A 72,089-nucleotide genomic window follows, 5' to 3' on the forward strand; every position below is an offset into this window, starting at 1 on the left:
TATTACCCTGTCGTGAACACGTACGCATTCTCGGAAATCACCACGAGGCTCACTGATTCGTACGGGTATCGCCGTAGATAACAATAGCGAAATAATCACGTATTACCTGCACATGAGACGGAAGGCGTCTACGGGCAGCAGAGTTGCCAAACACATTGATGATTAAAATATAAAATATGAGCCAATCACGGTCAGCGCGACGTAAATTCGTGGGTAATTTTTATCCACGTTGTTTTCTTCGATATCATCCGATTGATCTAAAATCACTAAAAAATCAGCTATCATTGTCCTGCAAAGCTGGAGCAACCGGAAAAAAAAACTGAAGCTAGAATAGCAGTACGACGGAAAATTGCCCGAAAAATCACGGGCAGACCGTCGCCAAAGGCGGTGCCTGCGATTGTGGCATAGTTTAGTTGGAAATGTTATCGCTTTAGGCCAATCACACCGTCTAAAAAAAACGCAATAAATATGTCACAGTGTGTTCAGTCCGGGTATATTTTGTCAGACTTCGATAGGAAAGCATCCAGTGCTTAGGTGCCAGGAGCAATTCGCGTCTTGCATGGATACGGCTTGAAAAAATAGTGGCGACCATTGTGCGATTATTAATATCGCCGGTGTGATTTTGATAAATACTCTTCATTTTTAGCGCATGTGTGACTTTTATCACCATGCGATTTAATCGCCGGTGTGATTTTAATTACACTTCAATATTATAAAACAAAATGTACTTGATATTTACACCCGATTACATGAGACTGATTTCCCATCAACGGCTCGACGATTGAGTACGAGTACGTCGAATACCAGGATAAGAACATGACCAGCCTCAATGCGTGTATCCCTCGGAAAATTGAGACACGGGGCGAGGATGTGTACCTGTTTTACAAAAAGCTTTCCGGGAAGTTTGAGGAAAAATCAAGACTGTTGCAAACCCTTCAGCAAATCATGCCGCCAATACTCAGATTACGCTGGAAAACAACCGATGATATATGTTCAAATCGACACAGTATGAGCTGAGCAATCAGACCGTGGAGGCTACTTACCACAGGCCAGCAAGATTCTAATTCTACTTCAGAGACGACTACACGAGATAATGCGTCACCGGCACGTGCTGATACAGACACACAGGCGTTGACACAATACTGAGTGACGATTTTGGAGCTGATGCTAATATTATACCAAAAGCCACTGTGGGTAACGATGTAAACATGACCGGTTCTACAAGCTGATTTCAATCAGGAATTCTAGCCATGGCGAACCATCACCGATTTTGATAAAGAAATCTGCATTATGCATCCTCGGAGCAGTACTATCGGAGTGTGCCACTTAATCCGTATCGAGTTCAAAAGAGTCAAGCACACTCTGATCATGTAAGGACATTCCCTCACAGTACATACACAAAGCAGCTGAGGCGGCTGATGGTCAGTTCATCGTTGCGTGGCTCCCATTGTATCCACAAAATCATCTCCTCGACATACAGAGCGCTACTGTTAGAGACCATGTTGGCTTGATTCCTTAAAAGGTTTTAATTGCAGCAAAACCAGAGTTACACGAAACAATTTGCCTCTAGGCAGGTGACCACGTCGTGAAGAGTAGCCACCAATCCAGGCAGCTTCCCGTCACGTGTTCATGGCGTTTCAATGAACAACACGGTGTGAAAACCAAAAGGGAAACAAACAAGTGTTTGAACCATTTAATTAATCTCACATACATGTCCTCTTCAATTGGAGGCTTTATTCAGAACGATAACCCGAGTGCAATTGTGATGCCGCCACGAGCCATTATAAGTTCATTTTCCATTTGCCATTTCGATATGTCAAACTATTCCGTACGCCTTAATGGTTGCCAAGCCAGTATCGAAATCCGGCGTACCGTTTCCAACATGGTTGGTGAGTACGTGTGTAACACTCTGGTGACGCAAAACCAATTCATGACACTGGATGTGCTTAACGGAAACATGAATGTGGTCGTGTAGACGACTATGATGTGGCTGATAAAACGTATAAACCATTTTTTACAGCATGCCCCAACCACACCGTAGTCAGCGATAAAGTTACCTGAGACACAAACCACGTAGTTGAGCTAAAAATACCCATGGCAACTATTTTACCCAGGGTTCTTCCAGAACCACACAGGGATGTTCTATTGCAAGAGTGATAGTTTCCTTTGTCGAAACGTTTGCTCTAAAATTGTTGAGCAGAGTAATGCTTACACTTGGTCTTGCTTCAGCGTCAGGCGCAGTCACTTGAGCTTCTCAAAAATCGATAATGGGAAAAGGATTTGCCAACTAGAAACGTGTTATTGTAGCCTCTTGCCCTTGTGCTGAAGCAAGAACAAGTAGATCTCGCTCTTGTGCTTGGCATCATATGGCTTAAGCATAAGCTGGGTCATGGTGTTTGAGACGCAAGAAACAGGCAAGGACTTCGGAAATGTGCAATTTGAATCTTAGATCCAGATGGCGACGTTAGAGACCTTGTCGCCAATGCCAGTGTCACCGAGATAATCTTATCGTACTCTGTTGACAAGCTTTCCCAAAAATGGATTTGCACTTCGCAGCCTTCTCTCGTAACCCCATCAACTCAAAAATACGCACAAACACGTAATCAAACTTGATGAATTTCATGTGACCATGAAGTGGAGCACGCAAGACTAGGATAATCCAATGACAAAACTATCTGGTTGTGCGGTAGACAGGTTAAAACTCTTAAGCTTATTTATGGTATGATAGTGCTGCTTATTTTCCTGCATCTAATGGCTGTAGCATCTTTTCCTCCATTGGTCATCTTCACATAAATCCTAATCCTCCTCCTGCAAGCAATCGTCTCTGGAATATAATTGAATCCTCAGTTGCCACCGTCACAGCATTATGAAAACGTTCCAAAATACCATCTTAGTCACCTGTCAACTCAGGTAACCCTGGCAGCTCTGGCGACGATACTTTCCATGGTCACGGTGGTAGTGTTGGCGACCCTGGAAACGTTTCAGGAAACGATATTTTCTTTATCCATTGTTTATACTAATGATAAACATTTAACAGGCATCACAAACTGGTCCAGAATACGCATGGAAATACAGTGAGATTACCACATCTGTTCATACTCAGAACCCCCCCCCCATTCATCATCTCATAAGATAAGAGGACTCTCCTACCTCAGGTTCAAAACAACTATTTTATCATACATGGTCCATAACATCCGTTTCGCTATATAAGGTCCAACATACCCGTTTGTTTCTGCGCAAAGTTCACTTCTAGAAAGAGTGGTCAAGAATCCCCACGCACAATATAGAATATGTTATAATATTGTATATCTTAAGTACTAGCGTTTCTGCAATATAACCAGTAATCTATAATGCCCTCAAGCATCCTTAATTATAGTCATGGTCTTTCAGAGTCGGCATAATATATGCTACTTTTCTCTTTTACATACGGATCTTTTCATTTCGACAACGAATACGTTATAAATGCGTTACGTGCGAAATCACTTGTAATCACTTAGGTCTAAGTTCCACCTGCAATTAATACTAACCAGCTGGAATTAAAAGACCGAATACCTGTTGTCAATAACATCAGCAAGATTATTTGTTTTGTAACATTTCATTTGAAATATTCTACAGTACGACAGATGACCCTTTTATAATATTTCTTGGTTTGTTTCTGACAGGTATAATATCTAAGTACCATAGAGTTAACATGAACAAATTCATAATATTAGTCATTATTTAAACATCTATTAATTTCAGTTTGTTTAGTACTATCTGATTGTGATAACTGTTTTCGACTAGGAATGTTTTGATATTGTTTCGTTTAATTTTTTAAAGACATCTGCTACTTTAATTAGGATTGAAAATGTTGAAGCCGTCAGATGTAAACACCGATAGCAAAATGTTGTAGGTAATGAATATACGTTAATGGTTTAGATGCTATTCGCATATTGGTTGATCTCTTTATTCACCAACATTCTAGAGATGGAATATTTCTCAGAATATCATAACATGTACTTACGACCTACCATATATAAGAGAGAATTTTATTTTGCAGTGATTTATGAAGAATTTCATTACATTTTAATATTTATAACAAAGTAAAAAGTATCATATGTATTGATCTGCTTCCTTACGTTTATAAATAAATTAAAAATAGCTTTTTCAAAGAAATAACTACTATACGATACATATTGGAATCACAGGACGAGTTTCAAATTATTCCTATTTATGTGACTCTCGGTCTTCATTAACATACTTACAAAACAAATTTGCACTTATGCCTGTCTTGGACTTGCCTTAAAGTTACATGTGTATGGAAGGGAAACTTACAAAACAAATGTACTTAATTATCGTTAGTAAAACACCCGCAATCACGTACGAATATATTGAGCGTTAGTTGTTATTAGATAGGTGCACTAGTCCAAAATTTACTAAACATCGTTAATATTGTTTGTCAGGTTTATAGTTGAAAATATACCAACACTGAACGAGTTTTTTGACAGTTTTGACAACAGCTATAAAGTAAAATGTATAGTACGCCAATGTATGCAATCTCGCTCCTTTTTTAAAAAACGTTATATATTAGATAATGCGTAAAAGAAAGAGTTTTGTTTGATTTCTTCAGTTTCATAGGGTTACAAAATGACTCCTACCAGTAATTTTTTAGTTGATCTCAGTATGTCCTTCCAAGCTTTTGAAATTATGTATTTCTGTATATGTTAAGTCGCAAAAGACACTAGAAACTGAATCCATGTCGGTCTGTGATAATTTCGAATACCCTTTACAATTAATATACATTAATCATATATTACTGATATACTTTGTAGATCACGTGTATTGTCGTTCTTACACACAAGATATTGACAAGTATTTTGTATAATGTTTCCCATGTGCGCTCGCACATGTGTGTGAAGAGAGGTGGGATTAGAAATAAAGCAAGCGTCAGTACTATAAATAAGTGCATCGTTTCATCTTTCGAGCAGACCGCTCGGGTGGCCTAGTGGTTAGAGCGTCCGCCATGGATGCGGAAGGCCGTGGGCTCGATCCCAGGCCAAGACATATCAAAGACTTACACAAATGGTACTAACAGCTGCCTCGCTTGGCGCTCAGCATTAAGCGGTTAGTATTAGGACTGGTCGGCCTGGTGTCAAGAAAATGTGACTGGGTGTGACATGTCAGCGGCATGATGCCCCAGTGCTAGACATCACTATAAACTGCCACATTGCAGACATCTTAGCGATATGACTGAAAAATCGTCAAAGCTACGTTAAAAATCCAAATCGCACCTCTTCACATCATCTTTCGAGCACGTTTTTGTGTGAAGAGCGAACAAGCCAAACGAAATATCATATTGAGAGTGTGTTCTTTAATGAATAGAATAATTACCAAAAATCCTTAGAAATATCAGAAGTACATACTATTAAATCTCACATGAATGTTGGTATCTAAACATGATTTTTTTTCGCCCTGCCATTATAGGTAAGGGATACACAAATTAATCATTTACGCCGTTCATGTGTCCGTAGTTCATATTGAATGACATTTTGAAAATAACGTGTAAACGAGACGTATGATAAAACTCCTCAACGCTGATGGGTACTTATGTCATACAACACTTGTCGTTGTAGTTGCTCCAGCAAACCTTACTTTATAGTATATATATATATATATATATATATATATATATATATATATATATATATATATATATATATATGAATGATGTGATTTTGATTTTTAACGTAGCTTTAACAATTTTTCAGTCATATCGCTACGATGTCTGCAGTGTGGCAGTTTATAGTGATGTCTAGTACTGGGGCATCATGCCGCAGACATATAGCATGATGTCCCACCCAGTCACATTATCCTATATATATATATATGTGTGTGTGTGTGTGTGTGTGTGCGGCAGTATTCACAATGATATTAATAACTTAATAACTTAAGACTACGATGTCACGATTATCATGATAAAGTAAAACGTATGTTTCTTAATATATTTAACATAATTTGTTTTAGGTTTCTGACAGAGCATATCCAGATATTCTTACTGTCTTATGTAAGTATCCACTTCATACAGTAGACACACATTTTCAAATATCATGGACTATACTTACCACGAATATATCCATGATATCAATTTTTATGTTATATTTCTTTATTTGTGCACTAACTGTGCAATGATTGGGGTCAGTGATTTACAAGTCAAATGTTTCAGGAATAGATAAACGAATTTCGTATTTTCCCAAGTTTCATGATTTGAAAGCACTTCAGTGTTATAAAGCAGCTATAGTTCGTAATTACCCGAACAAATAACACTCTAATTATGGTGACTCAAACACATGTACCTTAAAGCGACGATGGATGCGGTTTATATTATGTTTATTTTATTTACATTGCCTGTTAGTTTCTTTGTTTTATTTTATTCTTTATATGCTGTTGGTAATGCAACAATTTATTTAGTAGCTGACATCGTCGATAATCACTGACATTTTTGATATCTTTATTTTTTAAAGAGTGAGGATCGTTATCTTAAGCTGAGTCAAGGACAATGCAATTTGTATAACTTAGCTACGTGATGATAATCAGGTGTTTTGTAGTGATATTAGTGAGTTCGAATTATAACTAAAATCTTACTCGAGTAATGAACGTTTGGTCTGTTGTTTTGTCTTAGTTTTGTCATACAGCTTATGATTTTCTGAACGTTTGTTATCTATTATTCGTGCTTTAAAGTCTTGGCAGATTCAAGTTATCATAGTTGTGTACAATATTTGTATAGGAAAATATACAAATTATTTCTTCTTTGCAAATACAAATGTGCTCTGATAACATTCTTAGAAATAGAGGCTTGAATTTAAAGTGAAATTCCAGATAAGAATGTAATTCTTGGATTTTGTGATCGAACAAAAAGACTGTTGGCACATCAAAACTGTTCTAGCTATCACATGTACATCAACCCCCGTAACGTTTTGATTTCCACTAATGTTTATTCAAAATTTTAAATTATTAGGACTTGTGTCCTTAATTATATGATTATTGTTAGTTTTCATTCTCCATACAGTTAGTTCATTTTATATTCACTTTGTTTTCAGAGATTAAATTATATGTTGAATATCTCTTTGCTTGTTGCCTTTAACTCTTTCCTGTTCAGAGCATATACTCAATAGCAAAACATAATTGTCTGTATGCAGTACAAACGATCAGATGTCTCTTTTTGATGCAAATTGCCATATGTGAGCCCTGTGAGCCATCGTCTGTTTTTAATGTCTTTCTCTGCAACTGAACACAATCGTAAAATTACACAACATTTATATCAAATATCTCATCGGATGAAACAATGCTTACCTCTATTGTGTTCATGTAGTATATGCTGATTTCCATTAAAGGACCAAACTACTCATGTTTAAACCTTATTTTGGAACTTATGCGAGCCATACGTCCAAGCGTGAACATTTACTACAGGTGACCAAGCTGTAACTCTGGTGTCAAAATACATTTATAATATGTATCTTGATTTACCTATAAATGCCTGCATGCCGGTTCACGTACACAAAGTAAATGCAAAACTCTCTTCTCAGATAGCCCCTTGCTTAAAAATAAACAAATACAAAGAAAAGAAATAGGATGTGATACTTTAGTCTTGACAATGTGTGCATGCATGCCATTGTGTATGAAATAGTCGCGCAATTCTGTTCCACTCTTGTAAATAGGTACATCAAAACGGTGTGATGGAGGTATATAGGTACACCAAATTCTTAGAATTCGGATAAACATCCTGGGAGGTAAAGGGATTTATTAGGTTATAGGGAACGAGTAACGTGTTCCTGCTCTTTTTACTTTAATACATCGATTTTTCTTGTTTTTATCTATGTGTCGCAGCAGGGTTTGCTTTATTTAATTATATGTGTTAGAAGTGTAGACACAGTTTCTCGCGGCATATTCTGTCTTTACCCTACAACGTATAATAACATTATTTAGTGCATGCGTTATCAATAAGCATGTGACTTTTCGCCAAAAGTGGAGTTGTTTGCTTTCAGGATCAGCTCACTCTTGAAAGTTCACAATTTGCAGATTTATCCTGATTTTAATCCTATGACCATGTAATTACGAACATGGTCGTATAACATCCCCTAATTCTACCCACTCAGATAAATCGTGACAGATATGCGTTAATAGAAACAAAAATTTCATGTGACAACAGGCGGAATAATGTAGAACATAGCTGAGTCATTCAAGATCTAACATTTCTTAACGTACAGACTTGTAATCAAAATAAGATTATGCAAAGCTTCTTTTCAGCAACATGAAGAGACCTGAACTACCGTAACGAATGCATGTGGTATATCCATTTAGGCTAATTTCTACTTTGAAATTTAGGAATGTAAATAACGATATCATAATGTTCTTTGCATAAATTCAACCATAACTTATTAATAAAGGAAAATAATCCACATTTATTTATTATCCGTCCTTATATCAGCCTCAGAGACCCTATCATCTGTGTCCACCTAAACAGAAAAAAAGAATTAACCCTCTGAAGTGTAAATTTCGATTGAAGTCTGTTAACTGAGTATTTACACTATATTCGTGAGTTGCATGTTAAAGGAATATTTAACTTATGCGTGATTGGGTTATTGTTGATATTGGGGTGCTGAGATGGGATTTCAGTGCACATGTTGGATACCAGTAAGTTGGAGCCTCACCAAAATCATTCACAGATAAAGCAACGGCTTCTCGTGGCTTTCGTTTTCTCTGTCTCCTTACCACCTGTGCACCCTACGATAAGATAGTATAGGTAGTATGCGACGGAATATTATCCAACTGATATATTGCATAACAGCGACTTACTTTCCGATTTGTATGTGATCGCCAATTATACTCACTCGTTTGTATTTATATGTAATAAATTCTCAATTTATGTTCAATAACTGCATTGTTACCCATATCAATACATGTCATTCGTAAGGGACCTATTTTATCTTGTTTTTGACTATTATCCAACACATAATGTAGACTATTCGTTCACCTTTCTCCAGAGTCAGAACAAGAGATGTATCAAGGACAGACTCTACTGTATCTAGCCCTGCCTTTGCCAGTGTATATTTCGAAACTTTAATTCACTGCCTGACCAAATTACAATACAGAGTTGTTATATTTTAAGGACAATCGCATCGCATTAATCGAAATCACATACTTTAATCAAAGACATACCTATATCTTCCTAAATTGTATTATCAAGAAATCATCAGCGTATCGGGTAATAAGAACTTGTTCCTATATATATATTCAGTACAATAGTTTTGATACTAGTTTAATGTTTAATAAATACGCCCTTTGAAACAGCTATGATATGCCATAAAACGAATAATGTTCGCGGTGGATAATTACTTCATCCTTAATGTACTTTGCTATTTTGCAAACGAGTTACTCCATTCATCATCTCCATAAAGTTCCTACCTCTCGCGGAATTTCGTACCTATATACATGTGATTCATGTGTTGAAATGACAAGCATTTAACCTCAACATAAGCACATTCCTTACGTTCTTGTTTGTAATAATTACATATTTATCTCAAAGGCACAACCCATGCTTCATATAAATGGTTTAGGCAACACTTTTCTGTAACCAAGGAGAGGTGGTTTTGACATTCTTTCCTGGATTATAATATATTTATATACAATTCTTAAGCGCAACCAAATTGGAATTGTATCATTAAACGTATATGGAAAATATAATATGCTCTTATCGAAGAGCAGTATTCCACACAATGCTTACGATGATATTCGTTTCCAAACGGAGTCCGACTACATTAGCTAATGAGGTCTTTTAAGCACAAATTAAAACTCGGAATTCCATCTCATCGTTAAGGCTATATCTCGACCAGAGTATACAGTATGTATCTATCTACGTATATATGTTTTATGTGTGTGTGTGTGTGTGTGTGTGTGTGTGTGTGTGTGTAGAGAGGGAGAGAGAGAGAGAAAGCGAGAGAGAGAGGACAGACATACAAGACAATGACAAATAAAATCACAAACATTTTAGTACAAGCTGTAGCAAAGTTAATGGTATAGTGACGGGCTTTGAGTATAACACCAGCGACTCAACACCGAAACGAATAAAAACCTTAGAATTATGGATTAAGTTTTAGGAGCATATATTGATTTACGGCAATCACAATGCTTTACATTATAGGAATGATATGAAGAATCAATTATTTTTACATTTTGTATAACGAGTTCCTTGCTCACAGCTTTTTTTTTCGCAATCTGTCCATTCCCACTTTTATATTACCGTATCAAGGCAGACGTACATACAGTAATACAAAATAGTTCCGCACAATATTTGGTATAACAAGGAATAAAGAAAAGAAAATAAATAGGTATGAAACGATACACAAAATATAAAACTACACAAATATGTGGTTGACTTTAATTTAATCAAGATTTACTATGAGTATTGAGGCAGATTATGTAAGGATGTTTATTTGCCTTATTTTCCACGGTTTCAAAAGCATGTTTGTGTATATTTAGCACAAGTGACCAAAAACATTTTTGAAAAAGTGGAAGATCCTCTTCCAAATGTTGTATAGGGGTATTCGTGGCTGTAGTTTTGGTTCTACATCTGTGAAAATCCCTTTAGTTACGTAGTCATTATCCGCTTGGTTAGCTGTTAAAACAATAAATCAGTGTATATAGCATGACAAAACGTTAACAAAGCATCCCTAGCTACAGCTCTAACAGTAATATCATTCTGAATGTATAGTACAGCCAGGTATGCATTGTCCTATTAACAATATTACGCACTTTTACTTTATCAAATGCAAACCACAAATCAGTTTTCATACGACATATTGTAACTTGTGGGATCAGAACCCAATTCGGTATTACGTTTCTAAGATTATCGTATGCATGTCGATCAAAGTCATCTATTGTTGCTCAGTTTTGATCTGTAATGGATTCTTAGTGATGATTGATTTGATTCTGTATTGCTACTCGCATTACATTTATCTTCTGATTTCATCTGCATAGTTTTAAATATATTTAATATTTTCACTCATAGACTGTTCAACGTTTCAAAGCAGTTAACTTGTATGATTGTACGTGGGCTTGCCACACCAACAAGATTAAAGTATAGAATAGGTTATGTCTTAAAAACAAACATGATGCAACAAATGAGCATTTGTTTCCCAAAATTTCATATAAGTCGCACCATCTATCGTAACTGACAAACAAAGCTCTGATACGTTGTAAAGGACGAATGATGTTTCAAGTCACCATGTCGAATCGCATGTTTGATTCTTGTTCAATGTATTTAATCCAGATGATGTCAGAGAACATGGAATTAAAGTAATCAAGGCCATGGTCTGTGATAATTACATTTCAGTCTATATCTTAATATTTGTATTAGCCATAAGTCTTCATTTATTATAATGGCTTAAAATTGAATGACCATCAATTAGTTTCCTTTATTATGTATATTAATTTGTACTGTTTACTAGACATTTGTCCGTAATTGCGGGTTTCCCTTTTGTTTCGACCTGACTAATGTCATTGTTTAAATATGTTCACTTAAGCTAAATTCAAGGCCTGGCCCTATTTACAGTTTGGCGTAAATTTCCAATAAGATGTCTGTCTTTTCACCGATTAAAACACTTTTGCAGTAAATTGTGAAATTGGATATATAAAATAGATAAGTAAACTTTTAATATTTAGAGCCATTGCTAGTTGTGTCCAAAAATAATGTGAGAGGAATCATTTATCTAAATTATTAATTTAAATTACACAAAAATGCTTTTTGACTTATCGAACTAAAACACTGCTATTGAATTAATGTGGTGTCATTCAACGACATTCTGAATTATATCATTCTAATACGTAAAGACTATTTGTACATCAACACATTCAACATTATTGGAATAAATTCAACCTGTTCTATACGTATGGACGTGTGATATAACAAAGTATGAGTATTTGGGATATAATTCAACTTGCTATTAGTTACTTTTAAATGTTTACCTTGTATTCTAGAGACATATATGGTTGCTGAATTTTACGAAAGTTTCCTGCTTGTGCTGTTTCTGTTACTTAGTTTAAGACCATAGGTTAGTAGCACCCTTAACTGTAAAGTTTAGTTTAGAAAGGAAATTAAAATGGATGAGTGGATGGGGCTATCATAAGCGAGATGAGTGTGTTCGTGGACTGAAAAGGTTTGCAGAGGAGAAGATGTTTTATCAGAAGATGAAAAAACTAGCCTGACATAAGAACAAACAGATTTAAGGTTAAGGAAATGTTTGAAATGAAGATGGTAAACGTGTGAGCGGTACAGAAGAGGGATAGATAAAACATGAAAATTAAAAACAATAATCAAGAAAGCGGCAGAGTCAGAACAAACATAGGTAGGAACCAAAATGCCAAACGTTCCAGCAAAGGCGTCACATCTAATACTTCATCAGCTTAACATAAACACGACATTGATGCATTTTTGTGCAAACATCATATCCAAAACGGTGAGAATATATATGAGCTATGACATAATAGCCTCATCATTATTAATTCAAAATTAACTCCATCTTCTTCGAAATGATAAGACCGTTCTTGGAATCAGTTGTGAGAAAGGAAGAAGGATTCCAACAGATATTTCGATAGACTGAGCCTAAAACGTCCCCAAACATTAATAACCACAAACAGAAACAGCAATGACACTGTTGTGGACTTGCATTTGCAAACTGAGAATATACCAAAGACATTGTAAGATATTTCAAAGTTGGCGGAACATATATAGTGGAGACATTTGGCGGATTACTAATGAGAAAACCAGAGTAGAATCTGCAGAAAGTAAAAAAAAGCAGCAAAGACACATGACTCGAGAAAATACTATTGACAAGTAATCATAAGTAATGAAATTAGTCTGGTGTCTGTTGGATGAGAACCAAAGGTGATAGGGTGCCTAATATTTCAAGAAAGATGATATGGCATAATCTCATTGACTCACGACTGACCACGACTGAAAATGGCAAAGTCAAATAGGAGCATAGAGGAAAGTATATAAGAAACAACTGCATACATGCATCAGTCGACTGAATCTGGTGACATTTTAATACATGACTGCATCTAGTAGAACTATCCGAAGCGGCACATAACGAGTTCTGTACCTTGTTAACAAGAACTGTTTCTAACTATCGGTTGAATCACTGTCTGTAATACAAACTGATAGTAGCTTAATCACAAGTACGTAAAACGTACTGATTCAGCGTTACTGACAATTTCGATTTTATCAATATTTGGTCATAAGAAGTCCCTTCTCTTCTATCTTTATTTGAAAATTTGGAGTCTTATTGAATTTTCCTAAAATATTCCTTTTGGTCAATAACAATAACGACAGAAAATTAATTACTTAACCAGCAATATTTTATTTTGATTTTACGTGGTATATTGATATCAATAATGTCGTTTTGTCTTTTGCGTTTGTCTTGATTAAAATAGTAGATATACTAGTCATAGCATCAGAAGTAATAGCAGTAGTAGTACTTTTTGGTTGTTGTTTTATAGACACGGAGAGAAGGGATGGACATTGTAATTCATTTGTCAAAGTTTCTAATACGTGGACAGTACGGTGCAAAAAATATATATGCCTTCGCTTCTCCCCATTAATAGGACATCCAATAGGTGGCTGTATTACTCCTTTTTAGCATAAATAACTATTTGGAAGTTTTTAATAAGTTTCCTTTCACTTTGTTACCTTTAACATATGTTAAATTAGCCAACGAAGTAAATTTATATTTATTGTGTCTATCGAATCGATGTAAGACTTCAACCTTCAATAAGTAGTAGCTTGACCTGTTTCATTCCTACTTATATGCAACTTTTCGCAAGGTGAATATCAAATACGCAGCACAAAACAATGCAATAGATTCTTTGAAACTGCATACAATCATTGACTATATTAAACATAAAGCAAGTGGAACGAAGATACACATTTATTCACACATTAGTAATGCAATTCACTCTAAAATTGTATTGCATTCGAACTAGAAGATTTGCAAATTTTCATTCATATATGTCATTACTCATCATGCGTACATTTCAACTATCTTTGCCGAACACAAGAAATAGATTGGAACAATGCAGTTGTACTAACAGCTATTTATTATTCTTCATTTTCAGGAAGACTGAGCTTCATATTTATCTTCCTCATGGGCTGTTCAGGATCAAGCTCGGGGAGTGGTCCCGCAGGTTTAATATTAATATCTTGTTTTGCCTACATGTACGTACGTGTAGAAGACTTGATAGCAGAAGAAACTACAAAAATACATTTCATATATTGCTTAAATTTATCTATGTCATGGACATGATTATGTTTTGTCCTAGATGTTGTGTCTATACAATGTAATTATACCACACTAGCATTTGCAAATATACATAGATCTTACTAAATACGCAGTATGTTAAAAGTTAATGGGAAATATGTGACGGATATCTATATTTATTGCTTTATGTATGAATATTAATAGAGTTCACAACAATAACAATCTATTCGGAATAATATATAATATAGTAAAAATATCGCCATTAAACTTTATGAGGTGTAACAAAAATAGTTTATTAATAAGATAAACGATTGAGCAGTAAAACAAATAGTTGAAAATAAAGACTTCGATTCATTGGCTTATCATGTACAACTCTCTTGCTCATGGCAAGTTAACTTGGGATCGGAGCAGTTTGATGGCATATGAAAAACGTACTTGGAAATTGTCACAGTGCAAGTCATGATTTCTTCTGATTGATAATTCAGATTCTTATCTGTAATTTGATTGCGAATGTGAGTCCGGATTCATAGTAATATGACCTGGCCAGAGACCTTCAATTGAATGATCAGACATTAGGTACGAATCTGGAATATCTAATTGCATAGGGTTGTTGCTGCGGTTAATAACGCTAATCTGTTTGTATATACAGAATGTGAAATCGAAACCCTATTATCTTCTTTTAGTTATGAAAACTGAACATATTGAAAAAAGGAGCAAATAGCTACACAAAGTTAACATATCAAAGATAAAATACACATAAATTACTAAAACATACAAAACCATTATTTTAAAAGGTGTGAAAGGAGATGAACTGAAACAAGAAAAGGGCCACATTATGATCAGCTACAACCACAAGCATAAAAAAACTAACTAAAGAAATCAAAGATATTCTCGAGCAAAATGGCTTCACCGTATGGAGATACAATGAAAATATGGGTGGTAATATTTACAAAGGCATGGCCAAAGCTGCACGGAAGTCTCATGTCGTCCTAATGTGTATGTCGACAGAGTACCAAAACAGTGAAAACTGTTTTAAGGGTAAGTTTAAATTTTAATTAAAACAGTAATTATTAGTTTTGTTCTGTTTTTGCTCCTTAGTCTCTTAGCTAAACGGTTTCAAATGTGCAAATTGAACCTAAACCATTTCGGTTTATTGGCTGAGGTTGTGTAAGATTCATCTACTTATCTTTTCAATTGTTCCTCGCAACGAAATAAAGATGATGCAACCAGCTTCAAGAATATAATTTTACTACCAATGCGAAATTTTGTAAATATGGTTATCAAAAAGAATTGCATAACACAGTTCATAATGAACATGACACGTATGGAATTAAGATTTGTTTGTTGAAAGGTGCAGTCAACAGTTATAATGAAATGCTACGATTATACTAAATCAATTGTTGATACAATAATTGAGATATGTATCTGGTATATTTGAGCAATGAGCAATCTTCTATCAAAAGTATGTTTTATAGTGTACTTCAAGCGATATTCTGTAAGTGGGAAGATGATATTGCTGGTTTAAATATCATTAACCGTCTGGGTAATCCTGCGAGCCTGACCACGCCTTTTTCCTTTCCTTACACCTCTGTCTCGCCTGTCTCTGTGCCAGTTTTACCCATGTTCAATATCTCGATCTCCAGTTGGTTTATCTTAACGTAACATATGGTCGACCGGTCAAGCTAAGAAGGTTCAGTTTTTCTACTCTCTTCTCTACGCTACCTAGCAAGTCAGTCTTTGATATACATTCGTAAAAATAGCATTAGGGGATAACGATCGCTACTCTATACCTCTGACTAATACACAATTGTGCCTTTTTTGCAGATCTAAGTAAAACTGTTTTATTACTGTATTACCAGTTCACATTTTGTGTAGATACATTAAATTGAAAAATCAACTATAAGCAGTATCAGATTAGATAATCATACAACCATGATATATACCATTTAAGTAGGGTTTTATATAAAACTACAATTATACGTGGTTATATTTGATTAAATAGACTATTCACAAAATGTTGTAAGCTTAAGAGCTGTTTACATTTAAATTCACTTGGACCAGTTTCTCAGTAAATAATACAGTAAGCTCACGCTGTCGTGAATGTGTGTTTATGTGTGAGTGTGTGTATCCAACAGCTTCACCAAATATTACATTACCATAAAAGGAACACAACAAATCAACACAAAACCAACAATTACATATGGCTTTTCAGTATTCTTGCAGTAAGGGTTCCCAGTATTGGGGAGGGAAATATGCTTCAAGAAACATAATAAATAAGAATAATTTTAGATCATTATCAGTGAATTATTTGTTCTACTGAGCTACAAGTAAATTTTAGGTTTGCATGCGGCATTCAACATGGTCTGTACTTAAATATAATTAGACTTATTGATCTATATAAAATATGAAAGTAAAACTATAGGATCAACAGGGTGTGCTCTAACTGGTAATGCATATAAAAACATGCTGGATATTTTCTTTATCGGCATCCCATGTCTTACCTATCATTTATCTAGTCACACCAAAATGTCTTTTAATGTAACCGTCATTGATGTAATAAAATATCGGTACCTTTATTTAAGTCAAAAATACTCTAAAGCAGAATTGCAACCCAGCGTGTTCACGCAGTGTGCACAAAACTCATTTTTGTCAACTAACGATCAATCGCTTGTGAGTAAGTTTAACTTTTAATGACACTTTTAAGTTTAATGACACTTTAGCACATGAAAAATTATATAAAAACTGTTTCCCAATAATTTTGATTTTGTTTAGTTAACATGCAACATTTTATTCGCAGTCGGACATATAATTGTATTAGACCTTTTTGTTACATGTATAGATAAATAGTAGAATAAGACTAGATTCTGGAAACACGCAATTAAACTTTTCTTAAGCAATTTAAACGATTGAATGCATTATTTCTTTCTTCAATGGGTCAATAATCAAACACCAATACGTCACTTAATACAAGAACGAATTTGTCTATCATATAAGAAACCAACGAATGAAGAAATCAATAAACGAGTCATTTAAAAAATAAATGCACGACTTAGCAGGTCTTTCTGTCTTTGGGTTTATATGTGTAAACCATGGAGTTTTATATCGCGTAAACACATGTGTGTTCGTAAACATACAATCAGACTGAACATCATTTGTCTAGCTGGTTTTGTTTTCTAAATATTAAGTTATATGGTCAAAGTGCTAAATAGACAAATGAGCTGCTTACGGTCGTGGTCTGTGGTCCGCGGTAAGATATAGGTGTTCAATCAATGTTAATGATTTGCTGCATCCATATGATCATCAGGATTTTGTCATTTTCATCGTGTAACAGACTTATGTATCCAAGTTAAATATACAATTTTGCTGACACGATATTTAAAATGTTTATTAGCTAAACTATATTCGCTTTTATTACTTAACACGCTAGTTATTTGACACAACATCTCAGGAATTAGAAACAACCAATTTATGTGCTTAACAGCTTACACCAAGGGACTGAAAAATAAATTAGAGATAAAACAATATACTTTGCATTGTTGATTTCGATACTGTAATCTATTTCCAAAGTAATCCACCATTCATATGAAACCCTTATGTGTGCTCCCATCTGCATAACTGTAATGCAAACGCTTGGTGATTTATGCAGGTAACGTATTGCTGCACATTTAATATTATATAATTATACACAAATACAGTTCAAGGCCTGTTTTTTTTACATGTATTGGATGTCATTTGAAACCATAATTGTAGACAAACACATGGTATACCATCAAAAGAATATATGTGATATTAATCGAGAAGGTACTTATACAATAGGTAAAATAACTATTACTTATATTACGTTAACGATAATACTGAATTTTATTTTAAAGCTACGTTAGAAATCAATCACACACACACCCACGTTTCAGGCATAAAACAGAAATGACTCAAGTGCTTTTGTAATGGGATATATATCAGTCTAAGAAAAATGACAATTAATAAATATATAATAAAATTAAAATTACTACTTAATAAATAGTTATACAGTGAAATGAAACAAGCTTTTGACACAAGTGATATCTTTGAAAACTGCAGTTTTTGTTATGTTTCCTCAATACATGCCTTAATTAATGTGTTTTCGATATTCTGGATTATAAACTTGCAAACTTGCTGAATAGCAAAATTCCTAGATTTCTTAATTATGGATGATGATACGGTATCAACACACGGGTATTTTAATGACATTTGTGTTATATTAAGTACACAATGTAAAAAGTTTAGTCACAGTTGTACTAAAATACATAATTTAAACATACATTTCCAGAGGCTCAATTCGCATGTGACAAGAAAAGATAATAGTTCCTCTGATCTTGGAGAAGAACTTCAAAATAAACGATGTGCTTGGACTTATTACTACAGGACGAAAATATTTTGACTTCAGTAGTAAGAACCGGTTTAAGAATGGGATGCAAAAGCTCATCGATGATCTAAGAAAGTATTATAGAAAGATGTTTATGTGGCTGAGCCTGTAAGTGAAACAATGATATAAACTTTTAGTAAAGTTTACAATTTATTACACTTGTGCCGTATATATCGGTTATACAAATTTGAGTTCATCATATAACGTTCAGAAGTTAAAACCGCTGTATAAACCGTTTGGTTGTTTACATGATGATTTAATGACTTTTGTAAAGGCAAAGCCGCCTGTTGGCTATTGTATCATTTGACTAATCAAATTTATTAATCTACAGCAAGCGTAAGATACTTTACAGTGTATTCTGTTAAAAGGAAATGATACAAGAATATAAAATTTTGTAAACTAAATCATAACCTAATGCATTTATGCAGGACTTGCCTACGTAGATATGTGTTCTGTCGCTTTCCTTTCATATGTTACGTATAGTGCAAAGTAAGATTGGTAAGTATGGTAATATTTATACAGCAAATTATACTAAAGGTGTTTAATTTCACTAATCGATCTCGAGAAACAGAGAAATCTAAAACTTGTATGTCGAATTGCGATTATATACAAAAAGAAGAAAAAATCTCATAGAAAATCATCTCACTCAAGGGGCTTTTTATCTGATATTGTAAGTGGAAAATAGATCCGTTTGATATATGATTTTTATTTTCATTAGTTTATTTGTGCATATGTATTCGTTGACTCTTTGCTTGATTTCATTGTTTTAACCCTGAGTAGATTTATTTTGGGGGGCCCCGAGTGGCCGAGTGGTCTAAAGCGCTCTTCGTTACGGATCACTGCCATCTCACCTCTGTCTGTGGCGGTTCGAGTCTAAGATTCAGCCAATGTGGGCATGTGAGAAAGCTTGCCATTAGCTTTTCGTGGGTCGGTGGTTCTTTCCGGGGTTTTCCGGGTTCTTCCTCCACCATTAATACTGGCCGCCATGTATAGCCTATCGTGCTGAAAAATGGCGTTAAACACAACAACAACATTTATTTTGGTATGATGTTTAAATCGTGGTAAGTTTGGGAGGATATATATGTGTGTGTGTGTGTATATATATATATATATATATATATATATATATATATATATATATATATATATATGTGTGTGTATATATATATATATATATACAGGAGGAAGCCGCTACCCTTGAAGATGACGAATATGATGAATCTGAAGACAATACATGGTATGAAGAATACATTGATTGCACAGATGTCGAGGAGATTGGGGAAGCCGAAGGTAACCACAGTGATGACAACTGGGACGTTGACGAAAATGAAGAAATAACTGATGAGAATAACAATGCAAACACAAACGATGAGGACGCAACGAATGATTTTGATAATAATGGAGGGGAAAACTCCGGCGATGAAGACAATACGGAAGGCTTAAGATCCGAGTCTGAAGCCGATAACGATAAGCAATGATTACATAACTGGGTTGCAGTAATTGCTCAAAGAAGTCAAAGTTACCTATATATGTACTACTGAGCTGATAATACTTTATAACCTTTTACATATTTCGAACAAAACGAATGTTGCAAATACTTTTAAGAAATATCTTGGATGATATCGGCTTTTTGGATTGGTTATCGCGCTTACAATACCATACAACAACATTTGTTATGCCTGCCTCTGAACACAAGTATCAATACGTGAAGAAGTAGGGAGCAATAGTCTTAATGTAGCCACGAACATGTGAGTTTTTTTAGGTTTAAAGTGGATTTATTTTGAAAAAATGACACATTGCGTAAATTGGACGGCAAAATGAGAGCTATTTGTTGCGAAAGTTTTTTTTTATACTAAAAGCCACACTCATGTTATAACTTTCACATGATTTGTAAAGTGAATTGCAGAACCGACAATCACGTTTGTAGAATGAAATATTTAAATATTTATTTGCATATGTACTTCAGCTAATAATATACATATAGGAAATATATTTTTCCCCAAATTATTGATGTCGTGTAATTCTCCGTAAACTGGACAACATTAAATAGCATACGTCTATCTTAAGCATTGTTTTCCATGACGGAAATATATGTACAAATTTCAATCATAATCACAGATGTGTTATAATGTTCTATATATGTATATATCTTAGTTCATTATTTGATAATTTCTACAGTTATTCTATAGTTTTAATATTAATTGTATAGTATTGTATTAGACATCATGTTCATTTGTACGTTATTTTAACTAAAGATAAACAAGTTTGAGGGAGTGAAGGAAAGGCGACATCTTTGAAAATGGTTTGTGAATTAAGATCCTAATGTTTGTAGCTACCCTCTCTCTCTCCCAATCTCTATTCTCTCTCTCTCTCTCTCTCTCTCTCTCTGTCTCTCTCTATCTCTCTCTAAATTTACCTTTTATATGTACAAAACAGTGTACTAATCTTCTAACAGCATGATGTTTGTGAACATAGCAAGTTGTTGTTTACGCATTTGTTCTGCCTTTGGTATATCGTATATAAAATTCTATAGGCATGATGGCATTGTTGCAAAACGGGATTTCAGTGTGAGAAATTTAAATCGTACTGATTGCTCAATTTAAGTAGCAAACGTTTTAACGGATTTATTAATTAGAATTTAAATAACTCGGATGATGTTATCTCTTTTTGTGAAACTTCTAAGCTCTAAATAATAACATTTTGTTTTCCCTATAAATTCGAAGCACATTACGTGGGAGGATATACCGCATGTTTTGCTAACACCATTCATTTCCTTTACAACCATGGCTAAATAATCCCACCGTTAGGAAGAACATGTCTCCAAACATTTAAAGATTTTGTCTTTAAATTCTAATAGAATATGAACTAAATAAACCATTTTCAATGATTATATCACAAACAACCTTAAACCTGATTATACTGACATGATTCAATGTATAAAAACTAAGAAGCATAAAGAAGCAAAATCCACAAGACTTTCTAAAACATAACAAATATATTAATTGTCAAAGTTGTAAAAGAAAATGTCAAAAGTACGTGTAGTACTATGAAAGGAAACAAAACTAATTCTGAAAGATTCTGTAAATGTGCAAACGAATGAAAAGTTGCGTATGCATTTAAAAACAAGAAATGTACTGGTCCGTCAATAATTGTGACGTTCTCAAAATAGTGTTGCCCAGAACCCTTTTAAAAAATTCACATTAGTTCCAGAATAATAGTACAGTCCCAAAATGAGGACTTTCTATTTTCGCTTAACAGTCCACACAAGTGCTTGTTCTCTCAGACTTGATATTACAACAGGAAAAGAAAAATGAAAAACTGACTTCAAAATGGGAACGAAAATATGACCGTTCAATTCTATCAGCATATTCACTTTATATTACGACTCAATTTCTCAACATATGTCCACGTGACAGATCATACTACTCGTTCTAAGGTTCCAGAGTACATATGTATGTGACCTAACTCATCCGGTAAGAATTAGCTTCTTTCTGCTGTCTGATCTGTCCAATGGTAAAACAGCCGAATCTCTTGAACATTTTTTAAATTTTTTAGTATTTTTTGTCAACACATACGTAGGCAACCATTTGTAGATCTTATGAAGCATCGTTGGAAAGGCTTTCGTCCGTTTCGCCCTCCCGCGCTTGCAGACTAGACTCCTGCGTATATCCAGAGTCCCAGTTTGGCTTCAGAGCCGGCCGGTCAACTGTAGTCATGATTTTGGCACTACGCCAGCTGCAGAAGAAGTGTTGTTAGCAGCAGATTACCCTCTTCACAGCCTGACAAAGGCGTTTAACCTGGTCAGTCTGAGCGGACTCAGGCCCATGCAGAAGATCAGCCGCCCGACCCCCATCCTCCCATGACTGCTCGCTGTCGTCACATCGTTCCACGAGAATATACACAGCACAGTGTGCTTCGATGACGCAACATCGGAAGCCTTCGCAGTCAGCAACGGAGGGAAACAAGACTTCGTCCTTACGCAGACGCTCTCTGCCATCTTCTTCTCCATACTTTTCCAGTACGAATTCAAGCACTGCAGCGAGGGAGTGTACATCCATACCAGGACGGACAATACGCTGTTCAACATCGCCCTTCTCCGTGATACGACTAAAGTCATTGAGGATCTCATTCGTGAATTGCTTTTCGCATCCGATGCAGCTATGACGTCACACCTGGAAGATGGACTTCAGCAGCTCGTCTGCCGCCTCTCCAATGCCTGTAAGGAGTTTGGCCTGACCATCATTTTGAAGAAAACGGATGTCAGGACGCAATACGCAGACTCTCCTACCACAATAGCCATCGATTGGTACAAACTTTAAGTTGCTGAGAACATCACATACCTGGAATCCACCATCAACAGCTCGCTTTCCATTGATTCTGAGGTGAACTGCAGGATTGCCAAGACAGCAGTAGTTATGGCCAGACGATACCGGAGGGTCTGAAAGAAATCCAGCCTCAATGAGAAGACAAATCTGCGCGTCTACCATGCCTGTGTGCTCAGCACACTACGGCAGCGAGGCATGGGCAACCCATGAAAGGCCAAAAGAGGAAACTCAATCAAAATATTCCACCTGATAGGTTCCTTCGCTGACTCGGCCACGTCTAGAGAATGGACACAGGCCGCATTTCCAAGGACGTGCTATACGGCGATTTAGCAAAAGGCACACGACTGACTGGACGCCACGTCTGCGTTGCGAAGATGTCTATAAGAAGGAGATGAAGACGACCAAATCAAGGAGAAAGACTGAGCGAGCTGTGCTGACGACCGCTCAAAATGGCTTCTAGCTGTATTGCCATGCCCAATATCACTTCATATGCTTTTTTACTGATTTGCACAGGTAATTCAGAGATAGCTTCGATCTAACTGAATACAGGATTGCCTTGATAATGAATAAATGCGAATAAATAAACAAAGTCAATTATCAAAAAATTAAAAAGTCAGCTAGTGACTATTCCTGAAACTATGCCTGATGTTAAATTACCATCATGGAGTGGAATTTGAATAAACCTCAGTCTGCTCCCTGAACAAAAACACTTTCGGAAGAAGTATATTCAGACAAATGTATCTGATAGCACAAGACTCTAAGAGGTTCCCGTGTCCTTTAGTAATTAATAGGGATATGATTTAAAGAATTACCAATAAAAGATATCGAACATATCGACAGGAATTGCACAAAATTCTTCATAATAAAGTCAGGCTAGGTTTAGTTTGTTGCAACAAATATATTGTATCCAATACATGACAGTGACCGAGACGTCTGAGAAACAAGAAAATATGTTCTTACGTCTTTATTTTGTGTTTGCCTTTTGTATTTTGTATTTGCAATTTTTTTTCTCTCCTTCTTCTTTCCGAATGTGTTTGTCTTTTTCCCGCATATGTCTCTCTTTCTTTTAAAACCTATTGCCCCTCTTTTGTTTTTTTCGATGCATTTGCATTGTCATTTCGAAATCGTTTTTCTTATTTTTAATTGGCATTCTTTTTGTTTCTACTGTATTTACGTTTGCCTCTCTCTTTGCCCTTTATCTGATTACATTTGAATTTGGTTTTCTATCTCTTTTCTGACGCTCCAGGGATCTTAAATCCGTTTCATTTTTGTATTTTAGTTTCAACTCCATAACTTGAAAGTTAGAAACAGATGGAGAGTGACTAATCAGAACAAAAATATTTCTTTTCTAATAAATTCTCTTCTACTAAATATTGAAAAAATAGTTTTTAATTTTGTATTGGCAACGACATACATACATACATTCATACACATATACATATATGCATAGATGCATGCATAGATACATAGATACATACATACGTACATAGCAACGACATACATACATACATACATTCATACATAGATACATACATACATAGATACATATATGGATACATACATGCATACATACATACATACACATATGTATGCATGTGTGCTTGCGTGCGCGAGTGCATACGCACGCTCGCACTCACTCACGCACACACGCACGCACGCAAGCACGCACACACATATACGCATACATCTATATATACATACATACATGTATGCATGCATACATACATACATACATACATACATACATACATACATACATACATACATGCATACATACATACATACATACATACATACATACATACATACATACATTGAAGGCTGTATATCTAGTACATTATGTGCTTATACATTTTTCATTTAAACTTCACCAGTATTTATTTTCAACTGTTAAAATATTGTACCACAATAATACACTTAATTACTTGAAAATCATGTCCGTAAATTACCCTTCACATATACCTGATAAGTCATCTTATACGAGAATATTTTCAACAAACATTTAACTTTTTCTAAATATTGAAACAGTTTTGTTCAACCTCATGCAAGGTATATTGTAATTGTTGAAAGAGCAGTATTCTCCGAGATCTATCCGCGAACTACCTTTGTCATGACCAACAAACATTAACGTTGTAGACTTCTAATGACCTCTATGATCTCTAAATCAGTAGGGATATTTATCATAAAGATTACGTTTTAAAGGTTGTGAAATATAATAGTTGCCGTATTGATATATGGTCATTATTATAATAATTATCACAAACTCGATGAATTTGTATTCAGGTACGGATTGTCTATTGACGATAATGATTATGCCAAACTGATCGCACAGACAATTATGGGATTAGGGAAGGACATATGTCAAAAATCAGGAAGATATAGGTGAATGCGAAATGATATGAAGTTGAGAGTTTTTGTTGTTGTTGTTGTTATAGGGATTAACGCCATTTTTCAGCACAAGATAGGCTATACATGGCTGCCAGTATTAATGGTGGAGGAAGAAACCGGGAAAACCCCAGAAAGAACCACCGACCCACGAGAAGCTACCGGCAAGCTTTCTCACATATCCACATTTGCCGAGCTCTAGACTCAAACCCACGCAGACAGAGGTGAGATGTCAGTGATCCGTGACGGAGAGCGCTTTAGACCTCTCGGCCACTCGGGGCCTCTGAGGTTGAGAGAGGAATATATATATATATATATATATATATATATATATATATATATATATATATATATAGAGAGAGAGAGAGAGAGAGAGAGAGAGAGAGACAATAGAATAGTAAGACCATTATGCCTCACTTTTAGCACATAACATATATGAATGAATGTATAGCATTTCTGACTTCCATGCTTAGACTTTCGAGTTTTCAATTATATGTAATATATGTTATATGTAATTAACCTGAAATGAAGAAATGATTTTGCGTTCGTTTACTTTTCATATTGATGATAAATTTGTTACAGTCCTAAACTGAAGGACGCAAGAGAAACATTTCTTTCAATATTTAACAAAGAATTTGTTGCGTGTGAAAACGTGATTACTTGAAGGTTGTAATTACATTGGGACAACAGTCGTTTTCATTATTTTAGTTGTTTCTGTTGGTAAATCAATTTAGGCAATGTACGATTTCTCAAGATCTTATTCTCTCCGAACGGACATGTACTTACTAATATTAATTTCCAGAAGACACACGAACAAACGCTCGCGCCTAATAGATTCAAAGAATAACGAATACTGTTTAACTGAACAAGCCATCCTGGCAGATATAATGAACGAGACTACTTGCTCCCTCTTCAGGAAAGACTAGACACAGTGTAATTTTTTAACATGTTGATAACATTTTGATAACATTAGATCTGAGAGTGACTGCGATCGTTGATGTAATCTTAACGATGCAAGAAGGCTTATGCAGTACGTCGTGGTCGAGAGAATTAACCACGGTGTCTTCCTTAGTGATATCTGCTGTCCGCTTGAGCCCTGTCTTTATCAAAAACGCTCCTATGTCGAAGCGGTAACCCACAGTGGATATTTTATATTCAGAGCTTTGTATAGGCTAGCGAATCTTAATTAATATATATTTACTGCTAGTAAGGTTACGTTGTATAATCACATATAATTGCACATATCTGATAGTATACCTTGTAAACTAAACTGAAAGATGCACACCAAGGACAACGAAAGATAAATTATAATGCTTATGTCGTATATAACCTTTTGGTATTGTTTATTTCCGGACAAGTTGTAAGTTGTGCTTATTTGGGCACGTCATGCTAATGGGTCCAATTTTTCATTTCATCTTGTTTCCGGATGTTGTAGACGATTTGAAAGCAGGTTATTGGGAGGTTTCAGACAAAGCAGCGTTATCCTATTAACGATGATTAGTTGTTCACCAGATTGTCATGAATATATATTTTTATCATATAGCTATACGTGGATGATTTAAGAACGAATACAAAATAGGCATATTGATGTATAAGAGGCAATAGTTTTGCAGTTATTTTTATTTTCGTTCATACATTGTTGTCCACGTTAATGATACGAAAAGGATCAACTGAGGGATTTTAAGTATTAATTTAAAAATGTTTCACCCAAGCCCCATTCATATAAATACTTTTAAGATGGAAATATATCGAACGATTACGAGCAATGTATTTGCTGGTTTTGTTTTACTCTGAAATAAAAAACAACGTTTATTCTCAATTGCTAATGACATCTCGTAAAAGCCATATATGCACACAACACGAAGAATATTAATCAATATGTATTTAGTAATTGAATCACACACTTTAGGCTCTAAACAATGAATAATGAAATAATTAAATAACAGCACAATAGCACTGACACGAAATGATGAAGATCCAAATCAAATATTAATTACAACTTTCAAATCAAAATGTATTGTTTGCCTTTCCATGTGTCGTTTATCTCTCTAATCAATTTTTCAGACTTAGTAACTTGTGTTCATGAACCATCCATCTGCTTTGTACTCCTTCTGCATCAAAAATGGAATAATTTCTTTCTTTCTAAACTACAAAAATTAGCTTTGTTTCCTTTTAAAAAAAATATATGAATTTGCCTGATCAGTAACATGTTAAGTACTTATGTGTTAGTGAATTTGCACAATATCACCTATCACTCTAACCATCTTATTCGGTGGATTTAGGCTAATATGCGTATTTCTGTGTATGAATGTCAACAACAGTTTCGAGTGAATTCTGCTGGATATTCATTTCATGCAAGTTTTGATCGGTTATGCATTGACGTATAATTTTTTAGTTTTATAGGCCATATTAAATGTATTTGATAGGTTGCCACGGACTGTCCGCATGAAGATAATTCGATGTGTCGAAATGTTGCAATTGTGAGATGACGAAAATGATATTATTCACTTTAGTGTTACTAACAGGTTTTACAGTTAATATCTTTAATAACAATATGAATACTTATAACGAAAACATATATCTAATATCGTAAAATTTCAGGCTGAATACTTGTACTAGCATAACCTCACTCAATATATGAAAGCGAATGTCATCGTTTTAATTTTTGATTGTAAAAACTGAAAAAACATATCTAAGAAAACGAAATATGAAAGTCCTACAATGTGTCTAATTTATTTACAAGATACAATCATAAACTGCAACTGTTTTAAAAGGGAACGTAAAGGAAAGATAGAGTAATACTTTGAAATATATATTCTCTCACACTCTCTCTCTCTCTCTCTCTCTCTATATATATATATAGATGTATATATATATAGAGAGAGAGAGAGACAGAGAGACAGAGAGACAGAGAGATGCGAAATGTGTTGTTTATCTACAGAATGTAAGCTGGATATTTTAGTCAGCTAAAAACTGGATTTCTGAAAATGGTTACCGGTGTTTTCCTGTAGGGGTGGGTTTCGTTTTTTCAGAAAGTGAACACTGCGGTAATATGTTACCAATTTACAGTAATCGCTATCCTTGTTACGCACACATGAGTACAATATGAGCGGACTGCATTGCATAATAATAATAATAATAATAATAATAATGAGGACTTTGTATAGCGCCTAATCTTAAGAAGCTCTAAGCGTTTAACATTAGACAACACCTATAACATTAAAAACATATACAATGATATGATTGCAAAAAAAACACCATGAAATAAGAAAACATAAAAACATGCTGAAAACATTTAAGGTAGGAAACAATATTAGGTCTTTGCGTTTGTTCTTGCAGTCGAAATAAGTGAGTTTTAAGAGCACTCTTGAATGGGATCACTGTGTCTTTGTGTCTATGCTCAGTGGACAATTCATTCCACGTTGCTGGGCCCTGGTATGCAAACGAACGTTGTCCATATTACATTGTTTTCATAGTGGAAATAATGAGTACACGATTGTCAGAAGAGAAGCGTAAGTATCTTGCTGGTGTGTACACATGGGTGAGGTCGGATAGGTATGTTGGACTGGAGTCCGTCATTGAATCGTAGCACAAAGAACAAATTTTGTGTTTGATTCTGGATCGAATGGATAGTCAGTTTAGTGTACAGAGCAGCGGGAAGGCGTGCTCTGATCGTGGTACTCTAAGTATGATCCGATCAGCTGTGTTTTGAACTTTTTAAATTTTGTGGAGTACATATTGAGATGAACAAGACAAAACTGAGTAACAATAGTCCAGTCTTAAAAGTACTAATGACACACAAGTGTTTTAGTGGCATCAACTGAAAGATATTTGTGAATGGAGCTGATGCGTCTCATCTCAAGATATGCAGCCTTGCATATGTTCATGACATGTTGGTGCAATTTTAGAATACTCTCCAGTGTAATACCTAGGTATCGAACTGATAGTGTGAATTTAATATTAATGTTTCTGATATTTATTGTTTGAGGTAAAGGATGTGAATGAGAAAGTCTTTGTGTTATGATCAGGATGGCATCATACATCGCATAAATTGTAGAGCCTTTCATTTATTTAATATCCATCCAAACACGGAAGCCTCTGCCTATCAGTACACCGTCTATTATTAGCAAGATTGGCCTCAGGGTTTTCTTGTAGGTAATCATAAGATGATCCTTTTCATTCAGTGTTTCGGCTTCTTTCCTTTTTTCGCAGAAATCGACTGGTATAAAATTTAACGGTAGGAACCTGTTTTAGGATAATGATATTGATGTTGATTTCATAGCAAAATGTATAATAACATTGTCTTCGCAAGTTATCAATTGATACATATTCCAGCATATATTTCGCTGTATCGAATTATTTGACTCAACCTTTTCAACGAAAGATGTGACATAAACGCTTATGTGTATCTTACGCATTGAACTATATATATATATATATATATATATATATATATATATATATATATATATATATATATATATATATATATATATATATATATATATATATATATATATATATATATATATATATATATATATATATATATATATATATATATATATATATATATATATATATATATATAGGCATAGTACCGATGTGAGTGACCTGACCAAGAACAGAATCGTAGCTCCGAACATAATGAAGACAGTAAGATAACAACTTCTGGAGCCCGTTTCTCTTCTAAATTGCTCGAACATAAATCCCTTTTTGGCGAACGCGACTGAAAGAGGTTTGCCGGGTCTTTAACAGAGAACACATCACACAATAATTCGACTTAAATATATTTTAAATATCTACAACGCTTTGTCAGAAGTAAACAAAGTTTGTTTTTGTAAGTTTAAGATAAATCGAGGTCTAAGTTAAATATCAAATAGATGATTCACAGTAGAGTAGAAACTAGTTGAGAACAAAGAATACTATTCTGTAAACAATTCTTAAGTGAACACAAAAATGAATCATGTGATAGCGTTTAGGTCGAAAGGATATAAAACCTGTATTCCTGTTATCATTTGGATGAAAGGCGTTTTGATTTTGTTCTCTTTAACAATTGTTCAGTGTGTAAACATAATATATGTGTTATTTGTCATGTTTCTTGCATGTGCTATATAGCTCAATTTTGTAAAATCACATGCATTGGGAAATTGATATATGACATTAGATTTGTTTCCAGTGGGTTTACCTACACTTCAAAACATAGAAAGAAATGTATTTGTACATGTGTTGACAGTTGTTCATGCGCATGACATAGATCCTTAGTTTGTATGCACCATTTCGTAGTGAATTCATGTGGAAACATTTTTACTAAAGGAAATCATTGATATTGTATTGATTATCACATAAATAATGTGCTTCCCATTCCCTTTTTGCGTACATCAGTATGTCTTTTGACGCTCGAGGTGTAAGCTGTTTTACAAGCGCATATTGAGTGGGAAAGTATTATACCTTATCAGTACTATTTTTGATATTTAGTAAAGACTCACTAAATGCACATTCTTTAACCTCCCAAACTACACCGTAAACTTGGCATTGATAATACTCACGTTGTATAGCCTTCCCTAGTATCTCCTGTAAAAGAAGTATTGCGTTGGGCAAAGTCTCACTCTCCTTCTCGTCTATGTTGTTTTGCCAGGATTGCCAGTGCATTCCGATTCTAGATATTATTTGTAGGCTTTTAATGCGAGGAATACTCTACTCAACAGTTCCAGTGTCATGAATTATTCACAAAATCGACTGCAAGAAATACAACTCCAGCAGCGCCTGAAAGAAAATGGAAAAATCCGGAACAGCTGTGACAAATAATGGTCTAGAGATAAAAAAAAGCATCAGCTTCAATGTTAATTAGAATATTTACGGGGTAACTTGCACCTTTATTAATGAGGTGAATTATGCCTTAAGGTCATGCGAGAAAAAAATTGATAACACTTCAATTTTGGAATCTGCAAGTTAGTTTTAATAGGTACATACACATCTTGGTCTCAGAATATGTATTGCTCCTCAATAAATCATTGAATTTACTGTCTGCATTAGCCTTATCTAATGCTAAAATACAAGCACAGATATAAAAAGGAAGGTCTATTTAACTGTCAATACGGGATATATTTAATCGTATGGTACAAAAAACGTGATATTTGTAAATATTCGCGAAGTGTACTTTTGCAATAAAATGCTATTTGCACCACACGATGCAATATATACAATAATTTGCCAAGAAAAGAGAATGTTCTGTCTAATATATGCCAAATGTGCTCTTGGATCGATGCTTAAGAGAATAATCTTACTTTTCAATACACCACTCCGACCCTATTACAAAATGCGCCTCACATTTATTGGCTTATCACATTAATATAAGTGACTAAATTCCGTAACTACCAGACCACTGTAACACTGATATCATTCCAGGAATCATGTTTCGTAACTGATGTACAGTATCTTTACCTGGTTTGCATATGTGTTGGTTACTTGACATGTGATTTTATAATTCTCTACTGCGCTTTGGAAACTTAAAACAAGGTTGCAATAGCAGATGCATTACGACGGCAATAGTGTTCATCGAATAATGTAAATAAGTTGGGTTTGCGCATACGGCTCGATATTCATATCGCAGGCAGTTGGCCGAATTGTCTTAAATGAATCAGAGTTGATATGCTTATTTATCACAGTAAATTGTCCTGTAATTGAAAATTCAGTAATATGTTTTAACTTTTTAATCTACAAAGATCAGAAAATGCTATCGCTTCAATCCTTCATATTATTTCACTTATTTCTATGTCCATTTCCTATTTATCACCTTGTGTTTGTACAATCATAGTTTCCATATTAGCAGTTCTTTGTACACGAGCATGATAATACTCTCAAACAGATCCTTGTGGCCGACAAAGAGGATTATACGATTTGAATCAAATGCTGCCTTTTAGAAATGATAGAACATCCATAGCAACACGATAGGCGAGCAAGTGATGTTTATAATATTTGTAACGGCATGTTATGAATTATAATTGATATTTTCTGAGGGATTCACAATGTGATGTGCCTTGTCAACAATGACGGTGACTATTATTGGTGACTATAACAGGATAAAAGTCTGGTTGCATGAGATCTAGCGAAACCAGGGAACTTAATTAACTGAACGGGAAGTTCACGAATATTTTATGTGAAACGAAATTAAACACGAAACTTTCATCGTGTTCATAACGTTCAACAATAAAACTCAATGATGCACAAAATGTTCAAAAAAGAATAAAGGAAGATTATATGGTGACTAAATAAAGCTGATCAAAGCGTGGGATTGCCACAAGTGGAAGCAACTGGCCCCGTTTAAGAATGGATATCATCAAGAAATCCTCAACTATAATTATTATGTAGAATTATATATGTCAACATGACATGATCACTTCTGTAGTGATATTGAATTAAATATTCACACAAAACCGATCTTGAATTATATTTTCAAACAAAGATATTAAATTATATGTTCACACTAATAATGATGTTCAATTAAACATTGAAGCATATAGTGATATTGAATTAGAATGTCACACAAAAAGTGATCATAAACTAGATTTTCATATAAATAGTGATATTGAATTACATTTTAACACACATAGTTATATTCTATTAGTTTGATTGAAAGTGGAACGGATGAGATGATGCTATTCATCTAGTTGTACCCAGTCGACGATCACGAGAGATTTCCAACTGCTGCCTTTAAATGGCGAAGGAAAATGCCATCTTGTCCAATCCTCTGTGACTGCCGAAGGATCTCTCGAAAGCCTCCTTATCATGTAGACACGGTGGTGCAGAACTTGTGGCCACTATCACTGACAAAAGCCTAATTTGCCATTCTGAGCAACTTCACAGTCTAATGCAGCATTCACGTTACACACCCAGTTACTGACTTCACGTGGCGCAGCTAAATTGTGATGACTTAGCCGTGTACTACGCTAGTTATGGTTAAGTAAGACTACAATGATTTACGACAAGAATAATTGCACTGGATTAAAAGTACTAGAAAACTAATCATCGAATACATGCAACATAACTGAAGTCATCTTGTCTGTTTAGTTATGGCTGTCTGAAAACAGATTATAAGGTATAAATTAACTCTCTGTAAAATGTATGTCCTTGCTTTTATACTTCATCGCAGCTTGTGATATGTTTATGTGTCTTTATGTGGCTCGATCGCTGATATGTCTTCGGTAGATATTTTGTGCATCATCATCGACGTCAAACACATTAATTTATATCACCATCGACTCCAAAAACATTAATATCTACTGGTAAAAGTAAAATGTTTTGTGTCTGAAGTGTTGGAATTTGATACTCAGGAACGAGACATATTATTCAGGATAGGTTTATAATGTTCGAATGAAACTGTAATTTGATATTCTGTCGTCGTGGATATCTACCGAGAACAACGCTGATAAGAACGCCCACAGGAATATTTTTTTTATCTCTGTTCTTGACATTGATAAAACATTTCTAGTTTCTAATTTTAGTTAACAGATAGATATATGAACTACTTTGCAATGGATTGTATTTCTTTGTGTTAAATAAAATGTATATTATTCTATCGAATCTAAAATCTAAAATCTGATTAAGATGTTGCGCATTCTACTGTTTCTTCTGCATCGCTTGAGATAGATCATCTGACAATGACATCAAATTTGTTGCAATAAAATTCGGCCGGATAGCGATGTAATTTAAGGATCAGCATGTTCTTCGAGTTGATGTTGAGATGACTGCATTTGATCAGGTTGCCGATCCGAAGATATACTTATCTTTCAAAAAATTGTTTAGTAAGTACAGAGTTTACTATTGGTTGACAAAAATTAAACAGATTTATAGATGCGAGATTTTTTGATAAAGCTGATTATGAAATCAAATGTTACATTAATCATTTTCTTTTGTGTTTGAAGTTTTTCATGGACTAATCCCAAGTGGCTTAATTATCGATCATATCAGCAACACAAAAATGGACAATCGACTCCATAATTTGGAACTTGGGTCACAGCGGGAAACATTCGTTGAGGCAGAAGAGGTGGTATTGATTTCCGCAAATCCTTCTAGACCTGTTATATTAACAAACTGTCACAGATGAATAATGTTTTTCCTTCAATCTCATCAGCTTCAAATTAATTTAATATTCATAACATCAATAACATTTGCTGCTGATTGTATTTATATATCAGCTTTTTCAAAGCGATTTAATGTTAGAATTATATTTTAATATCTATAATTTAATGTTTAAGATATTTGCTACGTCACTGTTGGTGAGACAGCAGTTGACATATTTGTTTATAGCTTCCCTGTCGTATTCAATCCAGATCTTACCATATTTTAGCATGCGATCGACTTCGACGTTGTTAAACAAAAATAGATTATTTTGTATCTCTCTACTTCGAAGCGAACCATCACATTAACATCACCACGACGCATGTTTATGATAGCCTCTTGAAACTGATATGTGTCTACAACATTAGCTCGATTAAGAAACCATTACATAGTATTCTACTATTTAACACAAAATTAGACTGCTTTGCACTTGATTGATTAAACATCGATCTTTAAAATGTTTTGAAGACTTTCTCGGGTCAAGCAGCAGTCAGTCAATTTCATAACAGTGTCCCTGTCATATATGACGAATATTGTTTTATCTTGTTCAATTTCCAATACGTCGAAATATGTTAACAGAACCTCAAAAGCCTAGTAGCGATCATATCCAACGATATGATTAACATCCTTGAGGTCCGTGTTTTTGTTGCTCATAAAAACGTTAACTGCGTCAAAAAAGCATATTCAAATTCAATATTTTAGCTCGCACAATAGTTGTTACTTTAGTTTGAATTTATTATTCATATGAGATAAAAAAATTTCTGTATAATGTCGCTGATAAAAAATGATGTGTTTTAACAATTGTTTGATCTTCGAGATAGTTGTCCAGTACCAATACAATACTGATTGATAAATATGCGTTACACAGGAATGTTAAGCACTCCGAGTTCGATCCAAAAATATATTTGTTCCTGTACCTGATGATCAACTTGCGATGAACGAAGTATTATACTTCAACATGAATATGTTTGTGTTGCAGCGCAATTACGATATAATGTCAAATATCATCTTACAAAAAAGATTTTTAAAAAAATCGATTTTACTGTCACAGAGAATCAAATATTTGGGATATGCTTAAGGGGTTTATGCGTATTGGACAATTACACGTTTATTGTCGTCAAAATTATAAAAATTGATTTTAATTTTGTAAAAATTTTAAACTTGATGACAGATTGAACAGAAGACCGAAGCTGATATCTGATATCGTTTTACAGACCAGTTAAACGCAAGTCTGTTCTGCCAAACCTATGATAAGATCTACTTCGATATAATCGGGTCGTTTGCGATCTAATCAAAGATTTTTGATTTCACTATTTGGAATCCAACTGTTAAAACCATCACCGCATCCTCGTCATTTGACCAAAATTGTTTTACCACGTTCTTATCACTCGTTCGATAAGACATATATCGTGTGTTGTTCGTTGAAGTTCAGCTCCTAAAAATTTCCTATGTCAAATTTGTCTGTAAGATTTGTAGCTTTCATGTTACAGGTATTGTAGTTAAAATCTTGTCGACGACAAATACTTCATCGGACCAGCTCGGTGGGGAACCTCTTTCAAAATGTCTTTTTAGTTAATGAAATTCTAATACGATCACCAACGTTAAATTTGAGTTATTTATATATGTTCTCGTTTGCAAGAACCGGCTTTTTTATAGCGTCGTTCGGTGTCACACCTGTTGTACTGTGTTGAGTGTTAATATAGTCTAATTTCATCGCTGGCAGATCATCACGATATATGTTAGTGTTGTTTGCTGTAATATATTTGTAAATCTTTTCTTTTATAGTATGATTAACGCGTTCAACAGTCTTTTCTTTGTTACCAGGAACATATTTTTTTATATTGCTTTGTTTCGGAAACTGCTCGAACAGCCAGTTACAAAACTTTGATCCATGGTCGTTCCAACTCTAACTGCTTTTCGCTTCGTCTTAACAATAATATTTTTAACGCGGTTGTTTTAATAAATCCAGTTTTATCAGCACATTTTAACGCGTATTTACATAAGACGATCAATACTGTTCAACAAGTTTCTTCTATTATCGTTGTATTGTGCAATACATTGTATATCTGTGAGATTTAACTCTCAGATATTATCAACTGAGTCGAAGAAACTATATTTTAGGTTTGCGAAGTTCATAAGCCAGAATGCTCTGCGTTCCACTGATATATGATGCAAACTTGCTAGACATCCCAATGCCGAGTTAATATTTTGCTCCCATGATACATTGTGCTAGTTTTGTGTCAAATGGTTCTCGCGTATTATCCGTTTTCTTCTGCGGTAATGCGTCTGGAATTATCCGATCGCAATCTAGTTTGTCGTCAACGTAATCGTGATGACGCATTGGAATTGCATCAACAGCGCTGTAAGGTTTTTGTCCCGGTAACGGATTGTATTTATCGTCGATTGCTGGTCAAGTGGATTCCGCTGACCGATATTTATATATACTGGTAATGTCCAACCTCCCTTTCTTTTGGTAATTTGCCAATAATTGTATGTATATCCAATCCGGACGTTATTGTCGGAGTGCTAACAATCTGGGCTTGCTCAACCACCACTGATTGTATCACCTAATTTATATTGTTTAAGAAACATACTCTTTCACTTACCACATACATCACATATACCTTTCAGCATTTTTCTGGTATTGCTAGTTGTATTTGTTGTTTTATTGATGTTATTGGTTTTGGGTCTGCATTTGAGACAATATGTTGTCATTTTGTACTTGATGTCAGACAAAAGTAATATTGTATAGCATTACGATCATTGTTGACGCTAGGAAACAGGTCAAATTCAAGAATAAACTTTCAAAAGTAAAATGGTTCGCCATCAGCTCTGGACTATTGCGTCCCATTTATCTGCAAGATAAATATAATGCAATTACAACCACAAGCTGAAGTTACAACTGCCTGAGCTGATACAGTTATAGCATATTTTTATATTTTTAAAAGCTGCATTATTAAATAATATCACTAAGAGGAAGACATAACGAGTCAAAGTAGTCGTTGTTGTAATCAGCTACCCAATGTGTTCCAAATCCGTCTTTGAATTAATTTAGTCTACTGATGACACAGTTTTAATAAGTTTCAGGTGATCTGATTGCTGACTCATCTTTTGAAAATACTCCGATAAATCCGCGTACATCCTTAAGTTTATCAGTAATCTCAAAAGTATTTAACGCAGATGATTTCATCTACTGATTCCCGGTATCTTCAGACCTCGTCCTTAACTTCCATGAGTCCGTCATCGCATTGTATATACCTGCATTCCGCGTCCTATCCCTAATAAATTTGGTAATAGACTTGCAGCTATCCTTGCTAGCAGCGGTAAGTTTTTGTTGCTCTTTTTTATTTTGTCACTGGAGTTTTTCGTGCACGTGTTGTCGGCATTGTTTATAATCATTGATCAGATAAAATTTAACTTCAATCCATTTACAGTCGTTCTTTTTTTACCGTCTCTTTACAACTTTTTGCCGCTCCTGATATTGCAACTGATGCAGGAGCTCTACATAACTTTTCTAACACAGGTAATAATGTCCTTGTGTTGGGAAATGCCAATATGGCTCATTTAGTCTTCCATACTTTTCATTTAAATCAGGTTGTCTTGTTTCACGCGCCGTAATATTTCTGTAAATGTAATTTTTCGTCGTATCGCATGACGCTTTTATTGCTCGCGCGGCACGTGCGAAATAATGTATTATTGCGCACTACTATATATATATATATATATATATATATATATATATATATATATATATATATATATCGGGTAGATATATTGAAGGGCACAGCCAATATAGAGGGAAGTTCTTAAACATATTCAGTGTCGGGCAGGTGCCATTGTAATTTAGTTAAAGCCAAACAGTTGGGTGAGTCGAATGTTTTTTTAGTCGACTCTTTTTATTATTTACATTAATTATTCAGTTTCGTAAAACCACGTTCATTGTTGTATTATGTGGTCATATCGTTTATCATATTTGTAATTCACTTTATTAAGATATAACCTAGGCAATGTAGTAGCGAGTTAATTTCATCTAGTCGCTCTCACGACTAATTTCAAAACATAATATGTATGTATTAATGTCATAGCATTACGTATATTTGATTTTATTGCACAGCATTCCTATGTCATACTTCGTGCCTATCGTATATTCTTAAAGTAGTTGCAACAAAATCCATCCCAATTAAATTAGACTATTGGAAAGGTGTGTTTATTTTCCATATTCAGCTCGCCGGTTATGAGCAGCCGGATGGGCTTGTGAATACCATGACGTCTAGTGTACCATTACTAGTATAACCCACCAATTCAGTGCCAGCGTACGGTACAAGTGCGGAGGGGAAAGTGACCGTGCCAGAGAGAAGGCCGTGTCAACGCGTATTTTCCAAACAAGTACTGTTTTGACTACAAGTAAAGCACAATAACAAGTAGTGTTTTGACTGCAAGTAAAAGGACAATAACAAGTAGTGTATTGACTACAAGTAAAAGAACAATAACAAGTAGTGGTTTGACTACATGTGAATTATGACAGTAGTGTCTGACTACATAAATGTTTGCAACCAGTAGTTGATTATATGGGTTTGCAACAAGCATTTGTTTATATGAAAGTTTGCTAGAGATATTTGTGTACATGAAGTTTACATGGAGTTTCTAGACCTTTTTGACTACTTGAATGTGACATAGTAGTCAAAGTATATTTCTTGTGTGTTTTATATTCATTTTATATACTTTTCTGTGTTATTTTCATATCATTAGTACCAGTGTTTAATATATTGTCATTTGTCATCCACGAACGTGTTTATTGTTTCTTTAAAACCCTGTCCGGTCTCAAAGGGTCAGCTCGACTACGTTACACCTTTCTAAGGTATCTTTCTTTGTTCCGATTGATCCAGCAAGGATCGCCTTCAATCTGGCAAATGCTGTTATTTGTGCCACTGACAGATCAGGTACAAAAGGCTTACCTTTTAACATTTTGTTTATCTGTCGTTGTGTAAAAAACAATTTTGTTGGAAAGAGCTGAGTTTTGACGCCCGTGATAGGTGTTGTACTTGTCCTTGTGACAGATTAGTATCATATCGTTTGTTTGATAATCTTGTAATGCTATTGCTCACTACACTTAGACGGACATCCTACCCCATAAATCATCAAGTGTTAGGTACCTGTCAGATAGTACAAGCGTGCAGGCATTGTATGCTTCAAGTGGGGCCTCTCTTAACGTCCATTTTACTTCAACGTCAGTTGTTGATCCAATAGTTCGTTCGCTATGCTTACTAACATCAAAGTTAAATATCTGGCAAAGAAAGAAACTCCTCGACTGATATCTGAGATCCGCTGTCAGCTCCCTAATACTTTTGCATCACCTCAATCAGATTCATATAAACACGAAATAAATTCTGCTAGCATCATCTCCACAATTGAATCCGATCGCTCGTTCATGATATTGCTTAGAGATTATTCTGAAAAATATTCGTCTGACGTCGGTATTTTAAAATAAGAGCTATTTAGTAGTTGGGTATTGCGTCGTTTCTGTTGTTAAAATGCAACAATTATACGTTTCCTTTACTGTTTGCTACGCGCTGTTGTGATTCGCCAAGTGTTATCGGTGGAATTAGGTACAGCTACTTGGTAAACCCTATAATGTTCAATATATATTTGTCTGCTCTAAGCGGCTACCATTGTTTCAAGTTCTATTAGTTTGAGACGGATACAGCAACTTCTGGAATCCATAACACAAGGCACGAAATCACAAACTGAAAATTATTAGTATTATAACATCCGCCACCAACAGCAGCATCAGCAGCTCTCATCAAACAATCGTATTGATCTGCACTGTCAGATTAAAAAAAAACCAAAATACAAATATTGTACTTAATCGTAGCATCAGCGTAATTTTTTTTGTTCCGATAGGAAAAACTTTTCATGTAGCGTAACACTCGTTGTATGACAGAAGTGTTATTTATAATACAATATACCACTGTTAACATTGCAGTTCCAAAAGCATCATATGCAGGTGGAGTAATTTAAAGAATATTACAAAGATTTGTAAGAGAAGTTCTTATATCATCTGTATTTACTGCTGATGGTGCTTCAACTCCAAATATACTAAGAAAATTTCCAACCATAACTTCTCTTTCACCAGCATTAGCTCAGGCTGGAAATTCACCAGAATAAGCAAATTCGTTTGAAACTGCATTTCCACTTCCAGTTGGGTACTCATGTCTAAACGACACCACTTTATGTACAGTACCTGCAACTGGCAAGTGCATATAAATATCTTCAAAGGTTTGATTGGCAATTTGATACCGTTCACATTTAAACAAGCTCCATCCGCTATTGACAAGTGCAGCTTGTGTATGGAAGCCTGCATCATCATTAGCAGCTGTTCTTATTCTACCTTGAACTTCAAGTACAGATTTATGACGAAGTAAATCCACATTTTCATCTCGTGTATTAAATATTCTGATATCAATCTTGTTAGGCTCATTAGTTTTCGTTAAGATATTCAATATACCCGAATTCCATTGCAGAGTCATCAACGGTTTTCACATAGGTAAGGTCAAGATATTTTTTGCAGACATTTTTTTTGTAATCGTCAAACAAAATCGTGATTATTTTACAACCACTTAAAGGCAGCAACAGCAAGCAAAGTGCTAGAACTCCGAGGTTTAGCTCGTGTTATTAACTTTCTAATAATATTTTCTCCGGCTGAAAACAATAATTATTTTCACATTGTTTTCATCACACGTGTTGTTTATAATGATGGTGCTATTTCAGAAATAATGTTTTTTATATCATGACCACTTGGCACACCACCTCTGATTTTATCAGTGATCTTTGTCCAACAGCTGTTCCTGCTGCATGTGCGGCTCCTGTCGTAAAATGATGTTGACGCAGATAACGCGAAAGATGCTGTTTTGTGAGCTATTTCAGGTATATTTTCAATTACTCTTGAGAAGATAATCCCGGAAAACCCACGTACTATTTTTATGTGATAACTGTTTTGTTGTTTCGTCTTGTTATACAAAATATCTAATAAAATTGGCTAGCTGACCGCAATCCGTTAATCGACACGAAGATTAAGATAATAAGTCAGAATTTCGTTGTTAAGGTTAATCTGACAACCCGATTGATCAGTAAGTGTCATCGTGGTAGATGATATTTGCTTTCAAACATTGAACGGATAGTATATTATCTATCTCGAATTGACTTTCATTAATGAACCATGTAGAACGTCAGGAATAAACGAATACATTTTCTGTCATTGGCCACCTCGTGCTGCGTATGACCAAGTTGCAATATAACAGTTTATTAGGATTGTATTTACATCTGTGATGTTGACCTCTTTCTCGATGATGTCGAATGATATTGTCGCAAATCTGTCAAATCCCTATTGTTGCTTATTAAATCAGAGCAATGGTCCGATTGTGTATTGGCTACTAAGATAGATAAATAATTGGTTTGTAGTGTTATTCTTGTTGGTAACTTGTTGTAACTCGGACTAGTCTCGAAATTATCAGACGATATACCACTTCTGCCATCATTTATAATATATTTTATTGTTATGTTGTTTAATGTTACGTTGTAGGCACCTATGTGGTATCTAAATAGATTTCCACTTGATGGCGTCATTGCTTTATATGCCGAACGTACAATCGTCATTGCGGTTAGTTTTAAAACATTTCATAGATTACCATAGTGTAGCCGATACTAAGCCGATCTCAAATTGCGTTGGGGACCTAGGATCAAGTTTAATAACAGAATTATAAAATTAAAGGAAACGTTCGCTGTGCTTGATGTTGTCCGAGTGGAGAATTGAATGCAAAATCTTATGATCAGCTGAAATAATCATTGACCGCGCACTGACAACTTGGCGGAGGATCAATGACAACTTCGTTAGACATCGGAGATAAAGTGATATACAACACACAACTCAGTAATGCTCCACTGTCCAGCGATAGCTGGGTAGCAAACGTAAAGTTTTTAAGACAACATTTTGTGATAAATTTGGGCGATACAATGATAGGTAACGATAACATGAGCGTCAAAAGGATAACATCAATTTCGTATCCAGCAACAGCATCTAATCTGAAAAACAAGAACTATGTCTATGATATGGTCACTGGTTATTCTGCAATACGAGATGCAAAACCTTGAGACACACCCACAGACACGTCAAAAATGGGATCAAAAAAGTAACAACATCACATCATTCAGTATCTTCATTTGTTCTGACAAACAAATCTTTTCTCAAGGTGGCAGCAAATAATGCAGTTTTTCTTTCAGGTACTTCAGCTGATGATATGTACTTTAAGCAAATTTGAGGTACAATCACATGAGCTATCGACATTTCAGAAAATAAAATAACAACAACACACTTTTTTGTGCTCATCTGGTCTTGTAAATAAACTGTATGCTGGTATGTTGCTGTAGGCAGCACAAAACGAGCTCGCAGCAATGTTGGTTATATTCCATATCTAGTTGACTAGACAAGTAATCGTTGAGGTTTTACAGCGAAAGTGTCAAAGACAACACCCTGTGAATAGTCACATAATGCGGTTAAGAGCATTTTATCAGGAGGTCTCGAGCAGACAACATGTGGAGATACAAGCGATTGTTGGATAAACATACAATCTCCAGCAGCTGTTGCAAATTTGAAGTTTAATTTACGATAACGATTTAACACTGGTGTCGGCACAATATACAACTGGAGACTAAAGGGGTCGACATATAATACCACATGGACAACTCTGTACAGCGTAACGATTGTCTATGTCTCAATGAATCAACAGTTTACTATCGCTGATGCTAACACGGTTAACAAGTACATTTATTTTCAGATATATGTTATCAACGCAGAAAGTCCATTCTCAGGTTTGACAATCGTTCAGCTGTACGCGATCTGTGATTTAGTATAAATATCGTTTTCATTGGCTGTTAATCCTCTGTTGATCAGAGTTCCAAAAGAGTTCTACAGTGTTGTATTTAATCCTGAAACATAAATAGCGATGGTATTGATCGACTATGCACAGAAAGTGGAAATGAAGCACAAGCAGCAATTATAATTGCTAAAATGAAAAGTTTAACTTTAGAATCACCTGGTTTACACGATAACGAAGACAATTTTGTTATAGTTACATGTATGAATGGTCCACAGCTAAAACACAGCTATCCGAAAATTCGGTATTATCAGTATATAAAGTCATCTAAAGCAAGACTAAAAGTTGAGACACAGTAGATAAAGAACAAGATCAAAAAAAATGTTCATGGTGAACTTAATGAAGTTGCAAAACTAAAACAATCGACTCACATAAAATCGCAGGAAAAGTGATAGTGGTGATGAACTCAGAATATTTGGCGAGCTATGTATGGACTAACCTGATAAAGCGAACATTATTCGATGTAGCAATTTATCATGATAACGATAATTCACTTACGACGGCGTACCTGATATTGGTTGACTCGTTGACTAACAGCGATAATAAAAAATATTCTGAGCAACATACAAATGCGGCACTAATAGCAGTACACGCAATTGAGTTGGCTATTGATCAGTCATGTCGACACAAGTTTTTTATCGACTTCGACCACATATCATCAAATCTCTGAGACAATGACAGCAACGATCTGATAAAATATTACAGGTACTATGATAATAATGTTATTGTATTACAAGAAAATTGTACATGAGAATTATAGGCTTGTTAAACTATATCCCGACTGTGTTACGAACAGCAAGAATAGCAGTATTAGGAGGAACAGCAGATCCATTATTGCTGACAGCGTCAGGAGCAGGTATTGAGTTATCAGCGATTAACAAAACATGGAACCGAAATATAAGAACAAAACGCGTCTTGTAAGATAGCAACAGCTACTTATACTAAAATATTGGATCAACTTCGAGTTTAACGCAGTAAACAACATTCTGAAGCGTCTTTCACGATTACCACTGTTGTCGTCATCATCATAAGGTTTAGTGCTGTACCTTCACAATCTAAGACATAGGTTGGGGCTTACTGACTTTCTTTGGTTGATCTGGTCAATATTCTTCATTTTCACAGACTCTACAAATCAGTAATGAAATGAGTTTAAAACTTTAGAATCCATATAAACCTTTTAATATTTAATAACGGCGATGCATGCTTAAGATGTTTACATTTTGTCATGTCCCTTACCCTAAGACATTTATATAAAACTCACTAGTTATCACAAGAAAATGATTCGCAATTAATAGACACAATAAATATATGTCGTGGCGCCGACACTCCATGTTGTGAAATTATGTCATGCAAATAACCAAACAACGTCACTCTGGACGGTATCTGTGGTCATAGCCAAACATGACAGCGTTGTCCATGAAAGAGATCAACCATTGTTTTTCAATGAATGATGACTTCATCGTTATCATCCACAAGGAAAGTTGTGGCAGTATCACTTTACCAGAATCAGCTACATTGGGTCGCCAGATTGCATCGTCTTCGGTGGCTTTTCTGACAAGTACCACCGTGTGTTTGGCACCGAAAATAAATTTTCTAACATGTCTGCCTAAATGTTGTTTTGTCGGTGATGGCCCTCCATCTAATTCTTTCAACCGCTCATTTGCAGCTTGATTTATGATTTTTCTGACACTTGGTGGCATCACTTCGGTGCTGGACAGTTTTACTTGCTGTAATTTTGGTCTTACTAATCATGCGAGTTTGTATTCGATCGCCGAGAATGCTTTACCAGCAACATCACAGATTGTGCCAATACCTTTATCACGAACAACTTCTATGGTTTCAATACCTACTTTGTTTGCAATCGGGATAGGTTTTGGGGCTATCATTTTTAAAAAAATCTTGAATAACATCGCCAAGTCCATCTCCGTAGATTATTTGTAAACTGATAATCTTGAATATATCATCCTGATACTTTCAGGTCCACGTTGGGTGTTGTGCATAATCATGTTATTTTATCATCGTCGATCGAATTGATCACTTACCGCAGTAATCGTCGGTAATATCATCGATCAGCAGCCGATACACGCTACTGTCCATGACTCCACCAGTAAATCAACGCTTACGAACAGAGGCTGCTTCACTGATGATTTCTATGGAATTGTTGACGGCTCGTCTTCCAACATTCAGAATTTCTAGTCAATCAACATCAGCGAGGATTTTAGTTGGACCAAGTTCATCATGAATCACCAGCGATTCAGCGATCATATTACCACCCTTTTTTTACGACGTTCATCGCGAGTGGCAATCCACTTCCGATTGCTTCTTCAGGTGTGTCTGGTTCAGGTTCAGGAGAGTGCTGCTGAAGAGCCTCTGACTCAACGTTTTTCTTTTCCTTCATTGTTTTAAACATAGTTTTTACACCTGATTATATTATTTCTATCTTCAATTTTCAATTTTAGGCATCAATTCTTTTGTTTGTTTCCCTTTCCAATTTTACTCTCGGAATATATTCTTATACCAGTTTTTTTTATAAAGATTTCAAAATTTCTGACGCCAGTTTTAACTTGCTGAGTATTAGTAACAATCGCATATATTTCTTTGACAACATCGACGGATTTTCGAGTGTATATGTGTTCAAGTTTTACGTACTGTTCTCTACGAAGATATATATACGCGGCAGTATCAATTACTTTGTATCCATGAGAGCGGAAATATCATGCTCAGTAAATTTGTATATTATGTAGGTTCTACCTCTTGGTAGTAATTGAACTTCGGTTGATGGATAAGCTTGTGGTAGAGGTGGCTGAGTAAGCCCAACAATAACAGCAGGTGATGTCTCTGGAGCTTTTGTGCTGCCTCGGCTGGTGTAACAATTTATTGGTTCGTAAAAGTAAAAAATAATTATTCTGTACCCTCTGTAAATTCCACATGATCTCCCTGGCGTTGATGCAGCTATTGCTTTACAGAATCAAGGACTGGTAGATACTTCTGCCTCCAGTCGTAGTCGTGCTAATTTAATTGTATGAGATTACATGGAAAGCGCAGAATCACTCATTATTATTATTACAACAACGATTTAATTACAAATCACTAAGTCAGCAGATATACGTATGTTTACAGTATTACAGTAACATAACGCATTTTTTCTTCCAACTAAAAAGATTTTCCTGATCTCAATTATACTCACAGCATACACATTGCCACGGTGATGAATTGATTGCTGATAATAGCAGGCACATGAGGTCACGTGGTTAAGGTCGCGTGTCTGTGTGCGCTGAAAACACATGTCCGCTATTACTAGCTCGTTCAGCTTTTACCAGGTGACAATCGATAAATGAATACTAGTAGGAGAAATCTATACCTGTTACATTACACATAAATTTTAAAATTTTAGAATATTTGGTAAATAAATTATACGGTCTAAATAAGTTAGTAAGTTTAATATTTGATATATTTGCATATGTACTTGTTCACAAATATAATATACTGATATATTCTCTGTGAAAACCACATATTCTGCCGTTGGCTATTTAGGAACATTCTCTAGTATGGTGATAACATGCCTGTTTCGCTTGACTAACTCTACCTGTGGACTACATAAACAAGTACGAATTTAGATATTGCTTTCGTAAATAACACTATTTATACTGTTGCAGTTTTAGGGAAAACCACTCGCAGGCTGTTTAGGAATATTCTCGAGTATTGTTATAGCAGGCCTGTTTCGCTTGACTCACTCTACCTATTGGCAACATTTACAGATTGTTCTCCCCACTCGACAATATACGTAGTTTGAAATTAGATATGTTATTTAGTTTTTGTAAATAACGCTATTTATATCATTTATTTCAGTTGAATATTATACATGACGGGATAGTTATACATTACCGAAAACATTATTGATTTATCGTCAGTTGGTATTTATATTAGGTTTTAACAACTATCTCTCGAATCTGCGGTAGTCTAGTGTTAACTTCATTCGATCCTTAAACCATTGCTGGTATACGTTGAAATTTCAAACCCCCGAATCGGCATATTGCTGGTGGGTTAAACCTGAATTTCTTTAGTGTGGGCTCCATCCGAGCTCGAAACTTAAGCGGACATTCATAGAACATTGATAATTCACATCAACTCTAAAAGGGGTTGGGGATTTGTACCCTGGAGATTTCGTTGGAGGGTTGTTGTAAGACAATTATCGATTAAATGTCCTGACTGTAGAGCGCGCAGCTGACAAGCCTCGATTTTATTTTTAAAAAAATGCTAATAAAAGCTTTAAGGCAATTATGCTAAGAAACGGATTCTAAAAAAAATATTTTAATTTGGTAATCCGGTGACTAAAAAATTCAACCTTGTTCGATTCCGGATGAAACGACAATGAAGCCACGAAATTGTACAACGGGCACAACAACTAATTTTTCTTACAACGATTAGTTACTGAAACACGGTCTTCTATTATTGTTTTTGCGTCATTTTCACTTGGTCGATTAAGCCCTGTATGTTGATCATTTCGTGACTTAAAAATAAAAAAGCACATAAAAAACATCATGATGTTTCAAATATAGTTTACATTACTGTTCGTTGGTCATTCCAACGGTTCCATGTATTTGCGTCATTTTTCGCCTATGTCCGACACCCCTTAGGTCGGTTGACCCCCTGTGCTGCTAAAGGTTAATGTGTATAATGTTCTGTTTTCCGATAGGGTGGCTATAAAAGTAAATCGATCGAGAAGTAAATAGTAGGTTATAAAATACTTTGAGGATCCATTTTTGTTTAGATTGTCCTCAGCAGAAACGGAGGAACTTTTATATAGAGGAGCATATAGTGTATACTTTCCGTACGGCTGAAAGTTTAGAAAAAGTACTAGAAGGACAATTAGGATTGAGAAATTGCAAACTATCTGCCAGAAATAAGTCTACATTGTACTTGCATACTTATCTCTATCAGTTTTAACCTTTATCTAGGTAGAGCCATACTTTCTTTTAAAAATCAGGGCCTCGGACAGGATTTGTGGGCCCTAGGAAAATTTATCCAGTAGGACCCTATGAATTACAGGCAAAGAAACAAACCTCTTCCCTTAGACTATGCCCCCTCCCCCCCCCCCCCATCGTTGTAGGGCCTCGGAAAGTTATCCTATTTGTCCTACCCTGTCAGCGGCCCTGTTTATGATGTTCGTGGTTTGATCTCCGAGATATATTCATAGCTAGTCCAAGTTTTCCCCAATTCAAGGCTACTCAAACGTTCTTCCATTCATTATTGATGTTTGCTTTCGGTATATATTCCATGTATCACGTAGAGTGAAATCCAGTTGTGTGTGTCACTTTCACAATATATCTTATATTCTAAAATGAAAGACATTGCCGTAGCTGAAATTCCATTTCAACGTTTCTGAAAGTTGGAGATGCTTACAAGATACCTTTAAACGTATGGTTGCTGCAATGTGAAGTTAGCTATGAGCTATGAGCTATGGCACTCAAAAAAGACAACTATCACGATTGTTGATTTAGTGCTGCTAGTACAAGATGAAGAACATGGCAGTTTACAAAATTGTTCAAGGTTGAGCCTTATATTTGAAAACAAGGTGCATGAGCTACACAAAGGCATATAATGCTTCGCACAGAGAGCATTTAAGGAACAACGCCCTCATAGCTTTCCATTCTAAAATATGTCATGTGAACTGTTTCTTGATCTATCAAAAGATATTAAGCAGTTTCTGTAGAAAGGTTTACCGAGTAAACAACATAAAGACAACTATTTTCTTTTTTTTTTTTTCTTCATCAATATCTCCAAAGGTTACCGTTTAATTTGGAAGAATGAATTTTTTTTTCTTCAGATTTTAACAGTGACGTTTCAAAATTAAAGGAATACGCATAGAAATCTTTACTTTTTAATGAAATACGAAGAACAGGAATTATGGTGTTCTACATCCATATATCAAAAGGTTGCTTTGAGACACAAAGGTTATTGTCTGCGATACAAGTAAGCATATGATCTTCAATAAGAGTGAAATAAGTACGGCTGAAGCCCCATCATGTGATACAATAAGTCTTTCAGGAACTTGAAAAAATTATCGTAGCATTTATTCAACTCACAGAAAATATGGAATGTGCCTTATCTGAGTTGAGAGCGGCAACACTCGTCAGGCAATTATGCATTTCAAGCACTGGATGGGTATATAAAAATAATATGAGTCAGTTTCCACAAGTATTATATTTAGTCTCCCTTCATCACCCATTTCCCAATATGGCCAACCTTGTGTTGATAGAAACCGTAAAAGAAAATCACAACAGTGGCCATATAAACATTACTTATTATGATCCTTACAACTTATATAATCTAAAATTGTTTGCTACCTAAAATTTCAAAATGAGATCAAACTAGCTTTCTCAGAGCATATGTTAAAGCTGAATAAATAATTGTCATGTGAATAATTTTTAAACGATAGACAAATATAATGAATATACTTACTGTTACATCTAACAGTACTAATGTTTTCTACACCACGTATATGTAGCTGTGTGTCTTGTTAGGTGTCAGACAGCGGGAGATTGGAAAAAAAAATATTTGATCTCCTTTCTCCAGTGTCGAGATCGTGACGGGTTTCTAAGTTATTGCCGCAAAGATTCGCCAAAAATATGCTTCTCCACATACCCTCCTAGCATTAGCCAATCAATGTAAAATAGTCTGTGATCGTCGTTTTCGTCTCATAACATTTCTAGCGTATTTCATTTTGTCGATTTCATGTTTTCTTAATATAACTTGCACATAGAAGGCTCAAAATGGATTACATTAGCTATGTTGTCTTTTAAAAGGAGATTAAATTTCAACAGCGATTCATGCATGTTAACGATCTAAAAGGTTAAATGAATGGAAAACAAATAGCATAAGAGGACTTTTGGGGGAATGTAACCTTAGCACGATACCAATGTGCATGTTCTATATTTGCAACCTGTGAGAGTATAATAATAGTAGTGAATGGGGTCACCCTACGTACAATGGGAATTAGCATTACAGGGACCCCTGGGTCAATCTACGTACAATGGAAATTTAACATGGCGAAAAATCGTGGGTCAATCTACGTACAAGGGGAATTTAACATGGGAATAAATCGTGGGTCACTCTACGTACAAGGGGAATTTAACATGGGATTTTTTTTTAAATTTTAAAAAAAATTTTTTTTAAAAAAAGGGGTAGGCAATGGAAAGGCTATCTCTTTTCGAGAAATATGGCTGGCCCTGAAAAGGGCCTTTGGGTTTTTTCTTCTTCTTCTTTTAACTTCTTAACTTCTTCCACCATCCTCTTATTTTGTCCATCATTCCTTTCTTCTTTTTCTTTTCTGTTTCCGGCAACCAGTCCGGGTGGCCCATGGCCCGGAACTTCTCTTGGATTTTCATCCAGTTTGTGTTCAGTTTTTCGAATTCATCCCTTTTTTTTCTATTTTCTTCTTCTTTTCTTTCCTTTAACCACTTTTCTTTGATCTTCTTGACCTCTTCGGTCAGCACATTCCTCATTAGTTCTTCAGCTTTCTTAAGTTTTTCTAACCCCCACTTCGCGAAACACCAATCTGTCCATTCTACAATGTCTTCTAGAAAGCACCTTGCACTCGTCACATGATCTATCGCTTCTTTTAACTTACCCACTTTGACATACGTTGGGTTAATTAAACCTCTGATTCTCTTCTCCTCATCCTGTATCATTTCTTTTACAATATTTACGGATAAGTGGAGGCTGGTTACTTGTCTTGAGACGAAGTCTTTTGTCACTGCATACCTCCATTCCTGTTCAACCCTTTCTACTACACTCAATCCATCTACCATCCAATACCAACTTCCCATAAGATCGTTATATAAAGCTGAAGCTGCTGGCATCTTCTTGTTTGCTTATTCCGTAGAATGGGTTCCAATGGCCAACACTGTTAGTTTTATACTCAAAGCGCGAACGTGAAGGAAAACATCCCCTAAAAACATAAAAGTGATCTTACCTAGATCATGACCCAACAACGCGCGTACGTGAAGGAAAACATCCCCCTACTTTCTCATTTCATATAATAAAACCCTAACTTTACTCTTCACATACGCTAATAAACCCATAATCTACTATTCACACAGTCATACCTGAGCTCTTACAAACACAAACACACAAACACACAAACGCATACCCTCACACTATCTTATAAAAGAGTTAGTGTTTATTTTCACACTACTCTACCTACTCACATTGGCAAATTAATAGTTATTTCTTTTCTAGACTATTGGGTAGCCCTGAAAAGGGCTGTTTTTTAAACTCCAGATGCACCTATCTAATGGTTGCACCTTCCTGGCCTGGCGCCGCACACGCATCTTCTTCCCCAGTCTTCTTTCACCTTTCTTCTGGGGAGCGCAGAGGGAGGATGATTCGCTTCAACACCCCAATCCTCTGTTTCAGGAATATTAAACGACATCATCTCTTCTCTTTTCTTTTCCTCCTCTTCCCTCTGTCTTCTCTCCTCTTCTTCCTTCTTTATTCTTGCTTCTTCTACTATAGCCTCCGCTGATAGTTCGTTTACTATCCGCCTGGCATATTCCAGGTGCATCTGGAGTTCTAACAGTTTCACTATTCTGCTAGTCATTCTTCTGGCTGTGTTGATCAATCAACAAGGGTAGCTGGACTGCCGAACGAGTTTCAATTTATACTGAAAGCGCGGACGTGAAGGAAAACATCCCCCTAAAAACATAAAATTCATCTTACCTAGATCATGACCAAAAAAAACAACAACAACGCGCGGACCTAAAAGAAACACTCGCTCACTTTTTTATGCTACCCATCACTTCAATAGACTATCCACATACTCAAAGCAATCCAATCTAACCCCAAATATACACCTCAAGCAGCCCAAAAAAACAAACTAACATCATTTCAATCTACTATCCACACCAACCTACTTTATCACTTACAAACACTAACACACCAACACATACCCTCAAAATTTTTAAGAAAGAGTTAGTGTTTATTTTCACACTACTCTACCTACACACATTGGCAAATGGATCATTACTTCTTTTCTAGAGTATTGGGGTAGCCCTGAAAAGGGCTGTTTTTTTTTGCTATGGCATTCTTTTTTAGTTTCTAAGAATGCGATGTCCTCTGAGGATAGACTTTCTGGCGATAGGTCTGCTTCTTCGGAAAGAGAAGAAGAACTCTTTGGTGTCGATACGACAATCGACAAAGCCTCTGTCAGCTTCAGGTTGTTGCTGCTGTTGCTGTTGTTGCTGCTGTTGCTGCTGTCTCTGAAGTCTGTACTTCTCCGTCCATTCTTCTTTTTCCCTGTTCACTTCTTCTCTGAAGAGCTCTTCTATCAGGTCTTCAGTGATTTTTAACATTCTCACATTCTCTATTTCTTCTGGCTTCGGTATCAGACTGTGTCTGACCCTATGCAAATTTACGTAGGCTTCGTTGAGCTTAGCTAGTTTGGAGCACATCTTCTTAGGAGGATGAGTCGACAATGGATGGCTAGACTGGAAACAACCCCGGTTATTATAGTGAAAGCGCGGACGTGAAGGAAAACATCCCCACACGATTTTCGATTCGCAACGTTCAGTGATTGTCATGAGAGGGATAGTAAGAAATGAAAGAGCATCAATTCAACATTCTTATAGCTAAACAAAAGACAAAGGCATTTTTTCAAAACACAACATTTTTTTATTCAAAAATCACTTAACACTAAACAACAACTCTAACATTTTTAACAATAATCCAACACTATAACATCAAATAATTTTTTCAAATCACAAACTTTTTTCTCAATGGACAATCTACTTTAAACAGGGCTGACAACGTTGTGAATGAAATTGTGATTTCCACTGTTGGAAATCATTAGGCCATTGATGGACACTACGTTTCCTAGCTTGAGACAAAAGATAAGAATAATGGTCACAAAACCATCGATCTACTTTCACATCGTTTCTAGCAGAAGAACGAGGATCAAAATGAGTCACTAAATGTTCTAAGGAATAGCCCAGGCTGCGATGATGCAGAAAATACACACAGTACTGTCCACACACCAAGGAATCTGTGCCTTGTAATTTCACGTTATTGAATCGGGTGGTTTGAGCATTTCTTCTCATAAAGTCGATGATATCGTCTTCCAAAGGGGGCAATCCGTACGAATCGAAATATTCCACACATCCTTCTTGAGGAAAGTAGACGGCTACCCAGTGGGTTCCTGGGAGATGACTTTCGTCCGTGTTGATCACGTAAGCTTGATGGTCTTTAGGTTTGCGATGAGGGAGTTCATCTTTAGCACAGACGACAGGATTCCAAGAAGCCGTATACGAACTATGGTTCAAAAGGTAATAAAGTTCCCAGGTATCCATTGATTTGTGTTTTTTTCTTCTTCACAGGTAATAATAAGTCGTCAATTCGATCCTGACTTTTTGCTTGAAAATGTCTGACGAATAAACGGTTATTCGTTCTGTTTCCTCACTCTGATTCAGGAGAGCTTCGATACGATGGATCTCTTGAGTGGTTAATGGTGGACAAGAATGTTCACGCAAGTCTTTATACCACTGGTGCAACACGTCTTTGTTTGAGATGAGACTCCAAGCTTCGTCCAGATACTCGTCCAATTTTTCTTCTTGACTCAACATCAGGCATTTATCGTGTTGAATTTGACTGGGATGATCGTTTTGACATCCATAACAATTTTTCTTGATCAATTCCGTCATTTTGTCGACCAAGTGTTTGGCAAAACAGGAGACTAAATGAGCTTCTTGTTCTGGCCATCTCGACTTCATCATGACAATTTCTTCGTCTTTGTCTTGGGATTCTCCTTCCACGGTCTCCTCACATTTCATGTCCAAAGTTTCTTCACTAGGTAAAGAGGGATAACAGTCTTCCATGGCTTCTAGTAATCTAGAATGACTTCTCTCAAACTGTTGATTTCTATTGTATTGTCAAATTCTGCATACAGGATCACGTTCAACGTTGGATCAGCAGGGTCTCGATTTGCAAACTGAATTTCCACACGAATCTGGCCAGATTTTATAGGGTGGAAATGTCCCTCGTCGCTGCCTTGGTCTGGAGTGAAATCGAAAGCCCACAAAGCGTAGCCTCCTGCATAATCTTCGTACGTAATACCGTGACTGGTATTGGTTCCTAACTGTCCGGTGGCTTCGTACAGGGACAAGTACGATCTCAAGTAATTGTTCTGGGCAAAGTTAGGCTCAAAGGGTCGTGTACACAAGGTCTTGCCGTCACGACTGACTTCGATTTTGGACACACTAGAGTGTCGAAACTCAAAAGGATTTTCGTTATGAAGTCCATTGAAAGCTGAATTCCTGACGATACCAACGATCAAACGCTTGGGTAACTGTCCTTGGAACAGATGATCTTCGATCATGGATCGCTGTCCAACAGGAATGGTGAACGTTTTCACTTCCACACGTCGTATGGGATACTTGGCGGTCGTTCTGCTCAACGTCTGACTGATGTCGTTTCCCACTTTAGGTAACACTTCCACACGGCGTACGTAAAGTCTGGCTTCTTGGATAACAGTTTTGTATTCGTTGGCATGGGCCATCAAATGGAAAGCGGCAGTGCTACGATTCAGTCTCAGGCGAATATCAACTCTGTTCAGTAAATACTTTTCTTGTAACCACATGTCCAAATGCAAACGATCCATCAGTTCTAAACTACGTCCTTGCAAAATTTTAGTTCTACGTGTGTTAAACCCCACATTGTGAGGATTGTCATCTTCTGTCAGGGCTGTGTCGCTAAACGTGCCTGCACCTGCCGTGTCAGGTTTCCATACCACGCAAGCATCCAGATGAGTATTCTTGGCTTCTTTTCCGTACGTCAAGAGATTTTCCAAGTAGGCACGATATGGGTAAGTATCCATGCTGCTGCTGACCAGTTTGTTATTCAAGTACAAGTCCACTTCGCTGAACAAGGAATGCATGAAATTGTTGACGGGCGCTACCCTATCATTGGCTCCAGGATTGGTGTTGTCAGTTTTGATCACTTTGACTTTCAAATACAGGTAACTGCTATTCAGATCGATGTAATCTTCGGGTTGTCCTTTGATTTCGAACTCGATGGGAGCGGAATCCGTCAAAGAGGAGACGGGATGAAATTCCACCCACTGGGATTCTTGCATCGTCATCATGGTGGGGGGCATGGCAAACATATCCAGTTCCGTCTTGGAACAAGCACATGACTCTCGGTGCATCATTTTTTCTGTGTCTCAATAATCGAAAACGTCTAAGTCTCGAACGGTTCTTCTTTTCTTGGCTTTTCTAGCTTGAAGTCTGGTGAAAGGGTGTTTTCTTCGTCGTCTCTTTCTGCCTTGTCCTTGCTGAATGCCTGACTCGGTAGCGTGCAGGGCATTTATAGGTGTGTCTCGTCGGCCTAAAATGTCTTTACCCGTTTGCAACAGGACATTTTTGCCTGCCCTCATGAAGGCTTCTTTAGGGTTTTGTTTGTCGATGATGACATTTTGGAGAAATTCTTTGCCTTGCGTCAGTGCCGCATCTTTCAAGGCGTGCAATCCGCGTGTCACCATCGGTTTCAACACCGGGGCCACCGAACGAAAGGCCGATTTTAACATATCTCCTAAACCGTGTCCTCGCTGTCGTGCAACCCCTTGGTACACTGGATACATGACTTGCTTACGAATCGTGAGAGAACCGTTTTCGAAAATGGAGTTTCACCGTGACTTTTCCTTTGGTGAATGGAATATTTTGTCCCAAATCTCCTTTTATAGTAATGTTGACCGTGTCCAAATACGACTTGCTGACCGGCAAATAATGAGGATGGACAAATTCGCGGTGAACGTGGTAAGTGTTTCCACCTTCCTCGTCAGCGTTTGCGGCAGAATCCACTTTGAAAGGAATGACACGCAGTAACGGCACGGAGGTGTGTCCCACCACGTTGTATTCCACCACATCGGAGTACACGAACATCAAATTCAGTCCTTGGTTCAGTTCTACTGGGGTACGAAATAACTTGCTAAAAGACTCGTTGTCGTAAACGATGGGTAATTCGTTGTTCTTGAGTATGCTCATTCTCAGGTTCATGTCTCCGCCCAACATGTCAAACAATTCAGGACAAAATAAAATGGACATGATTTTACTCCGCTCAAATCTCATCGAGAAGCGACGAGCTACTTTGTGGTACTCCATGGTGACACTTATTTTGGCATGCTCCAAAGCTTTCCCAAACACGCCATTAAACTTGGCAGCTATGACGTTGACCAAATGTTGACCACTGAAATAATAACCTGGGGGAATTAAAAAGTGGTAGGTCCATTTTTGAGTTTTCTCATTATAGATTTTATTGTCATACGTGACTTTCTTATTCAACTCCTGTTGCAATGACTCGTCATGAACTTCCACATTAAAAAAATTTTGATTGGGAATGACATTGAGGACTTGGGTCGGGTGAATGATTTCCACTAAAGCCACTTCCCAATGGGCTTCGTGATCTAAGGGGATGGCCTGAGGTAATTTGGCCGTGTAACAGCACAACGTGTTGTGGGGAAACACCTCCATGGAACTGTCACTGGGTAAGGTTAAGTAAAATTGGTTTTGGTGACTCATAATTCCAGAGTTCTGTGGCTGTCCGAGGGAATATTAGTGGATGTCAGAGGTGTGTCTCCGCCCAAAATGGGGTTCTGGTTGTGGTTGTTGGAGTGGTGACTGGCACTGGCACTGGACACAACGTTCCCGTTCGAGGAGAATTTCAGGGAGGGATTGGGAAGCAGGTAACCGATGCAACTGCTCAATAAAATGGTCCACAATTGTTTGTCTCCTTGTTGCAAACTCAAATTGGCGATGGCTGCCCCGATGACACAATACACCACGAAGATTTGGCAGAAAAAGACGATTTGCGTTTTAGGCACACGTTCTCCACACCACACCCACAAGGGTTGTTTTTGTAAATCTTGCACAGAAGAACTAGGGGAAGAAGGACTGGTCGACGTAGCTGCGTCTGCTGCTGTGTGAAAGGGCATGATGGTCACTTCTTCTTTTTATAGTCGATGACTTGCGAAGCGTCGATCCAAGAATCGAAACTGGGTGGATATCCTTTCCAACGTACTTTGACTTCTTTGACACGTCGTTTGCCCACTTTACGGGTTCTGCGTTCGAGAATGCTTTCGATGTCGTACACGTCGTCTTCTTTTTTGGTGACACGTTGTAACTCGGGCGAATAAAACGTTCCTTTGAGTACTTCTCCGTTCATGTCTTCCAATTTATAGACGGCAGGATGACGGCCATGTACTCGTCCAGTGACGCGAAACAGTTCGGTCGTCCAGTTAGGTAAGTAACCTTTGTCGAAAGTGCGTTTGGTTTTGCCAATGCGCACCCAATCTCCCACGGTCAACTCTCCACTTTTCTTGGGGACAGCCCTCGTCGGGGACGTACCGAACAGGCGCTCGAACACCAGCACTTCGTTGTCGGGAGTCACGTCTTGCGGGGCACGTCCGATGCTTCGATGGTAAGATTGGTTGTACGCTTGCACCAGGTGCGGTAAGATGTCGATGTACTTCAGAGTGTGGTGATGCGTAAAATATTTCCACATGCGTTCTTTCAAAGTACGTTGAAAACGTTCAACGATACTGGCTTTGGTTTCGGGATTCTCGGTGGCAAAAAAATGAATGTCACGTTTCTTTAATTCTTTTTGGAAAGCTTGGTTCAGAAATTCGGTGCCTTTGTCCGTTTGCCATCGAAGAGGGCGACGACCGGTTTGTTTCAACACCCGTTGCAGGGCTCGCACTAACTCGCTGCTCGATTTGGAAGTCAAGGGCACGACCCAGGCAAATTTGGAAAAGACGTCGATGACACAAAACAAATATTTGTAGCCGCGATTGTAGCTGGCCAAATGAGAGACATCGGCTAAATCGGCTTGCCATTGATGATCGATGCCTTCCACTCGGGTGCGACTTCTGGCAAACTTGCGTCGAATGGGTTTGTGTAAAGTGTAGGTAGCTTGTTCTTGTAACCATCGTTGCACTTGAGGTAAACGGAGACTTTTCAGTCGAGTTTTGGCAGCACGACACAATTTTTGAACTCCTGCGTAACCTGCAGGATGGGAGGGATCGTAGTAAATGCTGGCTAAGACTTTTTCCATTTTTTGTGTTGGTTGATGTGTTAATAAGGCACCCACTCTTGGAAGAGGCTACTCTTTTTCTCTTGGGGTATTTTCTTGGATTGCAAGGCTTTGCGTGTGCGACCAGCAATAGGTGTCGAAGAGGAGGAGGATGTCTGTGCAGGGGATATCTGTTCTTGTTTCACTTCTGTCTTCACTTTCTTTTTCTCTTGTGATGAAGAAGGGGTGGCCATCATCTTTTTAATCCATCCAATTCTGGAGGTAGGTGGTGTTGTTAACTTGCGTACTTTTTCTGGTGGAGTTAGAAACCCTTCCTCTTCTTCTTCTCCTTTTTCTGTCTTGACCACTGGTACTGGTACTGGTACTGGTACTGGTGATGGTGCTGGACTTTTCATCAAGGTCTTAAAATCTTTCAGAGTGGGTAGAGCTGTTTCGTCTAAAGCTTTCTGGTGAAAGAGTTGCAATCGTTGCAAGAGTTGACCGTACTTTTGCGATTTTTCTGTTTCGGACAAATCTTGGCGATCCATCAAGGACTGCAATTCGTGTTGTAACTGGGACATTTCGCTCAAATTGGGATTGGGAGGTAAATGCGGGGTGCGTTGTTCTTGCCACCGATGGTATTCCATCCATCGTTTGTAAGGCACTAAAGCTAGTTTTCGTCCTTCCATGGGGTTGTCAGGGATGAATTCTGAGATCTTGGGACTTCCGAAGGCCTTTTTATCTTGCTCCCATCAGTCCTCCCAACATGGTTCCCAAGACTCCTTTTAGTATGGGGCCTAACAAGAGAGGTAAAATGCCTCCACGTTGGACCAACATCTTCTTTTTTTGACGAATGGGAATTTTCTTTTGAACCATTTTCCGAAGAACGTGACGATGTTTGCCTAAGCATTGTTTCTGGTGTTTGGACAAAGGGATCGTGCCTTTCAAAACGTTCAAACAACATTCGCACACGGTATCGATGACCTCTTTGGAGGCCGTTTGAATGAGTTTTTTTCGTAGGGGTGGAGAAGCTTTGGACAGGACAGATAACAGGTCCCCATGTTTGGCTAAACGTGGTGGCAGTCCTTTCCTTTTTTTTCCTTGGGGTTTTCTGGAGGGTGACATTTTTGCTTGTGGGTTCCGGGACATTCACCGAACAGACACTAACGTCGATGACTTAACGCACACCCTTTTATCTTTTTTTCTGGGACTATCGCTTTGTCATAAAGGTGACAATGTTTTTCCGAAAATCGCCAAGGAATCCTCCCCTTTGTTGACGCCTCTTTTTCTTGGAACGACTGTGTCTTTTTTTAGGGTAACGTCGATGCTTGGCTAAGCGCTTTGTCGGATGACGCGTCTGCCTTTGTCTCTTTCTTTTGTGGCTTCTTGGAGGTGACATCTTTTACAAGTTCACTGATACCCCCGACTTGGTCACAGGTCTTTTTATACTGGAACTCGTCGCCACTGATTGTCTTTACGTTTTATCAGTTTGAGGACAGGCATGACACGTCGTGCAGGGGTACGTAACGGACTAAATCGAGCCAGTTCTTGCTTGGACAAATCCAGTAAACTTTGTAACATGCCCGATCTTTCATGGACTTTGATTTTGGGAGAAGGTACTTTGTGAGCAGCAGCCACTGCCGCTAAATTGGAAGGTCCTGCCACTGGGGAAGTTCTTTTGGGGGTCATCAACGGAGAAGTTCTTGGTGTGATCAACGTCTCCAAGTACTCTTCAGTTCCTGGTGACATCAACGGAGAAGTGGACAAACGTGAGGCTGCCGGAGACGCTGTGGCAGGTCGTGGCTTGCGAGTGTAAGGTTGCGTCCTGGCCGAAGTGCCTCTCTTGCGACTAGTTTTCTTCTTCTTCTGTGGACTTTTCTTTTTCTGGGGACTTTTTCTCTGTTTCTTTTTCTGGGGGCTTCTTTTCTTTTTCCGGGGTGATGGTGGTGGTGTCTGGTAAGAGGAGGGTCCTGCCACTGGAGAAGTTATTCTTCTTGGGGACCTGGTCTTTTTCTTTTTCTTCTTGGGGCTTCGTTGGACTTTTGTCTTGGGGATAACTTTGGGGGCATTAGGATCCCATCTTAAGAGTGAGCGAATGATGACCCCTCCTAGAGTACCGCTCCCTCCAGGTTTCAAAATGATTTGTTTTTTGGTTTGAGTGTCGATGCGGGGATCGGCCAGTTGGACCAAAGCGACTTTGTTTCGATCGAAAAAGCGTTGGGTTTGATGAGGAATCTGAATGATTCCTTGGAGTAATTGACGTGCCGTCACCGTGAACCATCGTAAGACTTCTTTGAGACTAGCTTCTAAGACACGGGCTCGTGTTTGTGGATCTTTTTCTCGGCTGATGCCATACAAGGCACGAATCAATTTGACGGGAAGATGCGACTGAAGGGACGTCATGTTCACACTGTGTGAGACAGACGAGAAAGTGTCTGAGGTTTTTATAGATTTTTTTCATGGGGAGTGAAATGAAGTCGAGGACGGAGACGTGTACAGGACAGGCCCTCCGTCTTGGCACCAGTGGTGAAACAAGTGGGTACGAAATCGCAAATCCTCGGGGGTCGTAGGTTTCAAATCGACGAGTAAATAGGCGTGTGGCGTTTGAGTGGCATCGTCGTACGCCTGAGTCAGCCAAGGCGTTCCTAACTGTTTGGCTAAGACTTGCACTTGCGATTTATCTCGAGGGCTTTTAAACAAGACCACGTAATGCGCATTGAGACTGATGGTGCGATGGGCTTTACTTTGTTGAAACAAATTTTGGGTGATGTAAACGACACTGGCATTACGGTGATGCCCTTTGCGCGTAAACCACAATTTAATTTCTTCTTCGTCTTCTCCTAACATATCGTCGAAAATGACCAAATGGGTTAGACGGGAGTCAGAGACGATGCCGTCGTCTTCTTTAGGAATGCCTTCCACAAACACGATGGAATCGCCTTGACTTTCTCGCAAGAGGCTGTACGCCGATTGCCACTCTTTGTAACACCACACGATCCGTTGAGGGGGCCGATCGATCAAATGATGTTTATGTTCGATCAAACGTTTGACGAATTCGGTTTTGCCTGAACCGCTAGGTCCAGCAATGAGCATGTTAAAGGGATGGCGAAGATACAAAGCCTCCCAACTGGCACGATCTAAGTGTTCGTCGATGACTTTGACAGTAGAGGAAGAGGGAGCAGAGACAGCAGAGGTAGCCATGGTATGAGAAATGTCACTTGTGACACGAAAAAACAAACAAGACAAGAGTTTATATACTTTTTCAGAACACGTTTATTGAATGTTTCAAATATGAACACGAAAGACAAAAATACATACAACCCAAATAGTGATGTACAGGAATATAAAACACAGCAAAGCGATCAAAGTGGAATATAAACAAGTGTCTGTACAACATGTTTTGGTTAACCAAGATGTCCTAGGGACAGTGTGTAATGTTCTTACAGTCTCTACATGAGGTATTGTCACACAAGTGTCCTCCCGGAATGACCTTTCAGGCATGTCCATGACAGTCCTGTCCTGAAGCGAGTGGTTGTTCTCGGTGACGGGTTCTTCTGGCACCGTCACTAACACAGGTTGAAAAGTAACTTTTTTCCTTGAACAACTCTTGTGCATACTGGGCCACTTCTTGGGTCCAAGCCTCAAAACCCCCCTTTTTCCAATCACGAACATCTGTCCAATGAGGGTGTAAGTCACAAGCTACACACACATCGTCATACACGTCTTGGGTCGCTAAAAGTTGACGAATCTTTTTTTCCTGTTGAGGTCGAGAAGTATTCAGATGAAAACGCAAGGCTTTGAGCAAAAGGAGTTTTTCGTGACCATTTAAGGCCATGGAGGTGGTAAGTACTGATCGTAAAGAGTCCACAAAGAATCGGCTGGTAAACGAAATCCCAGAAAACAAGTCACTAAGACACACACCACTTGTCGTCCAAAATTGAATGGATACAGTTCTTGTAATAATTGATGGTAATGATCCACGGTTTGAATATGGTCATTGAGTTCCTTCCACGGAATCTGTTGGATGACATGTGACATAAACCGTGGCATGGCAGCCTGTTTTTATATTCTCTTTTTTTCGGATGCAATAGACGTACTTTCTAGCCAGAGATCTTCGTTCTCCAGTAGGGAATCTAAATCTTGCATACTGTAACCGAAACGTCAGAGTTCGTTTAGGTGTTTCCTCTTCCTCTAAGTAGATTCCACGTAAAATATGTTGGTAATCCTTTAACTTGTCTTCCTCAATGTATTGCTGTAGGTGAATCTCGAAGTAACCATAATTATGAACATGTCGATCATTAGCGACCTCAAAGTTTTGAACAATGTCTGACCATTGAAAGAATTTCTGACGAATCAGTTCTCTTATACCATTCAAGTACCAGTGGTTAAAGATCTGGTGACGTATCGGATGCAATTGTTCTTTACGTTTCACTTGTATTTTCACCAGCTCTCGGTAAATGCGTTCTCTCAACTCCACAGGCAAGCCCAAAATGTACTCTTGTAAAGTATCCATAAGTATATACACTGTTTTTGGAATCGTTGGGTGGTAGCCAATAGCCTCGTTTAACTTTGTGCCTAATGTAATATCCACTCATAATCAGTCTTCTTGTACTTTGGAACAGAGCATAATTTAAAAACGGATGAATCACTTTGAGTTTACGTTTCACTTGTATTTTCACCAGCTCTCGGTAAATGCGTTCTCTCAACTCCACAGGCAAAGCACGAATGTTCTCTTGTAAAGTATCCATGAATAGGTCATACTAAATCCTCTTTGGTCTGACACAAGAAATGTACTCTTTGCACAAACATGGTTTCACTTCAGTGTCGAATTTAAATCGTTGAGTCACTAATCTACACATTACAATTCGTTCAGAAGTTTCCTCTTTCACCAAGTTGACATTGTGTGAAAGATGTTGGTAATTCGTTAACTCTTCCTCTGGAATTCGATGCAATACGTTTACAATGTAGTAGATAGAATCGTCAATACCAAACCATTCCTTTTTATAACCAGGAGGTCGTTGATCAATGTCTGTCCAATGGAACACTTTCAATTGAATCAGTCCTTGTATAGCCTTCAGGTACCAGTGGTTCAAACACCGGTGACGTATCGGATGCAATTGTTCTTTACGTTTCACTTGTATTTTGACCAGCTCTCGGTAAATGCGTTCTCTCAACTCCACAGGCAAAGCACAAATGTTCTCTTGTAAAGTATCCATGAACAGATGATTATGGTAAGAAGTTACTTCAATGTCTCGGTCCCACTAAAGGTAAGTAATGACAATTCGGTGACCATCGAGCATGTTCTACGTAGGCCGAATCTTGCGGTTCCCAGTGGTGAAGTGACACACCGCAACTGAAGCACTTGACTTTATCTCCTTCGCCCAAGTAGAAAAATCCGGCTCTGGCTAATTCTTCGGGGGTCGGTCCTCCCAGATACTTTGGCCATTTTCCTTTGAACGATTGAAGACGATTTTCAAAGTCGCAGTATTCCGACGAACGCACAGGAAACGAATATTCGTTTTTCACAGGTTCGTTTCGATGAGGGTTGAGTGAAATGGGTAGGAGTTTGCTCAGGGCTGGATGACATCCGTAGGGAGGTAAACGTGAAGGTCGACATTCCCCTTTAAAACGAAACCCAGTAAAATGTCCAAGAGGACGAGCAGCATCGCTTTCGCATCCCACAGGTTTGACACGCACAGCATCACTTTCCATGACAGGGGTAGGGGCACTAAAGTTCCCATGATGCTTTACGGCATCGCTCAGGTCACAAGGTACAGCATCGGTCCCATCGCAAGGCTCACAATCGCACTCGTCTGCAAACTCCGTTACGCAATTACAATGGTAACCACATGGACAATCGCAGTTTCCTTCCGGACATTTTCCGTCGCAATGCATGGGTCTTATCCATCCAATATTAGTCACACTAGAAGAAGATACAACTTTTTTACAATCCCCAAACTGAAACGATGTCTTTTTCAAAGTATTCATCTTGTTCGCTCGGTCTTGGTAGTCACAATGAACTATCGATCTTGCCTAGGGTTCCTTTTTTATATACAGACCAATACCGACGTGACCGTACGGTAAGGTGAAATGATTGGGAAGTCGAACTCGCTTCTGGTATACAATTTGATAGACTTTTTCCAAGGGCCGACTGACGATGTGGTGAGTGGGTAAACGTACAATTTTGTTCGGTTGGTAGGTGGTCACTTTAAAGTTTCCATCCTCTCCCGATTGCAAGGCTTCTTTCAATACCCCAAAGTTGACCACTCGACTGGTACGATAATTCAGAGTCAGTCCTTTCACTTTGCACGTCGTGTGCACTTCTCCTTGTTTGTCACGGTATTCGTAGCCGTAATTTTTGGGACCGCCACTGACGAAACTTAGAATCTTGTCGTCGGGATGTTCGTCTGTCCAGGCTCCTAAATGATCTCCTTCGATGTTAGGGTGATGTTGAATCGGGTGATGGATGTAAATGCAACTGTCCGTGTCAAAGTACAGGACGCGTTCCCCTAACAGTTCTAAAGCTTCGTACAATTTTAAGCGAGCATGGGCTGTCACGTAAGCCGCAATGATGACATTTCCAAAAGGGTCGTCTTGTACAAAGTCCAGATCTTCTTCGTAATTGACCAAGATTAAATTCTCTCGAACGACGTCCACGTGTTTCATGTATTTGGTTTTATCGTGAATCATCTGGAAGTAGCGGGAAGGTTCTGTCAAATATTCCGTCTTGGGTAAACACGGTCGTTGTGCCATTTTACCCCACAAGCAATTTAACATCACTTTGGCAAACGATCGCCTGCCTTCGTTTCTCTCGATGTGGTCTAAAGTGATGCCTTCTTGTTCCCGGTATTTCTCTTTGAATTGTATTTGGTCTTCGGGAGTGTGACACCAGGAAGGATAGCCGCTGACTTCTTGCTTCAGTTTCAAAAAGGCATCCACGTAGTCGGCGAAAATGCCTTTCTGAGTAGGGTCACCCTTGTGGTATTGTTGTGTCTTGGGAAAGTGGCAAATTTCGTACACTTCTAACAGTTGGTATCCCATGTCTAGAGCTTTGAACAATTCTACGCTGACCCAGGTTCCCGTCAAGGCACGTTCTTCCTGGGTGTGCTGACAAGGTTGGTCTTGGTTGCACGTTTCGGCACAAGTACGGCACAAGGGAAACATCAGTTTGCCTTGACAATGGTGAGGTAAGACGGGATGGTAGAGGTTGGTGGGAGGCAAAACTTTGCACTTGATCAAGCCTTCGTATTGTCGAATGTTTTTCAGGTCGATGTGTTCCGTCAGCAATTGTGGGTGCCCTACGGGAAAACGACAATATTTGCACACGTAGGGATACAGCGAACACACGTCCAAGTATTTGATTTCTTCTCCTTTCTCTTCGTCGGCTTGGTACAGCAAACAGGTGGCATTGGTCCTTCCTCCGTACAAACTATCCCTCGGGTTCAGCGGGTCCATGAACTGGTAACTTTCCACGAGGCGTTTAAACTCGGGATCGGTTTTCATACGGTGATCGTACTCGTGTTCCCACATTTCCACCACTTGGTATCCTTCCTGTTCTAACTTTAGGCGTCGCTGACAAGTGTCCTGGTACAAGTCTTCCATGGTTCGTTGCAAAAACTGATTTTTAGTACCACGGTCAGGGTAACAGACGGGACATCCGTGAAATAAGCAACCGTTAAACTCGTACACGATCTTGGGGTTTTCTAAGTCCCAGCCATCTACCGAATACGTTCCGATGGTCTTTTCGCCCCCTCCGTTGCGGGCATGCTGAATCCACTTGTCTTCCTTGTCGCACAAGTAATGTAACCAACGTAGGGCTTTGACCGAGTATTGACGCTTGACATAGTGGGTCGTTTGAGGACTGATGACAGCCACGGTCTTTTCAGGCATGAATCGTTGGCGGTACACTAAGGAACACGCTTTGGCAATGGTGCAAGCTTCTTTCAAAGGATCGACCCCTCCGTGTTCCATGAACAGTTCTCGAAATTTTCCACAGCAACGTCGTAAAATGTCCACGTCGGAACGACAATACTTTAACATTTCTTCCTGAAAGTCGAAGGGGTCAGAGGCATGAGCCTGGTACCAAGCGTAGAAAGCTTCTCGTTGTTCGGTACGCATGTTGTCGGGGTCGTAATAGTGAGCCTCGGGTAAATGGGGTAGAACGGCATGTTGATTGGCTTCCGTATTGAAAAAGTGTGGAAAGTACCATTTAGCCATTTCTGTCATTCCAAACGTTTTAGGCATTCGACTCAAAGGCATGGCCAAGTAACTCATCGAATCTTTAAACTGTACTTGTCCCACTTGCATGAAAATGATTTTGGCTCCGTTCAAAGTCACTTTAGGACGCTCGGTGCCTTGTTCCGTATAGTACCTCAAAAGAAACTGTCCATCGTATCCGGAGAAATTGTGAGCCATCACCGTGGCATGACGATGACAATCTCCGTAACGTTCGATGTCCTCTTGGCTCCACGTCTTGTCGATGGGGTCTAAGACCCATTGTGCAAAATCGGCTAACGTGTTTGGTCCCCGAAAGATTTTTTCACGTCCTCCAGGAATCTTGCTGCAGTGAGGGCAATGACTGAAGATAGGTTCTTGAATGCACTTCTCGCACGCTCGATGAGCCACGCAGAAATTAGGAATGTGAATGCCAGTCTCTTGCATGCATTCGAAATCGAAAAAGATGAAATTGCCTTTCTTCTTGTGACCGTCCTCTTTCTCTGGTGGGGGTTGGTATTTTTGCACGTAGCATTCGTGTTCCAAGTCCACGATGTGGTGACAAATGTGACATTTTTTCTTTCCTCGACATACGTGTGCCTTGGTACTATTGGTACGTATGCCTTGTCCACACGTAGGGCACAATCTCAGCAGTTGACAAGCGCATTTCTTCTGTGAACCTTGCGTCTTCAGATGTTGTTGGTAACAGGTAGGGCTGACAAACGTGCGCAGACAAGTTGAACAAGGCACTGGTTCTTCGCTCAGACAGGGTGGAGAGGCCAAACATCCTGAGCATTTCCATCCACAACGTTTGTGTTGCTCTCGATTATTATAACCATAGTCACATTTCTCACAATAATAAACATATCCCAGGAATCCAGTGATACTGGTAATGGTATCGAAATGGTCATCGTGATGATAAAGGTGAATGTATTTTCCGTCCTTAAAATCTTGGCCTCGAAACAATAGAGGCCCGCGCATTTCTTGAGGGTGCACTTTCAAGGTGTATCGTGGAGCTAGGACATCTTGCAATTTTTGCATCTCGGGAATGCCACAAGGTGTGTCTTTGGGCAGTCCGGCTTGTTGTAACAGGAGTTCTGCTTCGTTTCGTTGTTTGGCTCGGTCGGAACGTTGAATAGTGTTCCAGGTTCTTTTCCATTCTACCGTGTCGTTCTTGTTGGCATAGGTTCGTCCCACCACGATGGCACGGGCTAAACACATCTGGTCATGAGGGTTGTTAATTCGGACGAGACTCGTTTTGGTGTTGCGAAGGTCGTCCACCAATAACATCTTTTTGCGTCCAGTCCCTTGAGGAGGAGAGACGTGGGTCATGTCCAGTGTGGCTTTACCATCGGTGATGTCAAACTGATCATTAGATTGTTGTACGTGTTGAATCTTGTCCATGACTTTGGAAGCAGTTAATTCTGCAGGGGTGCTAAACTCGATCCAAACAGGGGATTTCAAACCGTCGTGTTGTATGGAAAGTCTCAAGCGATCGTCTTCTTTGGGTTGACATTGTCGCTTGAGTGCAGTGAGCAAAGAATCCCACACCTCAGTGATGAACCCTTCTGCTTTCTCTAACGGCACTTCAGCCTTGAAATCTTTAAACTTCACCGTGTATTTGTAAGCCGTGGTTCTAAATTTTCTAGAGGAGCGCTTTTCCGTCTCTCGAATGGAATAGTAATTTTCAGGGTTAACTAAGGGTGATGAACTTGGTTTAGAGGGTTCGGATTCTGGTTCACTCATGTCCTCTTCAAAATCACTGGCATGAATTTGTGCCAAGATCTCAGCCCTGGTACGAGGCGATAGATCACGTTTCTGCCTCTTACTTTCTTCTTCTTTCTTCTCGAATGAATGGGATCGTTTCATCTTGAAAGCAAAAAGTCAAATGACTCAAGTTCAAACACCATAAACTACTTTATAGTCATAGCAGACCAGCGTATATAAAAGGGTGTGTGTCTTGTCCTTTCACTATTCATTTCACTCTCGAGCCGAGCACAACGATGGAAGAGACTGACCAGATGGAACGTTTCGTCAGAGCTTTGCGAGGGGTCATTAGAAAATTCTCTTCAGACCAGCCTACGGACTACTCTCCTTCCTTTAGAGATAAAAGTCAAGATACTTGCTATATCTGTCAGAAGAAAGGGCATTGGTCTTCAGAGTGTCCAGACCGTCAAAAAAGAAAAAAAACAGGGGATAAAAGAGACAAAAGTCAAGATACCTGTTATTATTGTAAAGAAAAAGGACATTGGTCTCCAGATTGCCCAAAAAAGAAACAAGAGGAGTCAGAAGAAGAGAGGAATTCTTCAGAAGAAGAGAGGGATTCTTCAGAGGAAGAGAGGGATTCTTCTGAGGAAGAAAGAAGACAGGTGAAGAAAAAGAAACAGGAGAAAAAAAGAAGAAGGGAAGAAAGCGAGGAGGAAGAAGAGGAAAAGAGTGTGACGGTGAAGAAATTCAAAAAACAGAGAGACTAAACAAGGAGAAAAGAAGAAATTAATGAACTTTTCATTAAAGTGTTGTGTTATAAATTGTGAATTGGATTGTAAAAAATGGAGAAAAGAATAAATGAATGATATAAGGTAAGTGTCTTTGAGTTGTGATTTTAAAATAAGAAGCTACACTCACGCACTCATACACAGACACGTATTAAAAGGGTAACATGGGTGAGTTTTTTTTGAGTTATTGGCAAATTGAAATTGTATTTCTTTTCGAGAAATGTGGGTGGCCCTGAAAAGGGCCTTTTTTCTTCATGGTGTAGGGGTGAGTTTAAGCAATCAATTTTAACTGCCTTAAGCCTTTGCCACGGCCAAGGCCTACTTCTGGACTGCGTAATGTTGATGATGATAATGATTGGGTTGAAATCACTAAGGGTGGTACGGTAGGCTTAGTCACAGGGTTGACATGTTTGGCTCGGGAAGGTCGTATTCTCTTCGGTCGTGATAAAGAAGTCTGATACATTTGTTTCAGACTTCTTAACTCCGCTAAAATGTCCAACAGTACCGTGACCGTTTGATTTTCACCCTCTTGTTTCTTTGCTGCTACTTCTTCTTGCTGTTGTTGCTGTTGTTTTTTTCTTACTTCTTCTTCTTGTTGCTGTTGCTGTAGGAGAAAAGTCTGTTCCGCTTCCTTTTGTCGTTGTATAAATTTCTCCAATTCTTCTTTCTGTCTCTGTCTAAAATTCTCCACTTGCGGTAATGAAGAAAGTAACGAAGGTTCCGGAACAAATTCTTGCGAGGAGAGAAAATCCACAAAATCCCAATTCACCTCTTCTGAAAGTAAGTCCGGGTTCCCTTGGGCAGTCTCCCCTGCTGGTGCACCCCACTGGATCGTTTTCTGAGTTTCCGTCATGTTGAATCACTGTCGCATAGATTGACTGCACACAAGCGCTAGCGAATCTATATTGACTACGTGACGTCACAGACTGCTCTCTTCGGATTGGATGCGAGCTGACTGAATTCTGTAACGCGTGTTCGGATTGGTAAATGAACTCAATCCGTTTCAATCCTTCCTCCGCCTATAAATAAGCGCCGTTCAATGCATTGATTCACCTGTTCTCGTCGCTTCAAGATGTGGACTACAGTTGAGTCATCCACCCTTGTGTCTTCCATGATGTTTCGGACAGACTTGCTCATGTATGTCCGATCGAAGTGGACCGTTGTCCACAGGACAAACACCAGCCTGTGGATACGTAGGATCTACGTCGAAAGACAAGGATGCCTGAAAAGAGTGCTGATGTACGGACCAACAGTAAGACGCAGCCTAAGGACAAGAAGAAGACCAATGCGGTGCCATTTATGTTAATGAATACATTAACATAAAACCCAAAGGCCCTTTTCAGGGCCAGCCATATTTCTCGAAAAGAGATAGCCTTTCCATTGCCTACCCCTTTTTTTAAAAAAATTTTTTTTTAAAATTTAAAAAAAAATCCCATGTTAAATTCCCCTTGTACGTAGAGTGACCCACGATTTATTCCCATGTTAAATTCCCCTTGTACGTAGATTGACCCACGATTTTTCGCCATGTTAAATTTCCATTGTACGTAGATTGACCCAGGGGTCCCTGTAATGCTAATTCCCATTGTACGTAGGGTGACCCCATTCACTACTAGTAATGTTCTCGCATTGACAGTGATGAGGAACACGCCAGAGAATGATCTTCGTAGAAACTCAAAACTAAAGTACCGTTACTGAATACTTATTGATCTATACATTACATATCCGAGCTTGTCGGACATTTGATTGATAATTTTAACCTTCATAAAAAGAGGTCTTTCTCAGTCATAGCAATTTGTCGTGCAATACATGCCCTCTTGTGTCCGAGTCTTGTTTTAAATGAATGACTAAATTACTAGCGCTGAGATTGCACAAGAAACAAAGCTGTGATGTCTTCCAAGTAAATGAATAAGTTTCTGATTTTGTATCATTTCAACATCCGATGTTACAATTTGAATGCTACAGACTGTAACAAGCTCATAACATGCAATTAAATATAATTTACTTCTCAAGTTTCCATGACGGTAGTGACAACTATGATCCTTTAGACAGAAGTAGGTAAGTTTTAAAGATATAATAAATCTCGTTGCTTGAATACAGATTGGAGTTTAACGAGTTAATCTAACAATTACCCAATTACAGTGACACTATCCATCCAGAATGCATAGTCATGAAATAGATAGGTAATACAAGTCATAAATAAGTAAATTAGTTAATTTGTATTGTTGGGAATGGGCACTTTGTTCACATGTACAAACAAATATTTTAGTCAAGTTCTTTTTGAACGCATTGCATAGCTGGTTACTGATTTTGTCTAATTAGAAAGAAGACACACTAAGTTTTATTTTTTATTTCGAGTAATCTGAGAGAAAGACTCTTTTATAGCTTGAATGTATTTTGTAAAGTAATCTACATCTTGCAAACCTGCCTTGCTAGGTAACATAAATAACAGGCGTAGAATTTCACTAATTATCAATTAACTTCATGCTTAATTAGTTCCAGTCCAATGAACACCTTCATTCATTTTTGAAAACCAAACCTATTGAATTTAGCTACGTTGTTGCAGAGTTATAATATACTATTAAACAAATGCGTGTGTACCTGTTGTAAAATATATACGCTCAGTAGTTTAAATTTCTCACCCGTTGATGTGTTACTAAACACCATCAATTAAGCCAGTTTATGTATGCTGATGATGTGTTGCTGACAGGGCTGAAATGCCAATATAACAAAGATTTACTTGTCTTACGCTTACATTCAAAGGAAAAGTTAATACTAATATGTTATATGTCTTATTCATGCGAACATAATACTTTATTCCACCCATACTATCAAGTAAAGATTAATCAAGAAAATAACACTTTTTCAATGTT

General features: G+C 37.5%; 1 long non-coding RNA gene across 1 annotated transcript; it reads right to left on the bottom strand.

Annotated features, from left to right (window-relative positions):
- Positions 1-10,417: 10,417 nt before the first annotated feature.
- Positions 10,418-50,176, bottom strand: LOC149772020 (uncharacterized). The gene is made up of 3 exons (XR_016418034.1): positions 49,916-50,176; positions 30,953-31,169; positions 10,418-10,651 (listed from the first exon to the last, which is right to left on the bottom strand). It is a non-coding gene; the product is annotated as an uncharacterized LOC149772020 (long non-coding RNA).
- Positions 50,177-72,089: the final 21,913 nt, after the last annotated feature.

This window comes from Sinohyriopsis cumingii, unplaced genomic scaffold (genome assembly GCF_028554795.1).
Source record: "Sinohyriopsis cumingii isolate HCF-2022 unplaced genomic scaffold, ASM2855479v2 utg001527l, whole genome shotgun sequence".
NCBI lineage: Eukaryota > Metazoa > Mollusca > Bivalvia > Unionida > Unionidae > Sinohyriopsis > Sinohyriopsis cumingii.